Source organism: Sminthopsis crassicaudata, chromosome 5, assembly GCF_048593235.1.
Source record: "Sminthopsis crassicaudata isolate SCR6 chromosome 5, ASM4859323v1, whole genome shotgun sequence".
Classification (NCBI taxonomy): domain Eukaryota; kingdom Metazoa; phylum Chordata; class Mammalia; order Dasyuromorphia; family Dasyuridae; genus Sminthopsis; species Sminthopsis crassicaudata.
The window spans coordinates 29,742,212-29,814,300 of NC_133621.1; the positions used below are offsets into that span (position 1 = coordinate 29,742,212).

Below are 72,089 nucleotides of genomic sequence, written 5' to 3' on the forward strand. Positions count from 1 at the left end.
CGTTTTTCCCCCACTATCCCCTTCATCTTCCATTGAGAAACTTATTCTACACCAAAATCTAGTCTTCAGTGTTCTTGTTGCCCATTGAATTAAACCCACACTCCTTACACCAACATAGAAAATTCTAAAATCTATTTCCAACCTCCTATATTTAGCTCACAGTAATCTTCCTTTTGGATGCTGATTGGTGATCATGATCCTTCCCCATTCCCTCACTCACTTTGTCCAGATGCATTCTTTCTACATTTCTTTCTCTTCACCTGCGCTGTTATCCATGCATAGAAGGCTTTTTGGCACCCAATTTTTGCCTCAGTATACTAGCCATCCTTCAAGATTTATGTGACTTATTTCCTCCTCTATAAAATTATTCCTCATAATTCGAGATAGAAACAGTTTCTTCCTACTTTCCTCTCATAGTTGTTTTTCCTATTCTTTGTAAATATTTATTATACAATAATCTATATGATGTCAATCTCTGCATATTCATCCCTATTAAATTATACATCCTTCTTTGGGAAAAGAAAAAAAAAACAAACTTATTTATCATTGCTTTATCTGCAGTGTCTGATACTTCATTTCACATAGTAGGCACTTAGTAAATGTTGAATTAATAATTGAAGCAAATCATTAAGCCATAGACATATAATAGTATCTCAGGAGCAGAATAGCTATGGAATAGGATATTAGTCATATACACCTTACTGCATGGGTGCCTGTCACATGGGAAGTACATAGTAAATGCTTATTTATTTTCTGGTGGCTATATACATAAATCTTAAGTTCAATCTTAGTACCCAAACATTAACTTGACATTACCTTGACCCACTTCTTACAACACCTGCATCTTTGGGAAACTATTTCCTTTTTAGGTTATCAATCCTATATAGCTTCTCACCTAATGTTCCCTCAGAATATTTATCTGACTAAAAAAAATAAAACATGGAGTCAATTCCTGCCAAAAATGGCAGAAGAAGATTAGGAGAAGTTGATCTTCCTAGACAACAGGTAGGGGAAGATTCAAATGCACATATTAAAAAATGGACATTTCTTTTCCAAATCAGCCTTGCAGGAGAGAAATACAGTATTGAGAATTAAGAGAGCTATGCTTAGAATTTGCAGGATCTAGATTTACTTCCTACCTCTAATTCATATTGCCTTTATGCACTTCTTGGTCTCACACTTTAATTCTCTACTTACCTCCAATCCATTCCACTGGCTTACTCATCTTCTAAATTTTAACAATTCTACTGGACAAAGTCTTCAGTGATATTCTATTCCCTAGTGAAAAAATATCTAAACTCACCTCGATTCAAAGAATTTGGGTGCAAGTATTAGAATAAGGATCAGGTTGGAATAATGCATGGATATTTTGAGAATGATTTTTTTTATTTACTATACAGATATATATGACCTTCAAGGGTCTCCAAGATTTGATTTCAGTTTCACCCCACCATTCTATCATCCTCTTTCTTTCACATGTTGAATGTTACAGCTGAACTGGACTTCTTGTACGTATGTATTCACAGTCACACTTTAATTGTGAAACACTTATCTGACAAAATCCTCTACTTCTCTCCATTCTCTCACTCCTTTTAAATCTATCCTTGATCAAGTAACCACATAGTACAATGGATAGAGCATCAGCTTTGTACGCAGGAGAATCTGAGTTCAAATCTGGCCTCAGATACTTAACACTGTGTTACTCTGGTGACACTTAACTCCAATTGCCTTGCAAAAGAGAAAGAAAATCTCTCCTTGCTTGATACAGATTTTTTTTCAGTTGTTTCTTGACTTATGCTCTGTCTCTGTCTCTGTCTCTGTCTAGAATTCTTCTCAGCTAGAAGGCATGCCAGACTATAAGATGTTGCACAGCTCATTTAACTTTTCAGTGCCCTAAAAAATTATCTAATTCTCTAAGTTTCAGAGAGGGCAAAGACTTGCTTTGGAAAAGAGAATTCTGGGAGTGATTTGAGCCATGTGTATGTATATAACTATGAAATTTTGTTTGTGTGTGTATGTGTAGAATATACTTTGCAATACACTTTGGATGCCAGAATTACAAAGTATTTTTTCCATATTTAAATACAAATCTTTTGTCCAAAAAACAGGGAAAATGTCAAGCATTGGACTTTATACTTCTAAGTCAGTCTCAAATAGAGACACTTAAGTTTGTATATACGTAATTATATCCTTTCCTCTAAATCTGCCAATTCTCTGAGTTCCAGTGCTGTCTCCAGACAGTCTTCCGTTTTTACATTTCCTTAAGTGCCTTTATATTAGTCTGGCCAATTTCTTTCTGCCAAATCTCCCAGACTGCTGCACATTTGATGGCCTCTTTATTGGGGTTATGGGCTTTTTGCTGACATGGATGAGAACTATAGCACATTGTCAGAAATAGTCCGGTATAATTCATGCATCAATGGCATTTCCTTGAATTGGCAATTTTATTTGTTGTTTTGATTACCTCATCTCAGAGATGTGTCTTGGGATTTCATCTTTTTAAAAAAAAATCAGTTTGGGACAAGTCCTGAGGCTATGGGTTCCTCTTCTAAGTTGGATTCCATCTCACATGTTTTTATTAATCTCTCATCCCATAAGGTTATCATCTTCTTTTCCCTAACCCCATATCATTATACTTCTCTTATTGATTTTTGGGTTTTTATCTTCCTCTATTCGTTTTCATCTCTTAGTCACAGAATCTGAGAATTGGAGGGGACTTTCAGAAGTGTTTCATAAAACCAGAACATGCACAAAAATTCTTGCAGTGGTGTAGCTTGTAATTAGAGATCCAAATTCTTCTTGAAATCTGTTGGGTACAGAAGTGTTCGGATAAATGTTTAACAACCATCTCTCTGAAAATGCAGCACATACCTTGAAGGGAAATCTGTATTATTATTTTCTCAATCACATTATACAATCTATACCATAATATATAATAAATCAAGGTTTGATTTGTAGCATTTGACAAATTATGAATTATAAATGCTCAGGCTAAAACTTAACTAGTTATAGATGAGAAAATTCCCCTGCCTTCCAAGGTAATCTATTTCACTTTTGAGTAGCTATCATGTTGGGTAAAATTTTCTTGTGTCAAGCAATCAACAAACACTGATTAAATATTATATCACTGTCAGTCAGATACTGTACTGGGAGTCCAAATACAAAGAATAAAACAATTTATACCCTTAAGCACTTTCAATTCTAAGAAAAGACATACTAAAGTGTATTAAAGTAGATAACAGAATATTTTTTTTCATTTATTTAGTATTTTATTTTCCCCAGTTACAAGGACAACAGAATTTTTAACATTCATTTTTAAAACACTGATTTCCAATGCTCAAAAAGTTATCAAACTGGGTATATCCTTTGTCCCAGCAGTGTTACTACTGGGCTTATATCCCAAAGAGATCTTAAAGAAGGGAAAGGGACCTGTATGTGCAAGAATATTTGTGACAACCCTCTTTGTAGCGGCCAGAAACTAGAAACTGAGTGGATGCCCATCAATTGGAGAATGGATGAATAAATTGTGGTACATGAATATTATGGAATATTATTGTTCTATAAGAAATGACCAGCAGGAGGATTTCAGAAAGGCCTGGAGAGACTTGCATGAACTGATGCTGAGTGAAATGAGGCAGGACCAGGAGATTGTTGTATACTTCAACAACAATACTATATGATGATCAATTCTGATGGACGTGACCCTCTTCAACAATGAGATGAACCAAATCAGTTGCAAAAGAGCAGTAATGAACTGAACCAGCTACACCCAGCGAAAGAACTCTGGGAGATGACTATGAACCACTACATAGAATTCCCAATCCCTCTATTTTTGTCCGCCTGCATTTTGGATTTCTTTCACAGGGTAATTGTACACTATTTCAAAGTCCGATTCTTTTTGTACAGCAAAACAACTATTTGGACATGTATATATATATATATACATATATATATATAATATTTAATTTATGCTTTAACATATTTAACATGTATTGGTCAACCTGTATTGGCAATTGTCAATGTTGTAAAATTACCCATGCATATATCCGGTAAATAAAAACTATTAAAAAAATAGTTGTGTAAAGACACTGTATGGAATGTTCATTCATAAAATCTCCATTTTGAAATTGAAAAAACAAAACAAAACACTGAGTTCCAGATTCTCTCCTTTCCTCCCTTTCATTCTCCTCATTGAGAAGGCAAGCAATTCCATGTAGGCTATATATGCATATTCATTCAAAATATTTTGATAATAGTAAGACTATAAAAGCAAATGTACACAAAAAAACCTCAAGAAAAAAATTTAAAAAGTTTTAACAAAATATGTTTCAATTTGTAACCAGAAACCATCAGTTTTTTTTTCCCCTGGGTATGGATAATATTTTTCATTATAAATACTTCAGAATTGTCTTTGATCATTGTATTACAGAGAGCTACCATCCCACAATATGCTATTGCACATTTCATTTTTCATCAGCTCAAGGAAGTCTTTTCAGGTTTTTCTGAGATCATCTTGCTCATCATTTCTTATAGCAAATAGTATTCCATCATAATTACGTACCACAATTTGTTCAGCCATTCCCCAACTGAGTTGTATTCCCTCAATCTCCAATTCTTTGCCACCAAAAAGAGAGTAGCTTTAAATATTTTTGTGCATGCAGGTCCTTTTACTTTTTGTTTTGTATCTCTTTTGGAGAACAAGCCTAGAAGTGATGTTGATAGATCAAAAGATATTTAACCCTTGAATGTAAAATATCCCTTTTAATTTTAGCTGTATTGGTTTTGTTTGTACGAAAACTTTTTAACTTAATATGATCAAAATTAACCAAATTTTTTGTTCAAGAATGTATTCAAGGGGGCGGAGCCAAGATGGCGGAGAAGAAACACACGTCTCTGTGAACGTCCTCACTCCCTCACAACCAATTAGATAAATTAAGTCTCAGAATTAGCTCAGGACTGACAGATTCCACAAGGACTGGAAGCACGACTTACCAGTTGAAGAGAATCTGGAGTTTCAACAGGAAAGGTCAGTTCTCAGGGGAGGAATAAGAAAGACCAGCACAGACGGTGGGGTAGGGGCACACTGCGCCCATTGCGCTGGGAAGGGCTCTGGGATCAGAGAAGCCACTGAGGTAAAGGAATCTGGCACAGGCTGTTAGCTCTTCTCTGCTAATTATTTAGCAGTTCAGAAGAGAAAGCCAAAATATTTTAAAACTCAGATTAGATTTTCCCCGGATCCTGGGAGTGACTCAGCAGATCTCGGCACCAGGGGGTGTGGCCTCAGCTACCACCTGAGAATAGTTAAGAGATTGACAAGTGGGTGGATATGGCCCAAGGCAACACACACTGCCTAGCTTAGCTGGAGGGAGTGGAACTCAGCTCCAGGAAGTCCCAGAGAAGCAGAACCTTTGAACTAGGGACCGCGGTTTCTGGCAGACACTTCCAGTTTGAGCGCAGGGGCTTCTCACGTCACCTGCTGCAGACATCCACGCCCCACCCGGACACATAGGCTGGGCTTCGTGCTGTCTTCACTATTCTACGCCCTGGAAGCACAGCAGTGCTAATCACCTCTGAGGCACTCCCAGGGAGAGGGTGGGGAACTCTCTCCCAGAGCTCTATCTTAGCTCAGGCTCAGGAGCCGCTGCATCCATCCCGTCTGGGAGGAAGCTGGTAAAGAAGTAAATAATTTCCTACCCCAGGGACAGACCCCAAAACATTTTTTTAAATATGAGCAAAAAAGCTAGAAAAACCATAGATTCCTTCTATACAGAGAAAGAGCGGGTATCCAACCCCGAGGAAGTTAACAGCAGAGAGTCAGCAGATAACAACCCAAAGGGGAATGATCCCTGCCCCCCATCACATAACTCTCTCCTAGAAGAAGCTCTTAAAAAATTAAGGGAGATTGAAGAAAAATGGGGAAAGGAAAGGGAAGCTATGATAGAGAATAACAACGTCCTGAAATTGGAGTTGGAAAAAATAAAGAATTCACAGGAGATGCAGGGAAACAAAATTAGTGAATTAGAAAAGGTTAAAAAAAACACAGGAAAGTAGGATCTCTGAATTGGAAAAGATAAAAAAGTCTCAAGAAAATAGAATTTCTGAATTGGAAAAAGAAAATAATTCTCAAAAAAAAAATTAGGGAAATGGAAAAAAATTCAATAGAGCAAAATAATTCATTTAAAAACGAAATTGGGCATTTACAAAAAGAACTAAAAACTGTGAAAGAAGAAAATAACTCCTTAAAAGTCAGGATGGAACAAATAGAAATGAATGATTCACAGAGAACCCAAGAATCAGTCAAACAAAACAAAAAAAATGAGAAGCTGGAGAACAACGTCAAATACTTACTGGGAAAATCTATAGACCTGGAAAATAGATCTAGGAGAGATAATCTGTGGATTATTGGACTTCCAGAAAACTATGACCAAAAAAAGAGCCTAGATTCTATTTTACAGGAAATTATCAAAGAGAACTGTCCAGAGATAAAAGAAACAGAAGGGAAAGTAGATGTGGAAAGAATTCATCGAACTCCTTCTGAAATAGACCCTAAAAAAAGAACACCACGGAATATAGTGGCTAAGCTGCAGAATTACCACACAAAGGAGAAAATCCTGCAAGCAGCTAGAAAAAAACAATTTAAATACCAAGGTGCCACAATAAGGGTCACCCAAGATCTGGCTGCCTCCACATTAAAAGATAGAAGGGCCTGGAACCTGATATTCCGTAAGGCAAAAGATCAAGGATTGCAACCAAGAATGAACTACCCAGCTAAGTTTAGCATCTTTTTCCATGGAAGAAAATGGTCATTCAATGAAACAGAGGAATTCTATATATTTCTAAGAAAAAAACCAGACTTAAACAAAAAATTTGATCTACATCCACAAGACTGAAGAGAAACAGAAAAAGGTACACAGAACCCTTGAGAACTGTAACTCTGTTGTGGGTATATAAAAAATACTCAAGGATAATTTGATTTTACTGATATAAAAGAAAAAAAGGGGGGTGTAGTAAAGGGAAGGAGGTCGGTTCAGAAAAAGGGGAAGGAGTGATAAAAAGAGGGAAACTACATCCCAGGAAGAGACATAGAAAATACACCATATCTCAGGGAACTTAGTGAGGGGGAGAATCATTGTGTGAATCTTACTCTCATCAGGAGAGGCTCAAAGAGTAAATAATTAACATATTTGTTTTTCAGAGAATTTTCTCTCACCTCATTAAAAGGGGGGAGAGGAAAAGGGAAAAGGAAAAGGAGAATAAGTGAAGGGACTTGGAGGGAGGGGAGAGGGATCCTAAAAAAAAAAAAAAAAAAAAAAAGAGGGAGGGTTGCGCGTCACAAGGGGGGTCTGTAAATTAAATATCGGGGAGGGGGATCAGGGGGGTCAAGGGAAAAAAGCATAATCTGGGGATAATACGATGGCAGGAAATACAGAATTAGTAATTTTAACTGTAAATGTAAATGGGATGAACGATCCCATCAAACGGAGACGGATAGTAGATTGGATCAATATGTTGTCTACAGGAAACACACTTAAAGCAGGGAGATACATACAGAGTAAAGGTAAAAGGTTGGAACAGAGCCTATTATGCTTCAGGTAAAGCCAAAAAAGCAGGGGTAGCAATCCTTATCTCAGATCAAGCAAAAGCAGAAGTAGATCTCCTTAAAAAAGATAAGGCAGGCAACTACTTTTCACTGGACGATTAGGAAAGACTTTGGACAGAAAAGTCCCCGATGAAAATTTTCTAAGACTGAATGTTGCATCCTAGTCTCCAGGTTTAACCAGTTTATAATTCCAGGCATCCATTACACCTGTAAAATAATGCCTCTATCCCTATGTACCTGTATGCATTTGTGACTCTATATGCATATCAAACCAAATGTGCCTCTTTGCAATTTCATCATGCAAGTTCATGGTTCTTAATTTATGAACTCTAAGGCTAAGCAGAGCACATTTAATCCTTTTTTCATGTGATAATGTTTAAGATAGTAACATGTCTAACACGTCTTTAAATATTCTCCTATATTCTCCAAAATGATCTCATACAGCATGATCTAAAGCCCCTCTCTTCTGGACATTTTCCAGTTTATCAGTGTTTTCCTAAAACATGTCATTTAGAATTGAAAACTTTGATCTTGATGTAGTCTGTCTGATTAAGGCACAGCTCTTACTATGAAAGTCAGCCTAGTTATGGAGGATCAAACACTGAATCTGGAACTAGAAAAAAAAAGTAGATTCAAAAGGCAGCTCCTACTTTTATTTTTTTCAATTTGTATTAATTGTTTTATTTTTCTTCTTATACATGGATATTAACTTTTTAAAAACATCTCTTTATGAATTATGTTGGGAGATAAAAATTAGAACAAAAAGGAAAAACCACATTAGAGAGAAAAAAAAAAAGAAGTGAATATAGCATGTGTTGATTTATATTCAATGTCCACAGTTCTTTTTTTCTGGATGCAGATGACATTTTCTGTCCTGAGTCTATTGGGATTGCTTTGGATCACTGATGCACTGAGAAGAACCAAGTCTTTCATAGTTGATCATTGCACATTCTTGCTGTTATTGTGTACAATGCATTTCTGGTTCTCCCTTGTTTTGCTCAGCATCAGTACAGATAAATCTTTCCAGGCCTTTCTATAATCAGCTTGTTCATCATTTTTATAGAACAATAATATTTCATTACCTTTATATACAACAATTTGTTCAGCCAGTCCCCAATTGATGAGCATCTGTTATGGGCCAGAACTCTGTATTTGAAACAAGGATTCTTACAAGATGTTAAGTCAGTGGAATTGATAAAGACAATGGTTATCTAGTTTAGCATAGTGCTTAACAGTTCTCTAGTTCAGTACATGTACTTAGTACTTAATATAGTTCTACAAGAGTCACACCTATGATAATGAAGTATATAACAGCCAGCAAGGACTGGACGAGATTCATTCCACCTTCCAGTCAGGCTCCTGGTGGCTCTCCCGGGGGACTGAGAGGCTCGGAAATAGGGCCAGAGAAGACAAAGGACTGGAGGTGGGAGCTCAAACTCTCTCAGAGCCAAGGAGAGAGAGATTCATTTCCATCTTCATCAGCCTTGTGGTGGCTGGCCTGTCCTCCTGCTTCCCCAAACTGAGACCAAGGCTGGACTGAAAGGCTCTCCAGAAAGAATTTGGACTTTACTACCTGGCTATTCTTGTGGTGGTTACTCTGACTGAAAAGAAGACTGGTCCAGAGACCTCCAGAAAACCAATCAGGACAATAGAGACATCTATTTATTCTCTAATTCTTTGCTACCACAAAAAGAGCTGCTACAAACATTTTTGCACAGACGGGTTCTTTTTACTTCTTTATGATTTCTTTGGGATATAGACTCAGTAGAGGCAATGCTGTAAGCACAGTGTGGTAGCCCTTTGGGTATAGTTCCAGATTGCTCTCTAGAAGGGTGGATCATTTTAAAACTCCACCAACAATGCATTAGTATTCTAATTTTCCCATATCCCTCCCAAGATTTATTATTTTTTCTCTCATCTTAGCTAATCTGAGAGGTGTGAGGTAATACTTTAGAGCTGTTTTAATTTGCATTTCTCTAGTCCATAATGATTTAGATCATTTTTTTTCATATACCTATAGATGCCTTTAATTTTTTTCATCTGAAAATTGTTCATATCTTTTGACTATCAATTGGGGAATGACTGGTATTCTTAAAAATTTGACACATTGCTTTATATATTTTAGAAAGGAGATTTTTATCAGAAATCCTGGCTGTAAAGATTTTTTTCTCAGCTTTGTACTTCCCTTTTAATCTTGTTTCTATTGATTTTGTTTGTGCAAAACCTTTTTAAATTTAATGTAGTCAAAGTTGTCCATTTTGCCTCTCATAATGTTTTCTTCTTTGGTCATAAATTCTTCCCTTCTCCAAAGATAAGATAAGTAAATTATCACTTGTTCTCCTAATGTGTTTATGTTATCATGCACCCATTTTGGTCTTATTTTGGTATGGGTTGTGAGATGGAGGTCTATGCTGAGTTTTCTGACATGATTTTCAAGATTTCCCAGAAATTTTTGTCAAATAGTGTCTTCTTATCCCAGAAGCTGAAGTTTGGAAGGTTATCAAATACTAGATTATGATAGGCTTTCATTATTGTGCATATGTATCTAATCTCTTCCACTGATCAACTACTCTACTTCTTAGCTACTTTATAATATACTTTTATGTCGGGTACTGCTAAACTACCATGTTTTGTATTTTTCTTCATTAATTTTCTTGATATTCTTGACCTTTTGTTCTTCAAGATGAATTTTGTTATTATTTTTCCCATTCTATAAAATAATTTTAGTAGTTTGATTGGTATGGCACTGAACAAGGAGACTAATTTAGGCACAGTAATTTTTTTTAACTCAGTCTACTCATGAGCACTTGGTATTTTTCCAGTTGTTTAGATCTGACTTTATTTGTGTGAGTAATGTTTTGTAATAGTTTTCATATAGTTCCTGAGTTTGTCTTGACAGGTAGTCACACAAATATTTTATTTTATCTACACTCATATTAAATGGAATTTCTCTTTCAGTCTCATGTTGCTGGGCTTTGTCACTAATACAGAGAAATGCTGATGATTTATGTGGGTTTATTTTATATTCTGCAACTTTGCTAAAGCTGTTAATTGTTTCAAGTAAATTTCTGGATGATTTTCTAGGATTCTCTAAATATACCATTTGCAACACAACATAGTTTTATTTTCTCATTGACAATTCTATTTTTTTAATATCTTTTTTTTTTTCTTATTGATAAAGCCAAAATTTCTAATACAATGTTGGTTAATAGTGGTGATAATGGGCATCCTTTTTTTTTTTTAATCCCTGATCTTAATAGGAATGCATCCAGCTTCTCTCCATTACAAATTATGTTTGTTGTTGGTTTTAGATAAACACTGCATGTTATTTTAGGGAAAGCTCTCTTTATCCCTATGCTCTCTAATGTTTTTAATACAAATGGGTGCTGTATTTTGGCAAATGCCATTTCCGTATCTATTGAGATTATCACATGAAGCTCCCATTTTTTCTAGTTTGTGTGACTTTGGGCAAATAACTTAAATTCTCAGTTTTCTTATCTGTAAAATAAAATGATTATATTTCCTTGCTTCTAACATCCATTTTCAAGCTCTAAATCTATGAATCTCTTTATTGCTATGTTACACTTCTCTTAATGAATCCAAAGACTATGTAAATGGCTTTTTATGTCTATATCACTTTTATGACTCACATTCAGCTTGTTGTCCATTAAAATTCCCAAATCATATCCCCTCCTTATTTCAGACCACTACAAGATCAACTTCTTTATTTTGACTTACTACACCATTTGATAAGATAGAAGGAACACCAAAAACAAGGAAAACAGCAATAAAATTTATGAAGCATCTTCTATGTGTGGGATATCATGATAAACATTGGAAATACACATACACACATATCACCCTTAAGGAATATATATATACTATTATTGGAATTAGAATTTAAAAAGATTCTGATATGTTACAAGACAGAGTTTGATGAAGATAAAATAGTCTAGAAAACTTTGAGAATAAAACACTTTAAACTAGAAGGAGTAGACAAGGTTTTATGGAGAAAAAAAGGCACATTAGTTGATTCTAGAAGGAAGAAGATTCTGAATTTTGCACATAAGTTAAGAGTACAACTAAAGAGCTGAGTGTGGTCTGTGCAAATGGGAAGAACAGATAGCAATCCATTTAGATTTTAATGTAAAGTTCATGAAAGAATAATAAGACATAAATAGAGAAAGGAGAGTTGGAAACAAATTATAGGGATCCTTAAAGATCAGTAAGACTAATTTTTATCCTAAAAGAAATAGAGAGCCTTTGAAGAATTTTTGAGAAAAATAATATGGTCATATCTATACCTTAAGAATATTATTTTGACTTTAAAGTTGCTGATAAAGGAGATGGAACAGTCAGAAATGATTAAAAGGAAACACCACATCTAATTTCTAATCTCTTCTTTCACTTACAAGCTATGTGACCTTGTTTAACCTCTCTGGTTCTAAGGCATCATCTGATGTCTTGAAGGGCAAATACTAAATTAAACAATCTCTTGAAATTCCTTTCAATTCTATGATCCTACTTCTAGCTTCCTCTTAGTTCTTCTTGAATAAACCATTATCTAAAAGCAAGGGAAAAGTTATTTATATAAATTATTGAAATGAAATTTTACTAGATCTCTGAAACAAACTGAAATAGTTAGGATACAATTAATTTAATATTTGATCTTTCCTGATTAATTATTCAAAATCAATTTATTTTACTTGAGGTCATTAAAAAAAGCAGAATGCTCCAAAATCTGTATTATTCTCTAGGAATTCTCTTCATAGAATATATCTAAATATGATGAAACATTTCCATAAGTTTCACAAACAACTGTGATTAATAATTCTGTTTAAAATACTATCTATATTAAATATATAATATTATATATTTTAAGATATTGAGGAAATACATTTAAACTTATACTAGTAAGGATCATTTCCAATGTAATATGTGATAAAATGATATGAAATTACAGTTTTCAGAGGGAAAAATACAAGTGACTAATAGCCATATGAAAATGTTATAATTAACCAATAATCAAAGAAATAGAAGTTAAAACAATTCTGAGCTTCTCCCTCACAACCTTCAGAATATTGACAAAATTGACAAAAAGGGAAACTGAGAAATACTGACTATGCAACATCATTAATAAACTGTAGATAGAGATGTGAACAGCTTTAGTCATTCTAGAGAACAATTCAGAACTTTGCCCCAACAAATTTCTTTTGACCCATTTAATATCATAGCTAGACTAGACACTAAGAAGATCAAAAAAAAAAAGAATTAAAGAATCCATTGGCATGATAAGATAGCAAGGCTATCGTGTCAAAGAGCTAAAAACAAATCATCAACTGGGGAATGATTAAACAAATCACTGTTTTTGAATGTAATGACATTACTGTATTATAAGAAATGATGAAAGGAATGCTTGTAAAGAAACCTACTAAGACTTGTATGGGACTGATGCAGAATGAAATGAGTAGAATGAGGAGAAAAAAATAATAGCATTGTCAAGAAATTTCCTTTTAGAAGTCTTGAGAACTCTAATTAATGCAATCATCAAAAACAATGAAGTTTGTTACTTGCAACCTGATAGAGTGATGGTAGACTTAAGATGGAGATGGAGACAACCACTTTTGTACATGTGCACCACAGGGCCAAATCCACATGGAATCATGTGGAGATATATATGCAAGAGATTTCTAGATTTCTGTATTTATCTACATATATATATATATACATATATATATATATATCTTATATAATTACACATATTTGTTGAAAAGATTTCTATTTTTTCTTTATTAAATGGAAAGGTGTGGAGAGAAAAAGTAAAGTTTAACTTTGAAATTAAAAGTAAGTTAAAAATAAAAAAAGAAATATCTTTGTAATGTGAATCCTCAGTTCATTAAATTCTTCTTGAAGTCTTAAGCTGAAAAATTTAAACAATATTTTTTTTTATGTGAGTAAGAAATAAACATTCAACATTCAAAAATGTTCTTTAGTAAAAGATATATTCTCTTTCTAAACTTGTTTACATACAAGGTAGTTTGAAAAGAATACAAATTAGTAGAAGGAAAGCATTACTTTAAATTTTCAGAAAACATGGTATTGTGGAAAGAACACATATAGAGAGTTAAAGCAGTTGAGTTTGAATGTTGGTTCTGCCTCTTGATTTCTATGAGTCACTTAACTAAATCTGGGTCTTAGTCTCTCCTCTATAACATGAGATGGATTAGATCACTCATTACTTCCTTCCATTTTCAGTTCTGTGATTTTTATGCCTCTGTTCATAGATAGCTGCAAAAACTGTCAGGACAATGAAAGTTTGTTTTTTCTTGAAGAAGAAAACAGAAATTTGACTTTTGATGATAATAAGTCATGGGTCTTCATCCAAGGACATAAGACATAAAACTCATTGTCCTTAGTTTAATGAACATAATCTGGCAGAGAATAATCACTGATTTCTTAGAGAAAGTGGAAGGGCTAATGACTTCAAGCTTACCTGTAGCTATTGAGATCAAGGACTACATAATCCCCCAGCTTTGAAAGGAACCTAACAAAGGAAGTTTCTGTTCCTATAGTATATTTGGAGTCATAAGATCTGACTTTGAATCTCAGTTTTGCATTTTCTTCTCTCTAACTCTGGAAAAAACATTACGTTGTCCCAGGATCTCAATTTTTTCTCTTTAAAGCAATGAGATTAGACCAGTTGTACATTCCCCCTCCCTTGTTTTAAATCTGGTTTACTAAGTGTGAGAACAGGTGTAATAAAACCTTCAGATTTAAGAGTGATTGAAACAGTTAAAGAGATGTGAAGAAAAACATTGTTTTTTTTTTCAAACAAATTTAATAAAGGGTATATCGAGTATATAGTTCTGTTAGTTAATATATTTTGAAATATTGTTTGCTTAAAGTAGAAGCAAGTTATTTGGAATACATGGAATATATGAGGGATCCATTCCACCTCATGTCAGCAAATATAACTGAAGGTAAAACTTTAGATAGCACAAAAAGACTTAAATGAAGTAAAATGAATTTTTACAATGTAAAAAACAATGGAGCATGTTTCCCTATCCTATGAACCTTGTCTTTAAATGACACTGACCAACTAAGTAATCCATACTTAACTTTTTGTTCAGACAACTGAGATTGATCCTGAGTCAAGAGGAGTTGCTAACTGCACTAGTGAAGGGAGCTTCTACTTTGAGTCTCTCATTGATACTTTCTGTTTAATAATTCATTTCAATCTGCATTTCAATATGAAAGATTTTCTGAACAATGAAATTCTACTTCTAAACCAGTGATTCAAGAGACAATATTTTAAAAAAGTCCCGTCCATTTGTTTTTAGAAAGTTTTCAAAATTGAAATATCCCAATCAACCCCAATTGGAGTGAGAGTAGTCCCTAAGTGGTAACTTTCTCATTGAGTTTATGCAAAGGAGGTAATATCTGGAGCAAGGTCAGAACCATGTAATTCTCCATAGGAAAAGTTGTGTGTAGGCAGTGGAGGGATTAATTATACTTGAATCTGAGAAAAAGACCAAGGTCAATCACTATTTCCGTTATTTAGCCCCAGAGAATTATCATAGTCTCATATAATTCAAGAAACTCATTAAAGGACCAAGAGGATTGCTCTCATCTGAATTTTTGGAAGAAATAATGTACTAACAAGAAGTAAGGGTGACAGGAAAAAAACTCTAATTACAGGGATTGTTTCCATATTTGGGATGAGAGAATTGATTTTGAAATTGTTGTCTTATTAACCACAAGAACTAGATGAAATAGGTTTTCCTTCCTAAATATGAAGTCAACAAAGAATATTTAGTCAGGATTCTCACCTGCTTTAACAAAGATTTGGGAAGTCACTGATATTTGTCCCTGGGTAGAGAGATTGAATAGTGTACCAGTAGTCACCAGTTATTCCTGTTCATTTTTCACTGAATTCTAACCATAATATAATTTGTGAGAGAGCAGAACTTGGTTTTAAGATGAGAGTCTTTCTTATACTTAATAAAGTAGAACCACATAACTTTATTCTCTTGGATATGGAAGGTACCTCATAGTTCATCTTGACAAATCTTCTCATTTTACATTTGAGAAAATCTAGGTCTAGTGATATAAGGTGAGTTGCCAAAATCCATGTGGATATGGGCAGAACTCTCACTGGAAGCTAAGTTTCCTGACTACCAATCTACTGCTTTTCACTCTACTGTATTACAAAATGAAATAATTTAATTATAAAGAGGACTCAACCTTAAGAATCATCTTAATCATGGTGATCATGACAGCTGAAATTTATGCAGCATTTCCCAGTTTGCAAAGCACCATATCTTTATCTCAATCAATTAATTCATGTTATATATCTTCTAGAGAATACAATGGAATCTCACTTAAATTATTAGATTTGACAAAAATAGTCTCTAAAAAAATGAAAGTGAGTTGTGGAAGGAAAGGAGAACTTCCCAATCAATTATTCAATAAACAAACATTTATTAAGCACCTTCTGAATACCAGGCATCATGCTAAGAGCTGGGGATACAAAAAACAAATAAAAAGAAAGACAGTTTTTGTACTCAAGGAACTTACTCTCTAATAGAGGAAATAAGCTTGAATCAACTGGTCCCAAAGTTCAGAACTAGGAAAAATGGTAATACTATAAAGGAACTAATTGAAAGGAAACCAACAACAATAACAACAACATCCTAACAATTACAATCAATCAAAAGAGGAATGGGTTACTTTTGGAGATGATGAATTCCTTCACTCCCTTACTTGAGAGCTTCAAGCCAAAAATAGATGGTTATTTATTAGAGAAGATATAATGAATATTCGTGTTATACTATAGACTGCCCTGTACAGGCCCTTCCAATTTTGAGATTTTGTGATTCTGAGCCATTCCTAACTTTTGGTTCTGGGAAAGAAACTTTACAAATTAAAAAATTCCTTGAAAACAATATTTCAAATCTATTTTAATTCTTTAAATATTAACTGAGGAATACAATATGAGATAAGTTGGTACATAGCAGGTTTTCCTTCAATATAAGTCTTTTTAATGCCTTTTTAGATGTTACAGTAAAGAAAAGAGGGAAGGAAGGAAGAGAGAAAGGAAAGGGAGGGAGGAAAGGAAGGAAGGAAGGAAGGAAGGAAGGAAGGAAGGAAGGAAGGAAGGAAGGAAGGAAGGAAGGAAGGAAGGAAGGAAGGAAGGAAGGAAGGAAGATAGGAAGGAAGGAAGGAAAGAAAAAGATTTTTGTTTGTCAGATTTAAATTTTACTAGATGGACTCTGAAATACTTTTCAGCTCCAAAATTCTGGGATTTCCTATATCTATAGTTCCATGCTATATTCTATGGAGAAGGCTTTTGCCTTCAAAGTAGAATAATAGAAAATGCAAATAATAAAAAGCAAGGCAAATTAAGCAATGCACATTCAGGATGTTGAAGAAACATAATAACAGGCCAACATAAATGTTGAGGTAATGTGGGAAGATAGAAACCTTTGTGGAGGAGCAATAGCTTAGTCCAGCTATTTTGTAAGAAAAAGTTATTATACTGTTTTGACCCTTATACTTAATAATCATACTATGATCATGAATCCTGAGATAAAAAACATATCTCATATGTACCAAAATCTTGACCCAGTAAAAACATGAGTGTTCTATGAGCCTATGAATAAAATGTGTGTATCTATATCTATTTAGAAAATAACATACAATATTGTAAATGAAAACAATTTTATTGATGAAAACAGTTCAATAATTGGACTCCGATTTTTTTTTGTGATGACCAAATTCAGTTTGAGAGAACAAATTAGAAAGCATTTATTTCCCTTCAGTAAAAAAATAAGGAACGTTGTGTACTGGGTGTAATATACTTGTAGACACAGTCACTCCATCAGTTTTGTTTAGCTAATTTTCTCCTTGCTAATATTGTTGTTTTCACAAAGAAGGACTTAATGGGGCAGGGATGTCCCAGGAAATGAATGATATGGTATTAAAAATGAAAATAACTAAAAAAAATTTAAAAAGAATGACATTTAAATAAAGAAGAAGCATGCTTTAGAAGAGCTAAAGTAGAGAGGAAAGTTTGAGCAAAACATTTAGAGAAGATCACATGCTCATAAATTCTAAACAACAAAGAACCTTAGAAATCATCTAGCTCACCCCCTCATTTTCCACATGAGAAAATCAAGGCCCGCTGAGTTTGAGTGATTTGCCTCATGTCCCACAGACAATAATCAACAGAGGTAAAATTTGAACCCAGGTCCTCAGGCTCTGAAATCATTGCATTGCATTGAAAACATCGCCTCTCAGATAAGACTAAACAAAGTGAGTCTGAGGTCCCAAAAAGAGACCTGCAGTGAGAAGGAGATTCAGGATAGAAATGTAGGTTGAATCTAGATTGCGTGGTTACAGCTGGCAATAACAGAATCAAAAGTCTCATATGTGTAAGGGCTCAAAGAAAATGTCATCTTGTAGAATGCAGAAGAAGCGAGAAATGAAATAAAATTGATTTCATTGCTAAAAGTATACTTTCTTTATGATACTCATTCTCAGAGTATCATAGTAAGAAACTGTATTTTTGCTGATATTGAGCTATCTCATCTCATCACCAGCTGAGTCCCCTGGAGATGCCCAACAGCAATTCAGAAACACCTTCTATTGAGTCAAAAAGGGATTTCAATTGTTATCATGGTACACATTGTGGGTTTTCATATTTAACTGCTTTTCTTAGCTTCTATTTTCTTGTGGCAGGAGAGCTGGTGGTGGTATTGATGATAGACTTATCTTCCCCCCCCCTCTTATTTGTCTCTGTCTCTGTCTCTGTCTCTTCTCTTCTCTTCTCTTCTCTTCTCTTCTCTTCTCTTCTCTTCTCTTCTCTTCTCTCTTTTCTTCCCCACTCTATCTTTCTCTCTCCCCTCTGTCTCTCCTCCCTCTGTCTCTCTTCTCCCTGTCTTTTCCCTCTCTTCTCCTCTCTTTCTCTGTCGCCCCTCCCTTTCTTTCTCTCTTTCTCTGTTTGTATCTCTGTCTCTCTCTATCTCTGTCTTCTCTTTCTCTCTGTCTGTGTTTCTGTGTCTCTTTGTGTCTCTCTGTGTGTCTCTGTCTTCTTTCTCTGTCTCTATCTTTGTTCTGTCTCTGTCTGTGTCTCTATCTTTGTCTCTGTCTCTGTCTCTGTCTCTTCCCTCCTCTTAGACCAAACCTTCTGGGAAGGCCACACACTTTTCCAGATTACAATAATATCTACTCTTCAATTTATTAGATAGAGGCTTATTTGGAGCATTATATATCAAACAATTTCCCCAGGTAGTGTGTGTATGTGTGTTAGTGTTGGGATTTTAATTCAGATCTTTCTGCATTTAAAGCTCTTTCTCTATATATTATGTCATATTGCCTTATTTTTAAAAATAATTTATTTTATTAATAATACATTAATAAATATATTAAATATGTAATTTAAAAATTAAAAAATATTTAAAAATACCATCAGATCACATTCATTTAGCCCGGTACAGTTTTCAAAGTGCAGAAGTGTTTCAGGTACTATTATATTCCTGTTAGACATAAGGAATCTGAGGCTGAGATTTCAGTGATTTGACATGAGCATATGGCTAGTAACGGTTTGTACCCGTATTCAAACCCACGTCTCCTAAATCAAAGTCCAATATTCTCTCCCCTTTGGCACTTTATCTTTAATAATTACAACCAAACTTTGAATAAAATGAACTTATTCACTAGAGTCACTAGTAGAGGATTTGGAGATCTCCTGCTTGTTTAAAAATACTGTATACTTGAGATCTGCATTGACTAAAGCCCTAAGTAATGCCTCCATTTAATATGTCTTTCAACCATCTGGTTCATTATAAAAAGCTGCATACTTTTTTATTTAATGTGAAAGCAAAGCATTGGTATTTCTATGTAGAAAATCAGGAAGAAAAGGAGAAAAAAAGTCAGGAAGCTATAAATTCAAATTTCAGTTCTCTGAGCTACATAACTTCCTGCCTGGGGGTTTGGGGCATTCATCAATCAATCTCACTGATTTTGATTCTCCCTTATTAGGAAAAAAATATATATGTATATATATATATATATATATATATATATATATATATATATATATATATATATATATATATATATACACCCAGAAGGAAGGACTTCTCCATTCTTTCTAGCCACCCACCACATTCTCCATGTTTTCCAATGTATCATGCCTATTAAAAGAAAGAATGGACTGACCACCCACAAAAGTTATGTTTCCATTATTATTTGCATCCCCAGGCAACAAGCAGCTGCAAATCCCCTCAACTTACACATTTTGAAAAAATATTCACAGCATCATTTCACATGGTCCAGACAACAAAGTAGCCTTCAAAGGCTCCTGGGATTATATGCTCTATATTTCCTACTTCCATCCAACCTCTGACCTGTTTAGAGACAGTGATACCAGGGATTTTCTAAAGACAATCATCAAATATTGAGTTAGAGTGATAATTTAAAGATCACTAAGTCCAACTTTTCACTATGCAAATGAAGAAAATAAGTAGCAGAGATAAAATTTTGTGGTGAAACATTTCAAAATTCTTTCCTTATTCTTCTGGATAGCATATTTATATTTTCACAATGATTTTTTTTCTAGAATAACTCAAAGAATAGGAAATAGAGATAACACAACTAGGCAGTCAATAAACATGTATTAAATACTTACAATCTGCCAAATACTGTGCTAAGTGCTGAGGAAACAAAGAAAGGTACCTCTAAGGAGTTCACACTCTATTGAGGGAGACAATGCAGAAGATATTCAGGCAAGATATATACAGAGTAGTTGGAAGGTAGTCTCAGAAGGAAAGCACCTACCATATGGAGAGGGTAGGAGACCAATAAAGACTTTCTGAAAAAGGTGAAATCTGAGCTTAACCTTGAAGGAAGCTGTGGAAACAATATTCCAAGCATGCAAGACATCAAATCCTTCGTAGTGTCTGCATGAAAAAATATCAGGAAGGGAGATGTTGCTGAATATTATAGTACAAGAAGCAGCATGAAGAAACTTGGAAAGGTAACACGGAGTTAAACCAAAGATTTTACATTTGATCCTGGAGGTAATAAGAAGCCAATAACATTTATTAAGAATAGGCCTTAGTTAGATGGTGGAGATGATACAAAGATGGTGGAGATGACACACATTTCTCTCTGACCTTCTCTACAACCCTCAAGCTAATGAGTAAATCCAGCCTCTGAATTAGCTCTGGACCAGCAGAACCTGCAAATATTGGGAGTACAATAAATTATCAGCAGAAGATAATTTCAAAGATCACCTGCAAATCACAGCAAAATGCAAGCAGCTGACTACAAACACCAGCACAGATAGCACACAGTCTTGGGGCTATGCAGACTCCATAAGCAGTGCAGATTCTGTGTGGCAGAGAATCTATTGGGAGGAATCTACAGGAATCTATAGCGGTGTTGGCCATAAGTGAGGGAAGACTGTTTGAGGCAAGTAATGCTCATAAGTAAAATACTGGGGAGAGGGAAAAGGGAAAAGGAAGAAGAAAAGTATAATTTGGAGTTAGTAAGATGGCAGGAAATACAAAATCATAAGTTTTAATTTTAAATGGCTTGAACTTTCCCCATAAAACGTAAGGAGATAGCAGACTGGATTAAAAATCAGAATCCTATAATGTGTTGTTTATAAAAAACACATTTAAATCATAGCAATACATACAAAATAAAGATAAAAGGCTGGAGCATAATCTACTATGCTTCAGATGAAGTAAAAAAAAAAAGCAGGAGTAGTCATTCTGATCTCATATTAAGCAAAAGCAAAAAAAAATTGATCAAATTAAAATAGATAAAAAAGGAAACTATATCTTGCTAAAGGGTAGCATAGACACTGAAACAATATAATACTAAACGTATATGCACCAAGTGGTGTAGCATCTAACTTCCTAAAGGAGAAGTTAAGAGAGATGCAAGAAGAAATAGACAGCAAAACTATAATAGTGAGAGATCTCAACCTTGCTCCCTCAGAACTAGATGAATCAAATCACAAAATAAATAAGAAATAAATTAAAGAGCTAAATAGAATACTAGGAAACCTAGATATTATAGATCTTTAGAGAAAACTGAATGAGGATAGAAAGGAGTATACTTTCTTCTCAGCAGTTCATGGAATCTATACAAAAACTGACTAAATAAAGATCTCAAAATCAAATGCAGAAAGACAGAAATAGTAAATGCATTTTTTCAGATCACAATGTAATAAAATTACATTCAGTAAAGGGCAAGGGGAAAATACACCCAAAAGAAATTGGAAACTAAATAGTCTCATCCTAAAGAATGAAGGGGTGAAACAGCAAATCATAGACACAATTCATAATTTCATGCAAGAGAATGACAATAATGAGACAATATACCAAAATTTGTGCGATGCAGCCAAAATGATAATAAGGGGAAATTCGATATCTTTAGAGGCTTATTTGAATAAAATAGAAAAAGAAATGATCAATGAATTGGGCTTGCAACTTTAAAAAGTTAGAAAAAGAACAAATTAAAAACCGCCAATCAAATACTAAACTTGAAATTCTAAAATTAAAAGGAGAAATTGATAAAATTGAAAGCAAAAAAATTATTGAATTAATAATTAAAACTGACTTGGTTTTATGAAAATAATCAATAAAATAGATAAACCTTTGTTAAATTTGATTAGAAAAAGGAAAAGAAAATCAAATTGTTAGTCTTAAAAATGAAAAGGGAGAACTTTCCATCAATGAAGAGGAAATTAGAGCAATAATTAGGAGTTACTTTGCTCAACTTTACACCAATAATTTTGATAATCTTAGTGAATTGGATGACTACCTTAAAAAATATAGGCTTCCTAGATTAATAGAGGAAGAAGTAAATTGCTTAAATACTCCCATTTTAGAAAAAACAGATAGAACAAGCTATTAATCAAATCCCTAAGAAAAAATCCTCAGGAACAGATGGATTTACATGTGAATTCTAACAAACATTTAAAGAACAATTAAGTTCAATGTTATATAAACTATTTGATAGGGAATGAGGACTCCTAACAAATTCCTTTTATGACACAAACAGACTTGGTACTGATACCTAAACCAGATAGGTTGAAAACAGAAAAAGAAAATTATAGACCAATCTCCCTGATGAATATTGATGCTAAAATTTTAAATAAAATATTAGCAAAAAGATTACAGAATATCATCCCCAGGATAATACACAATGACCAAGTAGGATTTTTAGACAAAGAATTCAGGGCTGGTTCAATATTAGCAAAACTATTAGCATAATTGTCTATATCAACAACCAAATTAACAAAAACCATATGACCATCTCAGTAGATGCAGAAAAAGCATTTGAAAAAATCCAACATTCATTCCTATTAGAAACACTTGAGAGTATAGGAACAAATGAACTTTTCCTTTAAAAAATCAGTAGCATCTATTTAAAATCATCAGTAAGCCTCATATGTAATAGGGACAAACTGGAACCATTCCCAATAAGATCAGGAGTGAAATAACATTGCCCACTATCACCATTAATATTCAATATTGTATTAGAAATGCTAGCTTCAGCAATAAGAGTTGAGAAAGAGATTAAAGGAATTAGAGTAGGTAATGAGGAAACCAGATTATTACTCTTTGCTGATGACTTAGAGAATGCCAGAGATTCTATTAAAAAGCTATTAGAAATAATCCACACCTTTAGCAAAGTTGTAGGATACAAAATAAACCCACACAACTCATCAGCATTCTTATATATCCACTAATGAAATCGAACAGTTAGAGTTATAAAGAGAAATTCCATTTAAATTAACTGTTGATAGTATAAAATATTTGGGAATCTATCTGTCAAGGAAAAGTCAGGAGCTATATGAGTAAAACTACAAAACACTTTCCACACACAAATAATGTCAAATCTAACGAATTGGAAAAAATATTAAGTGCTCTTAGATAGGTCAAGCAAATATAATAAAGATGACAATACTATCTAAACAGATCTATTTATTTAGTGTTATACCAATCAGATTCCCAAAAACTATTTAAATGACCTAGAAAAAATAGCAACAAAATTCATCTGGAAGAACAAAAGTGCAAGATTTTCAAGGGAACTAATGAAAAAAAAATCAAATGAATGTGGCCTAGCTATACAGATCTAAAACTATATTATAAAGCATAGGTTACCAAAACCATTTGGTATTGGCTAAGAAAAAGACTAGTTGATCAGTGGAATAGGGTACGTTCAAAGGATAAAATAATCAAAAACTTTAATAATCTAGTGTTTGACAAACCCAAAGACCCCAGCTTTGGGGATTAGAATTCACTGTTTGACAAAAACTGCTGGGAAAATTGGAAATTATTATGGTAGAAACTACACATTGACCCACACTTAACACGGTACACCAAGATAAGATCAAAATGAGTTCATGACCTAGGCATAAAGAATGAGATTATATATAAATAAGAAGAACATAGGATAGTTTACCTCTCAGACCTGTGGAAGCAAAAGGAATTTGTTACCAAAGAGGAACTAGAGATCATTATTGATCACAAAGTTTTTTGTACAAACAAAACTAATGCATACAAGAATAGAAGGGAAATAATAAACTAGAAAGTATTTTTACAGTCAAAGGTTCTGATAAAAGCATCATTTCCAAAATATATAGAGAATTGACTCTACTTTATAAGAAATCAAGCCATTCTGCAATTTATAAATGGTCAAAGTATATGAAGAGACTATTTTGAGATGAAGAAATTGAAACTATTTCTAACCATATGAAAAGATGCTCCAAGTCATTATTAATCAGAGAAATGCAAATTAAGACAACTCTGAGATACTACTACACACCTCTCAGATTGGCTAAAATGACAGGAAAAGATAATGCTGAATGTTGGAGGGGATGTGGGAAAACTGGGACACTGATACATTATTGGTGGAATTGTGAATACATCTGGCCATTCTGGAGAACAATTTGGAACTATGCTCAAAAAGTTATCAAACTATGCATTCCCTTTGATCCAGCAGTGTTACTACTAGGGTTATATCCCAAAAAGATCTTAAAGAAGAGAAAGGGATGTATATGTGCAAGAATGTTTGTGGCAGCCCTCTTTGTAGTGGCCAAAAACTAGAAACTGAGTGGATGTCCATCAATTGGAGTATGGCTGAATAAGTTATGGTATATGAATAGTATGGAATATTATTGTTCTGTAAGAAATGACTAGCAGGAGGATTTCAGAAAGGCCTGGAGAGACTTACATGAACTGATGCTGAGAGAAATGAGCAGGACCAGGAGATCGTTGTATACTTCAACAACAATACTATATGATGATCAATTCTGATGGATGTGGCCATTTTCAACAATGAGATGAACCAAATCAGTTCCAATAGAGCAGTAATGAACTGAACCAGCTACACCCATTGAAAGAACTCTGGGAGATGACTATGAACCACTGCATGGAATTCCTAATCCCTCTATTTTTGTCCACATGCATTTTTAATTTCCTTCACAGGCTAATTGTATACTATTTCAAAGTTCGATTCTTTTTGTATAGCAAAACAACTGTTTAGACATGTATACATATATTGTATTTAACATATTTAACATGTATTGGTGTATCTGCCATCTGGGGGAGAAAGTGGGGAGGAGGGGAAAAATTGGAACAAAAGGTTTCCCAATTGTCAATGCTGAAAAATTGGCCATGCATATATTTTGCAAATAAAAAGCTATAAAAAAACAGAAATTTGGGGAGAAAATTGCCTATCAGATCTACAGATAGGAGAAAATTTCAGGATCAAAAAACGAATAAAAAGGACCACAGAAGATTAAGTGAATAATATCAATTAAGTCAAATGTAAATGATTTTGCATAAGTAATTCCAATTAAGAATTAATTAAGAAGGAAATTATTAGCTTGAAAACGTATTTGTAGCAAACCTTTGTAAAATAAAGTCTCATTTCCAAGTTTAAAATATTTAATATATTTAATCTGCATTAACATATTCTTTACCACTTTATTAATAATCAATAAAATAATAATTCAATACCATGTTTCTAACCTTCGTTGATTTCTGGGATGTAAATGCTCACTCTGAAAATTTAATAATTTGCTAATATGAACTAGGTTTAAAACACTCATCCTTTAGAGATCATTTAGACTAATAGTCTCATTTTACAAATGATAAAACTGAGGCTAACATATGTGCAATAACTAATAAAGCACAAAAATCAGAATAAGTTGGAAAGTCAGATCTTATAATTCCACATTCCTATTCTTTCTATTATGTACTGCTTTTATAATATACTTTTTATATTGTTTTCTAGTTTGTTTATCTTAAATAGACTCCTCAAGGTCAAGTACCATGTTTGGTGATTAAGTCTTACTGGAGATCCTTTTAATCTGACTATTTTAGGGAGCTTCCAGAGACTGTAATGCTGAATCAAGTGGTAGTAGTTTTATTATACTGTGATTTCCCTAATCTGGGAGATTCTCCAGCCAAATGTCAGCTCCTCTATTTGTTCTTAATGCAATTCTCTGTTCTTTCTCTGGTTTCTTCCCCTGGGTGAACTCCAAGCTTTTCCAGGGAAGAGGAGAATGTTTAGCCTCTTTCTGCCCATCCATCATCATTAGAGCAGGTGAAATAAAAATGTCCAGCCTGTGCTAAATTTGATACCAGCATGACTTCAGGCTGAGAAGTTGTTGGTCACCAATGTTCCACTGCATTAGTGCCATCAAATCCACTTCATTAAGAGATGTGCTTACCTTATGAGCTCTGCCCCTGTGAAAGAAGACCTGTTAGATGCTGAGTGCCACTTAACCCCTTCCTCCACACTGAGATGCCATGCCCAAAACTGACTCCTTTTCCCAGGATGCATACATCAGAGCCCCATGTAAAACTAGAAGGTCTTAGAGTTGGGTTTTCATGAGGAAGGGAACCAGGAGTCTGTGTCAGCTTGTGTACAGATGAGCAGAGTAGGCAGGGAGTTGTGTGATGACTTCAGATGGAACATGATTGATAGGGCTTTGAACAGACATAATTCTTCACAATAGTGATGCAACAATGCATCGGCTTGCTTGGGAATATTAACATCTGGCAAAGTAAAAAAGGAAAAAAAAAGCTGTGGGATTTACAATAGACCCTAAGTCAGAGGCTTATGGTCAAAAGAAATGATACACTTAACCATTTCTAGGTATATCCATTCACAGATAATAGAACTATCATCTTATATCCCTGTCCCGGCTACCTCAGATTTCATGTAATTTTTCATTGCATTAAACCACTTGTCCTGCACCCCCTCAAAATAAAAACATTGATTAGCAATCTGAAAACCTATTTTTTCATCTGATTGTTTAATTCCTAGGCCACCGGAAAAGCAATATGATGATTTCAAAATATGATCTTGGATAGCCCACTTAATTCTCTTAGCCTCAGTTTTTTTTTTTCCATCTGTAAAATATGAGGTTGGATTACATGATAACTTAGGTTAATTCCAGCTCTAAATGCTATGAACCTGGCCTGTAAGGGGAGGGAGGGAGGGAGGGAACATAATTAGGGAGAATCTGTGCCACTTCAATTAGAAATTCTCAAGAGATGAGGAGATAAACTGAACCAAACAGTTTATGTGATAGAATTTCAGAGGTTAAGGCTGAAATGGATTTCTTTTGCCAAGACACACTGGCATTAATAGGATTCTGATAATGTTTTATTGAGAATTTTCTTGGAAAGGACAACAAAAGTAATCCAATGTTTAACAAAATTCATGGGGTTTTTTTGAGGTATAAAGAGCGAGTACCCCAGTAACACATTGACAGACAAAGGCATAAATAGATTGAACCTTCTGAAACAAGTCAGTGGAAAGGTGGCAAATCCACAGGAAAGTCCCATATTACCCATAAGTAGTTCAAGGCTGAGGTAATGAAATGTTCCTGATCCAAAAGGATTTGGTCTCTTTGGAGTTGCCTCCACAGGTCTTATTTCCTCTGCCTTGTTTTTCTTTTTGGTGCAAAATGGGATATGGCTTCTCCATATTTCAGAAAAATGATCATGGATTTTTCAGCAAAATTATGCAAGCCAGGCTTTCTCATGATTTCAACAAAATAGTTACAACACAGGTTTGCGGGATATTTAGATGCATAAGGGACTTTCAGAGTCAGTTAGTTCAACTTCCACTACTTTTTTTTTTTTTTTTCAAATAGGAAAACTGAGATTCTCCAAAATGAAATGGTTTACTTAATGCTGCAATTCTATGAAAGAAAAGAGCCAGAATTTGAATCCAGTTTATTAACTCTGAATCATATGTTCTTTTCCAGATCCATAACTATCAAGGGGTGATCAGGACTTTAAGCCAAGACACTGACATCTGTGTGGGACTACTCTTTCGCCTCATTGATTGTACTCTCCCTGACTTACCCCATAATCCTTTGGCAATGTAGAGGAATAAATAACCCTCTCTCGGTTCAACTGTAGCCATGGTGAGAGTATCCTGTACAAGTTTTCCCACTTTCCTTTTAGGTGAACTGGCCCTAAGTTGTTACAATTCTCTGTTCATTTCCAAACTAATAACTATTTCTTAGGTAAATATTGATCAACTAATTTCCAGTCTCCTTAAAGGTGTATTATTCTGATGGTGATTACAACTTAAAAGTGTATACTTGTTTATTCCTTGGACAAACGATCATTGAGTTCTTACCAGGCATGTGCCAGAAAACAAAACAAAAACAAACAAAAGTGGTTTGTTCTCAAGACTAAAGAATATTGAGGAACTTCAAGATGGATGGGAGAAATGTTGAAAAACAAAGGCAAAATCAAATCACATTTAAAGCATAGTTCATTTAATTTCCATTATCTAGAAAACACTAATAGAGAGACAGGAGGAGAGTGAATTGAGAAAGAGGAATGATGTCTGTTGTGGACAGTGATTCTGTTATTTTAGAGTCACAAGTGAAAATGACTTAATTGATCTTCTATCCTATATGCTTGTCACTTGGTGAATATGAGTTTGTGCATCATCTCACTTGCACTGAATTTGCAATTATATGATTATGTGTGTTCATGCCCAAAGAGTCAACCAGAAGGAGGAATATCATCTACTTGCAATCCTAGATAGAGCGTTTGACTCTGTGAGAATAAATGAGGTTGTCACTTCTTATAAGGCAAGGATTATGTCTTATACTTCCTTTGCCCAAAGCAATAGAAACAAACATTTATGAAGTGCTTGTTGCAAGGTCCTATGTTACATAACAGAGATGTAGAATTTAATGAGACATTAGCCCTATCTTCAAGGGGCTTGCAATCTTCAAAGAGATCAACAAAAATGGATATAAAAATAACGATTGACTATTCAAATATTCTAATCTGTATTGGCTACAGTTATATTTATTTGTAAAGGTTTGTATTTTATATATTTATTTGTAAAGGTTGAAATCAGACTACCTCAACCTCAGACACTTCACATATTAGGAGAAAACAAGGCTGAATTTACCTCCCCAAAAATGATAGGAAATCTGCTCAGATTGACTAAAACTTACTCACCCCTTCTGGAACATATATTAAAAGAGGGAGTAGGTTGGAATCAGATATTTGAGGAGCTGGCAACAAGGAGAATAACTGACAAGATAGGTTTCTTGGAGAGAAAAAGAGATCTTCTGTCTCACCCTTCTCCCATCATCAAGGTTGTAGGAGGGCCTTGTGAAATTCAGAAGATCAGAATTAAGATGTTTTATTGATGTCCTAACAAGTCCCTGAGACTGTGGGGACCGGCAACACTATTTGTTTCAGAAACCAAGGAGAGAATGGAAAAAAAAATCAAACCTCTACAAAGAGCATAGTAGAAACACACACACACATACACACACACACACACACACGCATCATAGCCAGAGGGAATATCTTGGTACTCAAGCAAAGGAGCTATCAAGAGTTTTTGTTATTCCTTTGTTTGCTAAGTTTCAGTGGACTTTTCTCTGATTTCTATATGTACTTGTTGAAAAGTTTGTCACAGGAATATGGCTGTGGGTGAGGAAGGGAGGAGATATACCAACAAAAGTACCTTAGTAAAGATCTCTTTCTAAAAGCTAAAGATCTGTTTGACAGATTGTTAGTTCCTGATAAATCACAGTGGGGAAACCTATCAGTGTGAGAACTTCATATGGATGAATAATTTTTCAAACATATTCAACTCTTCATGACCTTATCTGGGGTTTTCTTGGCAAAGATATTGGAGTGATTTACCATTTCCTTCTCCAGTTCATTTTATGGTTGAGGAAACTGAGGAAAAACAGGTACAAGTGGCTTGCCAGGGTCAAGGGATTCATAGATTTCTGAGGCCAGTTTTAAATTCAGGAAAATGAATCTTCTTGACTCTAGGTCTGCCACTCTATCCACTGGACTACTTGGTTGTCCAGCTATATAGCACAAGCAAATTAAAAATAAATCAATCTCAATAGCTCAGGGTTATCACTAGATGTTAAGAAATCTAGTAATCCTCTTGGTCTGAGGACTCAGCTGCCAGTGTGAGTGAAAATTGAAAGGATTCCAGAGCTCTATTCACATATTGGGTTTATATTGGTTCTTCATGAACTTATACAAGACATTCCAAACATCTTAATTAATGAATGAAATCTTAAGATCAAAGATTAAAGCTTAAAACTGTTCTAAGACTTTGGAAACACCATGTGTCCCTCTCTTTTTTTCTTCCATTAGAATGTAGGCATTTTGCTAATAGGAATTGTTTCATGTTTCATTCTTTACATTTCTGTCTTTAATGCCTACCAATATGACATGAATATTTATTGATTAGCAAGCTAATTTGTATTCTCATCAAACTTCCCTCAATGATGCAGAGTACAGTATTTTTAAGAACCTCTTTATTTTTAAAGAAATGTTCTTCAAAATTCTTTTCACAATTACGATTGTTATCCAGTATTTCTGCAACATCATTATTTTAATTCACCTGGAATTTTTTTTTCTTTTTAAAATATTTTTGTTACATTTAAAACACTTTTTACTTTTAAAAAATTTTTCAGTTCCAGATTCTCTATCTTAATCCTACCTACAGCTCCAATTAAGCAACCACATTTTTTACTTAGTTTTTTTTTATTCATTTTTCCAAATTATTCCCCCCCTTCCTCCACTCCCCCCCCCCGATGACAGGCAATCCCATACATTTTACATGTGTTACAATATAACCAAGATACAATACATGTGTGTAAATACCATTTTCTTGTTGCACAATAAGCATTAGATTCCGAAGGTACATGTAACCTGGGCAGACAGATATTAGTGCTAACAATTTACATTCTCTTCCCAGTGTTTCTTCTCTGGGTGTAGCTACCTCTGTCCATCATTGATCAATTGGGAGTGAGTTGGCTCTTCTTTATGTTGAAGGTTTCCACTTCCATCAGAATACATCCTCATACAGTATTGAGCAACCACATTTTAAGAGAATTCTAATAACTTCTCTCTATGTTTGAGAAATAAGATCTTAACAGAAAAACTTGCTTCAAAATTATTTTTAAATTACTATTGCCAATAGTAATTCCCTTCATTTATTCTATTTGTTTTCCTTTCACCTTGTCTCTTCTCAAATGTATTTTGCTACTGACCACTCCTTCTGCTGATACACTCTCTTTCATTACCTTCCCCTCTTCCCATATTCAGTTCCCTTCCTACTTCCTAAATATTAAGATAAATTTCTATACCCATACTGAGTGTGTATGTTATTTATTCTTTGAGTCAGTTCTGAAGCATGAAGTTCACTAGCTCCCTTTCCCTTCTTGGTTTTAATCTTAGCTCCATTGCTCTCCAGAACATCCCACTCCAAGCTCTCTGGTCCTTTAATATAGACACTGCTAAATCTCGCGTTATCCTGAATATGGCTCCACTATATTTGATTTTTTTTCCTGGATGCTTAAGATATTTTCTCCTTGACCCAGGAGTTCCAGAATTTGGCTATAATATTCCTGAGAGTTTCCATTTTGGGATCTTTTTGAGGAGGTGATCAGTGGATTTTTTATATTTTGGTTCTATAATATCAGGACATTTTTCCTAGACAATTTCTTGAAAGATGATGTTCAGACTCTTTTTTTTAAATCATGACTTTCAGGTAGACCAATAATTTTAAAATCATTTCCCCTAGATCTATTTTCTTAGTCCATTGTTCTTCCAATGAAATATTTTCTATTTTTTTAATTGTTTGTTTTATTGTATCTTAATCTCTCATAAAGCTGTTAGGTTTCATTTGCTTAGCTGTAATTATTATTTTTTTAAATATTTTATTTGAAAACACAGTAAAAAAAAAAGAAAAACAGAGAAGGCATATGAAACAAAATAAAGCAAACAAAAGTGCCCAGCACAATATCAGGGAGGATCCAAATTATATAAAAACAAATTACCAGATCAAGAAAGTATATATACATACATATACATATATATGTATATGTATATATAATATTTATGAATGTCCATTTTTTCTTTATTTCCTTGTAAGTTGTTCTTTGGTTCTCTATTGTACATCTTACTTGATTCTTTTTTCCCCTTTCAGTCCTGCAACACTTCCAGGTAAGCTACAATTAAGAGCAGACATATTTATGTATACATAAATTCCACTCTCACAAGTGCCCACAGCTAGCAATGTTCCTGCCCCGCTGCCTCTATGCTCAGAAGGTATTGTTTTCTTCTCTCCCAGGGCCATATCTCAGCAGCACAGCTGGGACTGGAGTTCAAAATCAGCCAAAGTTCACTCAATCTTCCTGGACTAAAACTCTGACTTACAGTCCAAGAGGTGAAAAATCTCTGTAGTTCCTATGCAGGCTCCAGCCACACCCAGTTAGCCCCAGGTTCCTCCACTTGGTGTTTCTGCAGAGCTAGCCTGGAGTTGTCTATGCTTCAGACAAGTTAATTCCCAGTAAGGGATCTTTCTTTAGATCCTCTCCATTCTCTCAGCAGAACTGCCCAAAATCTTGATTTTTCACCGGTCTATGTTCACCTTGAGGTATGAAATTGTTCCATTTGTGGGGAAAATTAGGAGACCTTGAAAGTTATCAATCTACTCCATCATCTTTCCAGAATCCTCCTCAGTTCTAATTTTTAAAGAATGATTTTCCTCAGTGAGCTTTTATACCTTCTTTCCCAATTAACCACATTTGTTTTTTTAAAGCAATCTCCTCATTGGTTGTTTTTATATCCTTTCATACCACTCTCAATTCTTTTCCTAATTTTTCCCTGTATAATATCTGATTTTCAGAAACCTTTTTGGGCTGTTCCATGACTTGAGCCTGATTCTTATTTTTCTTGGAGGTTTTGGATGTGCAGCTTTGACTTTGTCATCATTTACAGAGTATGTGTTTTGTTCATCCTTCTGGTCATAGTAACCTTCTATGGTCAGAAACTTTTTTTTTTCTATTTGCTCATTTTTTAGCTTATTATTTAGCTTTTAACTTTTTTTGTCTGTCAGAGATCTGTTTCCAGGGTAGAAGTTGCACTGTCCAAAGCTGCAGAGATGTTGTGCAGTTGTATCCAGAGATCCTTCAAGGGACCTGACTACAAACACTTTTTTCTGCTCCAGGACTGTTAGAAGTATCCACACCCTGCTGTAGATGTAAGATCTAGTGTACTAAAGAAGCAGGGTCCTTCCTGCTTTGTGGCTGCAAAGGCCAGGGCTGGAGCCGGGGTTGTGCTGGTACAAGCTGCATTGGGACTGTGACTTCCACCCCGTTGCCACAGACCCTCTCCACTGACTTTCCAAGGCCTTCCTAATGTCACTGGGCTGAGAAGTCCAGAAGTCACCAGCAGGAGTTTGCCTAATGCTGTGTCCAGCCCAGGACCAGATCCAGAGCTAGTGAGACCTGTACTGGGACATTACACTGAATTCCCACCCTTGTGTAACAGATCTTTTCTGCGAGTTTCTAAGTTGCTTTCAGCTGGAAAATGTTCAATGCCATATTTGTGAGTATTCCGAGACTCTAAAATTATTTAGAGTATTTAAAGGAATTTAGAGTGATTTGGGGAAAATATTGGGCATATTTTTGCCTTTGCTCCACCATCTTGGCTCTACCTCCCTAAAATCATTCCTATGAACTCTTAAATCTATGATCATATGAATGGCAGGCTAAGGAGTTTGGATTTTATTCAGTGATAACTGGGAGCCCCTGAAAAAAAGGGTTTTTTGAGTACTGGAGTGTTATATTTATATACACCATAAAGACATATTTGGTAGAGGAAAGTGGAAAGAGTGGGTAGGAGGTCTTGTTATAATAATTACAATTATTATATTATATATTATTATGTTACATATATATTATATATATATACATATATAATAATTACAAGAAATAATGATGGTGGTGATGATGGTGACAGACTAAATGCAAAGAATGACACAGGTATAAATAATACAATGGAGTATTTATCATATTATTATTTCTTGTACCATGAGCCCAATATAACAAGTGTGGTTACAGAGAAATAAGGACAATGAGCACAGGGAAAGCAGGATCATTACTTCCTAGCTACAGCTCTGGTCTTAATGCCCTTTGCCCAGGCTATAGTAAGTGCTTTTTGAAGCTCTATTGTACTAACTGCCCTTTTCTGCTTCTAAATCCTAGCTTATACCCTTCTCAATTTGTATTTTTTTTCAAAATTAAAATAAATTCACTCAACTTTTCCGTCTGTTTTTTAAATCTTAATTTTATGTTCCAGCTTTTGTTATTATCATTATTAACTATCTTTGGCTCATGCCAGGTGCAAATCTCAGCCTCTCCAGAATGGCTGCAGATGTTTTATGTCATTCACTTTGTGGATGTCATATTCCATATGCTCACTTTCATTTCTATTGCATTTTGCGTAATTCTGCCTCAATCTCCCATTAAGTCCCAATTTAAATGTTTTACGTGACATCTCTTGGGTTTTTAATTTCCTGTCAGTTTGAAACATTTAAGATTTTTTTGTTTGGAGTTTTTGTGAATCATTTCTGGTATCGATGGCAACAAAAGATGAGGGAAGAAATGATAAAAAAGGAAGGAAGAAAGGAAGGAAGAGAGGAGGAAAGGAAGGAAGGAAGGAAGGAAGGAAGGAAGGAAGGAAGGAAGGAAGGAAGGAAGGAAGGAAGGAAGGAAGGAAGGAAGGAAGGAAGGAGGAAAGAAAGGAAGGAAGGAAGGAAGGAAGGAAGGAAGGAAGGAAGGAAGGAAGGAAGGAAGGAAGGAAAGAAGGAAGGAGGAAAGAAAGGAAGGAAGGAAGGAAGGAGGAAAGAAAGGAAGGAAGGAAGGAAGGAAGGAAGGAAGGAAGGAAGGAAGGAAGGAAGGAAGGAAGGAAGGAAGGAAGGAAGGAAGGGAGCTGTGTTGTTCCACTGGAACTGGCCAGTTGGGTCCCCAGTGGGGCAGATACTATTACCGCAACTTGTAAAAACTGAAGTTTGTTCTTTGTTTGACATAAGTTCAAAATGGGTTCATGATTTAGACATAGTATTATTATAAGCAAATTAGAACTAGAATACATTATGAGATGCAAAATGGATAAGTTTGATTACATTAAATTAAAGAATTTTTCTACAAACAACCAATGTACACAAGATTATAAGGCAAGCAGAAAACTGGGGGGAAAATGTATATCCAGGAGTTTTGATAAAGGCCTCATTTCTAAAATATATAATTAACTCAAATATAAAAGAATAAAAGGTATTCTCAAACTGATAAATGGTCACTGTATATGGACATACAATTTTCAGGTGAAGAAATTAAAACTATTTCTAGTCATATAAAAAAAGGTTTTAAATGACTATTGATCATAGAAATGAAAATTAAGACAACTCTGAGGGGCCACTGTATACCTCTCAGATTGGCTAAGATGACAGGAAAAGATAATGATACATATCTATATATCTATCTATATCTATATCTATATCTATATCTACATCTACATCTATATATATATATCTATATCTATATCTATCTATCTATCTATCTATCTATCTATCTATCTATCTATCTATCTATCTATTGAAAGGGATGTGGGATTGTTGGTGAAGTGGTGAACTGATCCAACCATTCTGGAGAACAATTTAGAATATGCCCAAAGGGTTAGCAAGGGTTATCCTTTGATCCAACAGTGTCTCTAATGGGCCTGTATCCCAAAGAGATCTTGGAAAAGGACCGACCTGTGCAAATGGTTGTAATAGCCCTTTTTGTACCGGCAAGAACCTGGAAACTGGATGGATACCCCTCAATTGGGGAAGGGCTGAATAAGTTATGGTATATAAATATGATGGAATATTATTGTTCTGTAAGAAACAACCAGCAGGGTGATTTCAGAGAAGTCTGGAGAGACTTACAGGAACCGATGCTAAGTGAAGTGAGTAGGACCAAGAGATTACTGTACATAGTAACAAGATTGCACAATAATCAGTTCTGAATTTTGTGGCTCTTTTTACAGTGAGGTGATTAAGGCCAGTTCCAGTGGTTTTGTGATGAAGAGAGCCATCTTCACCCAGAGAGGACTGTGGGAACTGATTGTAGATTACAACATAGCATTTTCACTTTTTTGTTGTTATTTTGCTTGCTTTTTGTTGTCTTTCTCACTTTTTTTCCATTTTGATTTGATTTTTCTTGTGCAGCATGAAAAATGTGGAAATATGTAGAAAAGAATTGCATATGTTTGACATATATTGGATTATTGCCATCTAGGAAAGAGTTGAGAGGAAGGGAAGGAGAAAAAAATTGGAACACAACGTTTTGCAAGGATGAATGTTGAAAACTATCTTTGCACACATGTTGACAATAAAAAAGTGATTTATTTTTTTTAAATCTAAGTTCTTTCCCAGGTCTCAGTTTGTCTGAGGCAATGCCCATTTAATGATTAAGGCTAGCTTTAAGAAAATAAGACAAAATTGGCCTTTTTTGCCTACTCAGGAAAATAAAATAAGATCATTTTGAGAGAGGAAAACCCTTGGGATTTCTGGGCATTTCTGCTATTTATACTAACTCTGAATCATCAGAATCCAAAAAAAAAAAAAAAAAAAAGATCAAGAGATTCTTGGTTTAGAACCTATTCTGAGGCAATAAGAGTCAAGAGTTTTTTTTGGTTTCAGGCATGGTCCTGAAAATAAATCTAGTCTGTAAATTCAAAGATATCTTTCTAGGTTTCAGAAATCAAAATTTATATTACTTTGATCAGAACTTTGCAGGTATTATGATTCCCTATGTAGACAGAGGAAGGGGAGGGAGAGGAAAGAGAAGAAGAAGAGAGGGAGGAAGGGATGGATGAAAAGAAGGAAGGAAGGAATGAAAGAAAGAAGGAAGAGAGGAAGGAAGAAAGGAAGTTTGTCATGTGCTAAATACTGAGTTCTGAGGATAGAAATAGATTAGTAGAATAGTAAGTCAATCCCTGTTCTCAAAAAAGGGAGACTATACATATGACAGCTTTTATCTGAAAGATTGATGGTCACTGGGGACAATGAAAAAGCTGATGGTAATTGTTACTGTTATTCAGTCATGTTCAAATTTTCCTGATCTCATTGGGGATATTTTCTTCTACAGATCAGTTTATAGATGAGAAAACTGAGGCAAATAGAGTTAAGTGACTTTCTCAGAGTAAGTGTCTCAAGCTATATTTACACTCAGGAAGATGAATCTTGATGACTCCAGACTCAACATTTTATCTATTCTGTCATTTTGCTACCCCTGCTTCTTTTTAAAACATCATTCCTGCTGATAAATTCATTTTTAATAATTGCATTTTGCAGCTTAACAATGCCAGGGATTTAGGTGGCAAGAACTTTTTTTTTCTTCTAGGCTTCCAGGAGTTTAAGTTTCTGAGGGCATTTGGCATACCGTTTTTATTTATTCCAAAAGCTCTTGGGTTAAGATGTCACCATCAAGGTCTGAAGGGAAACAGTGATCAAGGTGGTGGTGTCAGCCTTGAACAGCACACAGTGTCTCACATACCATTTGTCACGCAGGATACTGGGGGAGTTTCAGTTTGAGAGCTCTTGTGCCATCTTTCTATTGGTAAGAGCTGGTCAGCAGTTGGTGGTGCTGGTCATGACTTAGATGGGTCTCTTCTCGATAGTGAATGTACCCCTTAAAGATTGTTGTAGGATCTGAACAATAAGCGGATCTGATGGTTTCCAGGAAATTTGGGCAAGATGGTGATGGACCTGGGTAACTTGTAAGAAATAATTTTTCAACAAAAAAGAATTCTCATGTCATTATATTTTGGGGGGAAAGTCTAAATATAATATAATATACCTTTTTGATTTCCAAGTAGTCAGAACTCATCTTAATTTTATCTTGACTGATTATCTATCTATGCATCTCTCTCTGTCTCTTTCTGTCTGTGTCATTATCTCTCACTCTTTGCATTTATCTATCTTCTATCTAACTATAATCTGTCTGTTGTTTTTAAAGTCTCCTTTGGGTTAATTACATAATTTAATATATGTCAGTTAAAACTACAAGTATTAAATTTTTATAACCAACTGCAAAGTAATCAGTGTCCTTGTCTACTTAAATTAAAATGATCATGTGTCAAGTAACTAATTCAATCACCCGGATATTTCTAAAGATCTACATTAAACTCAACATAGATGATTTTCTGACCAATTACTTCTTCATCATCCTTTTTTTTTAAATTTAAATACTCTACTGATGTAGACAGAGACAACCTATCCTCCCTCCCTTTCTCTTCTCTCTCTCTCTCTCTCTCTCTCTCTCTCTCTCTCTCTCTCTCTCTCTCTCTCTCTCTCTGTCTCTCTCTGTCTCTCTCTCTGTCTCTCTGTCTCTCTCTCTCTCTCTGTCTCTCTGTATGTCTCTGTGTATGTGTCTCTCTTTCTGTCACTATCTCTGTCTCTCTAAATTCTGTCTTTGTCTTTCTCTGTTTCTCTTTCTCTCTGCCTAGGTCTCTCTCTAAACATCTCTCTGTCTCTCTAAACATCTCTCTGTGTCTCTTTACCTATCTCTGTTTCTCTTTCTTTGTCTTTATGCTCTCATCTTTGTAATTGCTTTCTCTCAATTACAAGAAAAAAAGTGTGGAAAATTGAATAATATTTCAAGTTATTCATTTAACATTTTTCATTACTTATTTATGCCAGACATTCTGATAATTGGATTAGGTATAAACATAAAGGAAAATACTAATCTCTATTCTGAAGGAATTTAAATTCAAATTTGGGAGACAACATGCAACATTATACAATTTTTCATGTTTTTTTTCCATCAAAATGCGATTTTTCTTGAGGAATATAACTATTATTTCCCTTTCTTTTTAGTAAATATATGGTATATATTTTATATATTACTTTATGATAGATAGAAAGCTAATTTATATTCTTTTGTGCTATTTAAATAGTACTTTGCAAATTATACAAAATGTTATACAATGTTCATTCTGATCCTAAAAGTTTGAAACATTAAATAACTCTCCTAAATCTTGTAACTAAAAAGTGGCTGATTCAGGTCCTTTAACTCCACTTTTACTGTTGGTAATACTCTAGAGTTGAAATGGCCTTCTGGTATTTACTAGCTATGAATATGCACAATTTAACTTCTTAGAGTTACTGTACAACCACACACTTCCACAGACTACACACACACACACACACACACGCACACACACACACACACAGACACAGAATAAATGGAAGGCAATCCCAGAGAGTAGGCATTAACATTGGAGGTAAAATAGAAGTTCCTACAAAAGCTAGCATTTTTTTTTAGTCTAAAAAGGAGCCAGGAATCCAAGGGTGAATGCATTCTAGGCAAGGAGCACAATCAGTAAGAAGGCATGGGGTTGAGAGATTGATTATCATGTGTGAGGAACAGTAAAAAAGACCAGTATTACTGGGTCATAACTTATATGGTAGGGAGTGAAGTATAAGAAGAGTGGAAGGGTAGAAAGAGGCCAGGTTGTGAAGGAATTTAAAAGTCAAACAGAAGCTCACTTAGGTAGAACATATTTTTTAAAACTAGGATGATACAGAGAAAATTCATAGGGTGTATGAGGATTACATTCAAATTTATGGAGCTTTCTCTATTTTAAAAAAAGAAAGAAAAATCTGCTCTTCTAAATTAAACTTATAAATCATGAAGAAGAATCGTTTAAAAATAAGAAAGTGTGATTTATTAATTATAAGAAATGATATAATTAACTTAGACAAAAGACCAAAAGGGACTTTTTTGCATGATTGTCAATACTTTCTCCAAAGTTAGAGATTGCAATAAATATGTACCCAATGATGGTTTTTGCTTGATTTATGATCCATGATCTTCCATAAATCTTTTATATAAATATCTGTGAACCATGTGTACAAGGTCAATAAATTTCAACACCAAGCCTTGGAAGAGTAATAAAAATGCTATCTTAGTTTGCATTAAGGTAAAATGAAAGCTAATTGCTTCATCCTTCTTTGTTATTCCTTGATAGGACCAGTTCTGGAAAACAATCAAGGCAAGTTAACAAGCATTGATTAAGTGCTTAATCTGTGCCAAGTATGGTGCTCAACTTTGAGAGCCAAATGCCATGAGAAGAAAGACAATTTCTGCTCTCAAGAAGGTAACATTCTAGTCCTGCAGAAATAAGAGATGACTCTGTCATATATCTGATATAAAATACATGTAGGAGCAAAAGTTTTTTGAAAACAATAAATAATAGCTTTTTTAATTTTAAATATATGTATAAATAATTTGTAACATTCACCCTTGCAAAACCTTATGATCCATATTTTGTCTCCCTCCTTATCCCCCATCCCTCCCTAGACAGCAAGTGATCCAATGTATGTTAAACATGTGCCATTCTTTTATATATCTTTCTACAACTATCAAGCTGAACACAAAAATCAGATCAAAAAGGAAAAAAAAATGAGAAAAAAAACAAAAATGCAAGCAAACAATAACAAAAAGAGTGAAAATACTATGTTGTGATCTACACTCCATCCCCACAGTACTCTCTCTGGGTGCAAATGGCTCTAACACAAGCCTATTGGAACTGTCCTGAATTACCTCATTGTTGAAAAGAGCTACATCTATCAAAATTGATCACTGAATAATGTTGTTGTTGCTGTGTACAATGTTCTCTTGGTCCTACACACTTCACTTAGTATCAGGTCATCTAAGTCTCCCCAAGCCTCTCTGAAATCATCCTGCTGATCATTTCTTATAGAACAATAATATTCCATAACATTCATATACCATAACTTACTTAGCCATTCTCCAGTTGATGGGCAGCCACTCGATTCCCAGTTCCTTGTCACTACAAAAAGGACTGCCAAAAACATTTTTTGCACATGTGGGTCCTTTCCCCTCTTTTATGACCTCTTTAGGATATAGGTTAGGTAGAGACTCTGCTAAATCAAAGGGTATGCAAAGTTTGATAGTCCTTTGGACACAGTTTTAAATTGAGGAGCAAATTTTTAAAAAAATTTTAAAAAATTCTTAAAAACTAACACTCTCTATAGTGAACTACTCAAATAATAAAAAAATGGAGGTGAAGGGACCTCAGTAATCATTCAGTTCCAAACCCCCACCACACACACACACACACACACACACATACACACACACCCACACCCACCCACACACACACACACACACACAACACACATCACAACTACTATTTCCTTCTAGTACTATCCTCATTAAATAATGAACCAGTCCATGTGTGAAGACTTTCAATGAAAAATCAATCATTCATCATATGATGGCTTATTCTGCTTTTAGGAGATACTGGTTGGAAAGAAGTTTTGTTTTGTTGTTTTCCTAAAATAAAATTGAAATCTCACTCTCTGTGACTTCCCTTCATTGTTGTCTATACACTTTGGAAACAACCAAAAAAATTACAAATCTAATACTCCTCTAAACTCTCCTTCAACACCCTGCCCTTCTCCAGGCTAAAAATCATGTGTCCACTTCTCCAAAGCATTCCTTCCTTTCCTGTCTCCCTATACTGCTTGCTTTTATACATGTTCTAGATTATACCTCTCCATTCTCCTCCAGGCTTCACTCCTGGCTCTGTAGACTTTTTCCAACTTGTCACAGAAGCCTCCTAATAATATATCTTAGTCATTCCCCCTGCCCCATCCCTCACACTGGAAAGTACTGTCTATCATATAAACCCATTCTTCTTATTGAGTAGTTCCTACAAAATCTCCATTATAATGAAAAAAAATCAGACCAGCCATGTTTCATTTTCTCTTCATGTTCCACTCTTGATTCTCCATACTTTCTCAGTTTCTTTCAATGATTATTTTATTCTCTAGTTCTATGATATCAGTGCAGTTTCCTTGAAGATTTCCTGATTGACAGATGTTGTTGAGATTCTTTCTTTCTTTGTGGCTTTCAGGTAGTCTAATAATTCTTAGATAATTTCTCCTGGATCTATTTTCCACCAGAGTGATTTTTCCAATGAAGCATTTCACATTATCTTCTATTTTTTTTGTTTTATTTTATTGATTCTTTATGTCTCATTGAATCATTCATTCACTTCAATTTTCCAATACTATTTATTGAATTATTTTCTTTAGTTAACTTTTACCTCATTTTGTAATTTGTTCAATTGTAATTTTAAAGTACTTTTATTTTGTTCATTGGATTTTTTTTCCATTTCACCAATTTCACTTTTTAAAGAGTTGTTTCTATTTTTCCATTTTGCCCATTTTTTTTCAAAAAATTGTTTTTTTTCTCCATTTTATCAAATCTAATTTTTAAGAAATTGTTTTCTTCAGCATGTATTTTTTTTTTCTATTACACCAAATATATATTTTAAGGAGTTGATTTCTTAAATCAGTTTCTGTGTTTCGTATTTAACATGTATTGGTCAACCTGCCACCTGGGGGAAGGGGTGGGAGGAAAGAGGGGAAAATTTGGAACAAAAGGTTTTGCAATTGTCAATGCTGAAAAATTACCCATGCATATATTTTGTAAATAAAAAGCTATAATAAAAAATTATGTGTTTCTTTTTCCAAAGTCTCCTGAAAAGTTCTTACTTCTTTTTCCTCAGTTATCTTCTAGCTTTCTTTTAAGATTCTTTTTGAACTCTTCTATGTGACCTTTTGATCTTGAAACCAGTTCATGTCCTGCTTTGAGGCTTCACCTGGAAGTGTTTTGTCATTGGTTTTCTCTTCTGGAGTTGTTTTCTCTCTATGGCTCTGTATGGTTAGAGCTCATCTTGCTTTTTTGCTTATTTTAAAGATTAAGGTTTGCTCCTGGGGCACAGGAGAAATTGTCCCGAGTTGCCTCAATAGAGTGATAGGGGCTTTTCACTACAGGAGCCATAGTACTGCAGGCTTCCTCACTGTGTTGGGCAGGCCTGGCCAAGTCCCAGATGTTATGCTGGGGTTCATGGGCTCACTATTTGTCTTCTGCAGTTGCACTGGAAATCCCACAACTAGTCTACTAATCTACTGGCCTTCTAAATGGCACAGAGTAGTCAGTGCTGCTTTATTTTGGCTATAAATCTCATACTACATTCCTCATACCTGGATTCTTTTCCCTGGGCCTCCAGCATCACACCTTTGATGTGTCTTTTCCCTGTTGCCCAATTGAAACAGATCTTTCCTGCAGTTTTTGCAAGATATCTTATGCTGCAAAATTATTACACTCCAATTATTTTTAGGTTCTATCATTCTAAAATCAGTTCAGAAAATTGATCTAGGTATTGATTCTGAGGCAAGCCAGGAAGAGCTCAGGAAGAATTCTTTTTGCTCTCCATCATCTTGGCTCTGCCCCAACTCCACACTCTCTCTACCGTCCCACAACTCAGATTTTTCTCACTACCCTTCCAAATATTATGCTTCCTTTTATTTGTTACCTTTCCCCTTTAGAATGTTACTTTCTTGAAGCACAGGCTGTCTTAATATCTGCTGGCATTTGGATTCTCAAAATTTAACACAGCGTCTGGCTTGGGTGAAGCACTCAACCAATACTTGTTGATTTGACTTTTAAAATATGGTATCTATAACTAAATGTCATGCTTCAGAAATAGTCATACTAGAGGGTAGAACAGAGAATAGTGAAGCAGTTATCTACTTCTGGAGTTCTTATGGCAAGAAGGGCTAAAAGGGAAAGTGCTGGGACAGAATAACTAAATATAGTTTTAAAACAAAAAGAGCAGCAAAACAAACAAGCCAAACCAACTTATTCTAGGTGTGGAATATAAAAGAGCAGCTAGCAAATCAATGAAATGTTACAGATATAATATATTTTGCTTTCAGGAAAACATTTTACTAAGTCTCTCTATAGTTATGGGGAAGATGGATACACTTTTTGTTTTGTTTTGTTTTTAGATTAAAGATGTATATTTCATTTTCAGTTCTTCAGGAGACAGAGGAATGGATAGGGGAAAGAAGAGAGGACAGAGATCCAAGGAAAAGAGAGAAGAGAAGAGAAGAGAGCAAGAGAGCTAAATTAATCTGATTTTTGATGTTGCTTTCATTTAGTTATTTACAGAGTTGATAGGTAGATAGATACACAGCATATACACAATGCTTCTTTGGTTCTCCTTACTTTTCTCTCTCTCATTTCAAATAAGTCTCGTCATGTTTCTCTGAATTCTTTAGATATGGCATAATAATACTCCATTAAATTCACTTCAAAATCATTATTGATTTCTAGTTATTGCATCATTACATTTTCCAATTTTAGTTTCAAATATTTTATTATTGCTATTGTCGCTTCTATTACATTGGTGTTGTCACTACATTGTCACTGGCTCCACTTCATTTTCTATTAGTCCTTATAAGGCTACTCAGGTTTCTCTGGATCTATTTGTGTTTGTTTTGTTTTGTTTTGCTTTGTTAGCAATTGGAGTTAAGGGATTTGCCCAGGAACACACAGCTAGTGTTAACTGGCTGAGATCACATTTGAACTCAGGTTCTCTTGATGTCAGCATCAGTGCTCTGTCCACTGAACTCCCAATCTGCTGTCCCAATCTATTATTTATTTAAGCACAATAACACTCCCACAATATCCACGTACCTTAACTTGTTTATCCATTCTTCAACCAGTGGGTGTCTCTTTTGTTTCAAAGTCTTTGCTATTACAAGAAATATTTTCATAAATCTTTCAATGTAGATGGGGCTTTTGTTTTCAGTCATCGACATCTTTTAGATATATGCCTCTGGATCAAAAGGATATCTGGTCACTTTCTTAGTATAATTCCTGATTGTGTTGCAAAATGTTTAGAAAAACTGACACTTCATTAATATTCCACTATAATGTGTACATGTATTTATGTATACCTCTACCAAACTTTCAGTATTGGTTAGTCTTATCTTTATCATCTTTGTCAATTTGTTGAGTTCCATTAGGATCATTTTTTGTGGTTCTGGTTCTGTTTTCAGATTTTTACCAATGTGAAGAAATTCTAACATTGAACAGTCATTTATCACAATATCATTCCAATCCTATTTAAACAGTGTTCATGTATTAAAATTTATTCTGTTATTTCCTAATTGATGGTAATTTAATTTGTTTTCAAGATTTTTTGCTATTATTAAAGCATTACTCTGAAATATAGATATATCGATAGAGACATGGAGAAAGAGATAGACAAATCATATACATATTACTTTCTTTAACAACTTTAGGATATTTGTGCAATAACTGGAATCCTAAGTTAGCAAAACCAATAAAAAAGAGTCTGGTGACTTTTGCACAATTTCAAAGTGTTTTCCATAATAGCTAGACAACCTATCTTCCCATCATCCCTCCAACATTTATTACATATATATTTTAAAATAATTATGCCCACTTTGAAGTGGATGAAATAGAATGCCAGATTTGTTTTAATTTGCATTTATTTTATAAGTTATTTAGATCAGTTTTCAAATTTTTAAAAAATAATTTTCAATTGTTTTTGAAAACTATTTGCTCATATCTTTTTATATCTCATTTATTACAGAATAGCACTTGAGCTTATGGATTTGTTTAAGTTAGCAATATTTTAATATTAACTTTATCAGAAATATTTTATGTAAAGATATCCCCCACTTTATACTTTTATTTGGGTAACAAACTCCTTACTTTTGTCTAACTAAAATAATTAATTAGTTAATTTTTATATTGGACACAATGGATGGAAAAATTAGTCAGGAAGACTCATCTTTGTGAATTCAAATCTGGCCCCAGATATTTAATTGTGTGAACCTGGGCAAATATTTTAACTTTATTTGCCTCAGTTTCCTCATCTGTAAACTTATCTGGAGAAGGAAATGGCAAATCATTGCAGTATTTTTGCCAAGAAAACCCCAAATGGGGTCACAAAGTGTCAGACGCAACTGAACAACCAAATAACAACAATGAGAACATTTTAAAAATTTCATCTTTTTTCCTATATTTGGTTATGACTTTTCCTCTCAGTTTAACTGTATAGATACTTCTTTCAAATATCTTCTCTTTTTAAAATGGAGTTTCCATCTATATTGAAAATACAATTAGAGTTTACTATGTATCTTATAATAAAATTGGTATCCTTCAAAAATTAATTTTATTATACAATTTTCCTGCCTGTTCTTGTCAAATCAGGTATCCTTTCCCAGAACTTTGAATTCTTAATTTTATTGAAAATTAGAATATTGCTCCAATTGTTTCAGATTATTATTTATACAATATGTTCTGATACTCTACTTTTCTATATTTAACATTCATCAAATAATTTTAATGATTTCTAATTTATATAACAATGTGAGACAATTTGATGTTACCCTTCAGTTCTGCTATTAATCTTTATTTCTTTTAAGATTCTTGACCTTTTCTTTCTCCAAATTTCTCTAAATTTTAAATTATTTTATTCTACAATATTCTATAATTCTATAAAATGATTTTGCTATAGAATTAACTATATCTTTGTTTTAAAAATATGTTTCATTATACAGGTATGTCCTAATTATAAACATTGTTTCTCTTGCCAAATATTTAAGACTTTTGTTCTTTTTGTGACAAGTGTGTATGTTAACAGTTAAATGTGATTCTGATTTTCTTATGTGGCCCCAAATTGTTTTCTGGAATAGTAGATCAATTCCCAACTCTATAAGCAGCATATAATATGCCTACTTTGCAGACCCTTTCTATCAATGAATTCATTAATCAACATTTATTAAGTATCTACTAGACACTATACTAAACACTGGGGATGAAAAAAGAGACAAAAGACAATCCCTGCACTCATGAAGCTTATAGAATAATGCAGGAGACAATCTACTGTTAACTATTTCTATTTTGAATCATGTGTCACATAGGGGGCAAACAATAAAATGTCAGTTATTGGAGGACAGGAGGTAGTATGGAAAATGGAGAACTTTTTAGGCATGGCAGAGAGCCAGAGAAAGTGCCCAGAGTTAAGGGATGGAGTGTCTTGTCAATAGAACAGCCAGGAGCCAATTTCACTGAAATGAATAGTGTATGCTATGGACTAAGGTGGCCTTCTGACATATTTTCCCCAATGATGACTTAAGCAAGCCTCTTGAACCTCTAAACAACACAGTCTTCATTAACATTTTCAGTTTTTTTTTCAAAATGATCTATCTCATTAGAAATGCTACTTTTGACTTAATATATCTCATTTCCTTTGTTCTTTATTTTATATTAAGATGTTTGAATATGGATATTCCCAGAGGTGAAGATTTAATGAGTAAACTTACATTGAGTCGAAAAGCAAAACTTCACCATGAACATCTAGTAATAGGCATTTCATTTTTTTTTCTGAATATAGTATATGTGTTATTGTGTGTGTGTGTGTGTGTGTGTGTGTGTGTGTGTGTGTGTTTATAGAATCTGGAAAGCCATATGTATGGGAGACAGAAAAAATTTCACAGCTTGAAAAAGCAACACTTGAGTATTTTTCAAAGCAAACAGTTTTCACAATTAACCCTGCTGATCTGTTTATAAAATTTCAGATGTGTAAGTACACACAGTTGTTTTCATTAATTCTTGATAAGCAATAAGTATTAAAAATTATTTCACTTCAAAGAATCAGTATCAGATTTGGGATTCAATGGGAGGCATATGCTATGACATATGATTTTCCGTCTTGCTGTAATGAGTGAACATGACTGGCATCCAAAAGGAGGTTGGAACTAAATATTCACATTTTGTTGGCTGGTCCCTGGATTGTCGACCCTTTAGGATTTTTCAAATACAGTATTAATGTAAAGAACTTCCAATACACACAAAAGGACTGGACACTGGGGATTTCTTCATTCATACAGAATGAATTCATAAAGAATTTCCAAATATTACATTGATTACAACAGCAAGCAGTATGATGTGGTTAGAAGGCTGGTCTTGGGGTGCAGAAGGCCTCTGTTCAAACCCTGACTGACACCTTGCCATAGGAATTTTAATTTTAATTGTCATAAGAAATTCAGTTATAGAAACATTACCCATATTCATCAATGGACAAAGTTGCCATGCTAGGATTTCTGAGCAATGATAAAATAACCAGTCTAGAGCAAATATCACTTTTTTTGTATCACTACTTCTGCTGAAGATAGTTGATGATGATAAGAAATACCGTGTTTCCCCGATAATAAGACCTATCCCGAAAATAAGCCCTCCCCTTACTGTGTAAGATTCCTCTAAAATAAGCCCTCCCCCGAAAATAAGCCCTATTGAGATTGCTACTGTAGTGAAGGTGATCCCCTGCGCTACACACTACATTATGGTACCCTCTGTATGCACCGTCGTCCCCGTTCCTCCCCCCCCTCCACATGAAGCACATGCCGCGCTCTGAGCTGCATCCAATCAGAGCTGCAGCAGTGATATTGCTGGACATGACAGATTGGGTCCACTTCTTCTGAAGGAAATGGAGGCGCAAGACATCCAGGACTGAATTCAGGGTACGGACACTTATGATGATGTTGTTGAAGAAGATGATACGATCATTATTGAATAAAGGTACATTTTTTTATTCACATTTACCTGTTTATTAAAATTGCTGTCAATGTTCATTAAAATAAGCCCTCCCCTGAAAATAAGCCCTCTGGTGTTTTTCTGTCCAAAAAAAAAAAATAAGACAGTGTCTTATTATCGGGGAAACACGGTATTTAAATAACATTTTAAGTAACAAATATATTTCACATACAATATTTCTTTTGATTTTCATGACAACAAAGTATGGTAGGCACTATAAGTAGCATTTTATATCTTTTATAGGGGAAGAAACTAAGGCTTACACAATCTGATTGATTTAGAATCATGGAAATAGTAATATCCAATGGGAGTCTTTCATTGAAAGGGTTATACTCCTGATGATATTATATAATGGGAAAAACAAAAACAAAACACTGAACTAATATTTTAGAAACCTGGGGTCGAATCCCAATTCTGCCATTTATTAGTTAATAGCAGAACTATTTCAATCTCTTCTCATTATATATCTATATCGATATATATATAAATATATGTGTATATAAGTGTGTATACTATATGTAATATATAGAAAATATATCTTATATTTAATGTATACACAATTTCGTCTTCTATATAAATATATTTGCTATATATTATATATGTGTGTATGAATATTTATATATAGATGTACATATATTATAAATAGAAAGTCATTTACTTATGAATAATAACTCACTTCCTTTCTTGTAGTCTCAGTAAGTGAGCTTTGCAGTACAACAAGAGGACCTGGGAAACTGAAAAGAGGAAACATAAGCCAGATGAGGTAAATCCCAACCACCACTTTGACAACAATCTCCCCTTGAATTTGAAAGAAAATATCAAGTACACAGCCACCAACAGTCTTGGGAAAAGCGTTGTTCTCCAGGTCACTGGACCTGCTTCTGGGTCACCCATCTCTGCTATCATTGAGGGCAAAATCATTTTTGAAAAGGGGCCCACCTTTCTCACATCACCAACAACAGCTGAACAGCTGCTGGCAAAATGGCCACCAAGATAGGGAACTCTAGCTATGGAAACAACATCTCCAAAAGCAAACAAACAAACAAACAAACAAAACAGAAGGTTCTTCTTCCCTCCAACACTTCACAATCACTATCAAGAGGGGCAAACTCCTCTGGAAGAGAGGAGACAACCCAGGATCTTCAACCCAAGAGCCTTGAAGATGGAAATATTTTTTGGTTTGCTGCCCTCAGCTATCATCCTAGGCAATACTCACTGTAGAAATGTAGCTTTCAAATGCTCCTATAGGTGCTATAGTCACTGCTCCTAAAGACTCAGAATCTCTTATCCACAAACTCCTTGGCTCTGGCAAATGGTAATATCAGAAACTAATAGGATAACATTAGTGGGAATAACATTAAAGAGTCATTACCATTTCCTTTGCTGCTGCTCCCTAAGGACCACCAGAATTTTCTATCTGTCTTGTAGCTGAGACATTCAATTGGGGCTCCTCATCACAAGATGAGGGCAGGGAAGGTCTTACTTTTCTTATTGTATTTCCAGCACTTTGCACATAGGAATTATTTAGTAAATATTTCAATCTTTCATTCAGTCTACCAAGAATAGTCTACGATTTGATGGTCATATTCTGAAGAATGAAACGTAGGTTGCATTATGGTCAGAACAACAGACTGGAGTCGGAAAAATTCATCTTCCTTAGTTTAAATCCAGCCTCAGGCATTCGTGACTTTCTAACCCTGCAGAAGACATTTAACTGTGTTTGTCTCAGTTTCCTCATGTGTAAAATGAGTTAGAGAAGGAAATGGCAAACGTCTCCACTATCTTTGCCAAGAAAACCCCAAATGGGTTCACAGAGTCAGACATGACTGAAAAATGACTGCTTTAAAAAATAACAACATTACAAGTTACATGACAAATTTTCTCTCTCTTTTGCAATGCCCAGCATGGTAATGTATGAAGAACAAAAGGTTCTTTATAAATGTTTGTTAATGAATCAAATTGAATTTCTATGAATTTATATATACACACACACATATATATATATATATATATATATATATTTGCATGCATATATACATATATGTATGTGTATATGTATATTTTTTCCTCCCAGTTATCAGGCCAACATCTGCTTCTAGTTTCTATTCATTTTTCTCTGATTTTACCTTCTAGAGCCAAACAAAATAAGTATAATCCTCCTAGCCTGCATATGATAACACCTGAAGTAGTTAGAGAGCCATCATACTCCAGCTCTCACTCCTTCAGCCTTACCTCCACTCCATCATCCAATTACTTCTTCTTGTTATAGAGGATTGTAGATTCAAAGTCAGACAAGGTCTTTCTTTCTCCACTTTTCATCATATAAATAAATATACATTCTTGTGTTCAATCCAAATACCTTGCAGGTGTTGCTGGTATTTGCAAAGTTGTATATGTTTTGTATACTGTCAGCATTGGCAGTACCATCCCAGAACATAAACTCAAAAATGCAGGGAGCTGAGCTGTGTGACGTTGCCTTGTTCTTTAGTTCATGGAGCTAAGGTAATGTCTTGATGATGATAATGGTGATAATGATAGTTAAGAACAGCATCTCTCAAAGTAATTAGCCCATCTGTATGAAAACTCTAAGTCCTAAACTTGCTTGCTGAAATATCACGTTTATCACATTCAAACCTGACTATTCTTTTGACAGGAGGACCAAATTTAGATAAACATATTGTCTCACCTGTCAAAGCAAGAAAAGGAAAAATCAGCTGACTGTTCAGCACAATTTAAAGGTTGGGACTTTGTCCAGATGTTATCCATCTTAAAAGGCAATGATCTGGATAGAATCTTTACCATAAACAGAGTAAGCACTTCTTAAACAGCAAAAATTAATCCCCTACCATATATTAACAAATAATAAAGCACTGTGACAAATTTTAGATATACATATCTCCATGCATACATTCATACATACACCTATACATATATATATATGTATATATATATACACACACACATATATATATATATATACACATATATACACATGCACACACACACATATATGTACACAAAGAGAGAGAGAGAGAGAGAGAGAGAGAGAGACAGAGAGAGAGACACACACACACAGAGAGAGACAGAGAGAGAGAGAGAGAGACAGAGAGAGACAGAGAGAGAGAGAGAGAGAGACAGAGAGAGAGAGAGAAGGAGGTAGGTATCTCAGGGGATAGTATCAGATTTAGTCAGGAAGATAAATCTTTCAGAGTTCAAATCTGGATTCAGACACTCATTAGCTGTATGATCCTGGGCAAATTCATCTATTTACCTCACTTTCTTCATCTGTAAAATGAGCTAAAGAAGGAAATGGCGAATCAATCCAGTATCTTTGCCAAGAAAACCCCAAAGAGGATAATGAACAATCAAACATGACTTAAACGAGTAAACAATATGTGTATGCAAATATGCAGGTATGCATGTATTTATGTGTAGAAAACAGTCCCTTTGCTTTCAAAGTACTTATATTGTAATTGGGAACACTTATAGGTGAGAGATGGTCAAATGGGGAAATAATGACTTAAGGGTTCTAGGACAAGTAGTTGGTAAGCTAGTTACCTAGATAGGATACAAAGATGTAGTATAAGCTCATTTTAGAACCAGCTAATCGATTTGAAAGCATGGGCTAGTCTGCACATGGTCAATTGTCAACCTATTGGATTGGGCTCAGCTGTAAAGCTGAAAAAAATAACTTCTCCAGGATCTGAGGCCTGGACTCCACAGTAGTGTGGAGGTCCAGATCTCAGGTGGACACTGGACTAGGGATGGAGGAACAAGTCATAGGAAAATGGGCAAGATGGACGAAACTGAAACATGGCACCAGTTACAGTGCTATGTTCTAGAGATACAAATGCAAAAATCAGAAAAGTCTTGCCCTCCAAAAGCTTACATTCTTCTTTGCTCAAGGTGCTATGCCGAGTGCTTCTAATACAAAGACAAATATGAAACAATTTGTGCCCTAAAGCCATACAATGCATCTCACCTTCATGAATGAAGGGACTGAGTCTCTTGGAAATTCAATGCTTAGTATGAATGAATCTGAGATGACAATGTATACAAAGAACAGTGAAGAATCCAGCAAAGGAGGGAAAATGAAATCATATAATCACTTTTCTTTTTAATCTCTGAATGATGTTGTGCCACACTTTCAAAAGGAGCATGAGATAATATATAAACCACTTTGCAAATCTCAAAGCACTATATAAATTCTAGCTGTTCTATAATGTCAAGTAAAAAGCTTGGCTATCCACCAGATTCTTTTTTTTTTTTTACCAGATATATGCATGCGTAATTTTACAACATTGACAATTGCCAAACCTTTTGTTCTAATTTTTCCCCTCTTTCCCCCCCAAGATGGCAGCTTGACCAATACATTTTAAATATGGTAAAGTATAAATCAAATGCAATATATGTAAACATATCCGAACAGTTATTTTGCTGTACAAAAAGAATCGGACTTTGAAACAGTGTACAATTAGCCTGTGAAAGAGATAAAAAATGTAGGCAGGCAAAAATAGAGGGATTGGGAATTTTATGTAGTGGTTCACAGTCATCTCCCAGAGTTCATCCACCAGATTCTTAAAAGTAAATGAACCCCCTCCCCTTTTCTTGAAGATTTACTTTGTGGGACAACAGAAATGACTTTAATAGAATTCATTCATCCTCACTCTGGGAAGCACTTGGCTAGAGAGGACCTCATGGGAACTCCTTAGAGACATGCATTTGGAGTGGTGCACTCAAATAGCATGGTGCTTCTCTTTGAAATCACCTTCATGATCCATTAGCAAAGGGAGCTGTGGGAAACTTGCTGTCCTCCATTAATGTGATTCCCAACCAAAGGTTGTAAAATCTCTCTTCCCCCATGGAAATCATCAGCCTCTCTCTCCCCCCACCATCACTTTAACACAGGATTTGGTTGCAATGAAACATCATTGAAACCTTGGGATTCAGAATGGATGAAAGAAAAAAAATTCTCAAAAGCTAGCTTATACATATAAATATATGCATTATATATTTGTGGGTGCATTTTCTCCTTTTCCTCTTTTTCCCAATCCAATTTATTTCCAACCAGACGGACTCAATGTCCTCTCAACACATATACACACTCACAGTGCATACACACACACACACACACACTCACACATATGCACATACTCCATTGGCCTGTAAAATAATGTTATACATTACTTCTCTTATTTCATGGTAGGATTTTTATTAGCCAGACATTGAAGCAGGGACATTCCTTACTTTGGCACCTGGGAGTTTAACAGAGCTCTAGAGAGCAAACATCTCCATCATCACAAACAATTCCTCACTGAGCATTGGAACTGGAGTGCCCTCAAACTGGGCACTATGGGATGGAGGTAATTTGAGTTGACCTCATTCTATGTAAATGGCTTGCAATAAACTGGTGTAATGCTTTTTAATGACTGAACTTTGGACAAATCGAGGTGATGATGGTGATTTTGGAAATTTCTTCTTGTCGTGAGTCAGTATAAACTAGGTTATTGTTCCTTAGAAGATTCCTCATCACCCATGGGACCACTCAAAGAAAGCACCAGAGAGTTCTTGCCAAAATAACACACTGCCAGTTTCTCTCTTTTATATTACTCATAGGGCAGGTTTACAATTTGCATACCTTGCTAAAACTCTGTCTTTTGTTTTAAGGGGGAAAAGAGGGCAGAGATCCAATCCTTTTTCTGATCTTTCTCATTCATCCTGTCATCCTGTATTACTCCCTCTTGAAGCAATGAGTAAAACTAGTATTCTAAACTGTATATTTCTTCAATCTTCAAAAAAAGTTTACATTGATTTTCCTTTGATCAGAGGCCAAAGGGATAACCCCTGAATTTTCAATGCAAGGTTTTTGATTAATATCTACCTCCTTCTCCATCCCAATTGTTATAAAACAGACATATTTAGCCAGAAGAGAAAAAAATGTGGTGAGGTGAAACAAGAAAGTCAGCTACAGAATTAGTTTTAAGTCTTCTGCTTGACCCTGAATGTAAAAACTGGCAAGAATGGTTGCAAGTTGTAAAAAAGACAGAGATCAGATTTATGTAAGAGAAAATACCATAACATAGCTCTCTTCAACAGTAAGATGATTCATACTGGTTCCAATGATTTTGTGATGAAAAGAGCCATTTGCACCCAGAGAGAGGATTGTGGGAACAAAGTATGGATCACAACATAGCATTTTTACTCTTTTTGTTGTTGTTCGCTCACATTTTGTTTTCTTTTATTTTTTTAGTCTGATTTGATTTTCCTTGTGCAACATGATAATTGTATAAATATGTATACATATATGGATTTTATATATATATTTCTCTCATATTTAACATATATTGGACTACTTGCCATCTAGGGGAGAGGGTGGGGAAAGGGGGGGGGAATTGAAACACAAGGTTTTTACAAGGGTTAATGTTGCAGAATTATCAAAGTGTATGTTTTGACAAATAAAAAGCCTTATTTAAAAAAAAGAAAAATGTTATAGTGATTAGTACTCACTGAAAATAAAATATGCTTCCTTCCAGATGATTTCTCATTAATACATATGTTCAAATGAAAGCTGAATTATTATATGTTAATAATTTGGTGGAGACAATTCTTGTATATATGTAAGTCAGATCAATTCTTGGGATTATGGATTTAGACCTCGAAACTACCTCCAAATTTAATTAAACAAGCAATTATTATGCATCAGCTCCATTCAAAGCACTTTGCTTTGACACTGGGAATACTAAGAGAAAACTGAGTTAGACTTTTTAAGTTAGATTCTACTGAAAGAATAGAGCATAAGGAAAATGAATGATGAGCTAGAAGTGTCTCTTCCCTGCTCCCAAGATGATTGTTGAATTTTTAGTGTAAAATCTGTAAAGGCTATACACATAATGTAAATTTATTATTTTTATGATTATCTAGGCTTAGGAGAGTGATGAAGAAAATGTGAACAATTCATATCAAACATTTAAACTTGTTACTAACATTTTATGCTTTTGGAAACCTGATTGTTAAATAGTTATCCACCTATACCCCCCCATACATTCCCCTTTGGAGAATACTAGCAAAAAATACTAGAGAAAGTTGGTAAGGTTTTTGTGTATGAGCTGAATGCACTTAGATATTAAAGAGAGATGCTATTAAGAGGGAATGCATCATAGTCCCTGAAGACAGTTTGTACAAATGAATGGACATGGTAGAGAGAATGCCATTTGTATGTAGCAGCTAGAGGGTCAGTTAAAGTGAAATAGAGAGCTGGTCTCTGAGGCTTCCTCTCACTGGGATTCTATGGCTCTGCCGCTTTGTCTCACCCTCCCCTGCCTTCCTTTTGTAGTGCTAGCCTCTAGGTTACAACTGCAAAGTAACGTCCTGACAATTCTCCTGAGCCTGAGCATATGAAGGATGGATGAGAGCACCATGTCTGAAAAATTGCTCTGTGGTGAGCTGAAATGGGGTCACCATAGACAGGATTGGTAGAAGAAACATTTGAAGGAGACATGGAAGTACAATGACAAATGAAACAGCAGGAAAATAGCAGTGACAGACAAAGTAGCCTGCTTCCTGGCTGGTGAGAATTAAACCACTCTTTCAAAGCTGAGGCAGGAGACGGTCAACAATATCAAGAGGCAAAGAAACAAACAATGGTAGACAGGAAAAATGACAGCTGTAGTCCTAAACTACAGACTAGAAGGAAGGGAGGTGGGACTACTCCTCAGCAGAACACACATTTGGCTCACAAATGTCTCTTCAGTCACAATAGGAATAGCTAAGGGGTATATAGCAAATAATGATTTCAAATCCAGCCTGATATTTACTACCTCTGTGATTCTAAGCAAGTGTCTTAAATCCTTTGTCCCTCAGATCCTTCAACTAAAAAAGATACATAATTCATACATAAAAGCATGCATGATTCAGAGACCTATAATGATCAATTGAGATAAAGTACATAAACTCTTCTATGCTAATATATTATTGTTGTTGCTTACATATCCATGGTCACACAGCCTAGAAAGTCATGGCTGAGTACAAAAGTCAGTAATGATGGGAAAAAAAAATTGTAGCATAGAGTAAGGGAACAACTGAAATCAGCTAAAATACAGCCTCTATTTTCCCCCTGAATACCCATCTGAGAGGCCTGGTCTATGACTTAAAATTGCCCTTTGAGAAGAGCATGAATCTAATTTACACATCACTGAAACAAAATCAACCCTCTGGAAACATGTATTTCTTCAGATAATACTATAATAATTCATTTCAGTTCCACCAAGGAGTTTATTGGCCTGAAGGAAATCAGATGCAAGCTGACACTGACACACTAAAACGGGATGAGTATATTATATTACCTGCAAAACAAAAGAACTTGCCTTGACTTTCCACATTCCCCTGCTATATTTATTCAGTGCCTTCTATTCATTCATTTGTAAAGAATTGATAAAAGGTCATGTGATTAAGACTGGATCATACTCCTTGAGGTAGTTCAATATATGCCTTCAGGAGACTGCAATCTAATCTGAGAGACTGAATCATATTTTAGGGACATTATTTCATAAAGGAAAGAATGGGAAGTCACAAAGAACTGAATTAAAATCTGGACTATAATACCAATGGCACGATTGAGCTATTTCTTCATCTATTAAATTAAAGGATTGCGTCTTGATATCTGTTGTGGATCTATGATCCTACCATTATATTTATTCTGTACACTCAATATTGATTTATTTCCTACATGTGACCTCTTACCTTCCCCATTAGAAGGTAACATCCTAGAGCACAGCAACTATTTCATTCTAGCTCTGTATCTTCAGAACCTTGAACAATTTGGGGCACAAAATTAATAACACTTAATAGATATTTCAGAATATAAATGGATCAATGAAGATTTTTAAAAATTTATTCTAAGTTGGCTTCTTTCTGATCACAGCAGGATGGAAAGATCCCATTCCATCCAGTTTATACCACCATTCTCCTGGCATGTCTTGCCTTTGAAGAAATGAGAAAAATGCTCGTCCATCAGTTTCTTTCAGTGCTTCCCTCACCTGAGTTGTCAAAACACAATCTGAGTCCAAGAGTCTAAGGATGTTAACAATCTATCTAAACCCATTTCTCAATAATTAACAATCTCCAATCAGTCATACCTTCCCCATTCCACTGATTATGAATCCTTGGCTATCATTATTCATTAACCAAAATAAATTCTCTTTCCCCCACTGCCCAATTCCCCTATTTCTTAACCTAGCTCCACCCATTGTCCCACACGGTAATTCACTCTTTTCACTTTGTAGTATTCTTGGTCTATTTCATAACAAACTTGACCTCATATTAAATTATATTCCTTTCTCACTTCTTTCCTCTTCTGGTTCTTACTAAGATATGGCTCATCTTGCTGAAATCTACATGAATCGATGCAGAGTAAAATTAGCAGAACCAGGGGACATTGTAAACACTAAGAGTAATATTGTGTGGTGATTAACTGTGAATTAATTATGATTAACTATTCTCAGCAATAAGATGATCCATGAGTATTCTGAAGGAATTACGAGGATAAAAGTTATCTACCTCCAGAGGGGGAAAAAAACTGATGGAATCTGAATGTAGATTGAAGCAAACTTTAAAAAACATTATTATTCTATATTATTACTAGAGTGTTTTTAGGATAGGGATTTTTTGGCAACATAACTAATATGATTTTCCCATTGTTTCACATGCTTAACTATATCAAATTTCTTGGCTTCTCAAGGGGTGAAGAGGTGAAAGGGACAGAAGGAAAAATATCTCAATTAAAAAAAATTAATGTTAAAATTATTTACATGAAACTGAGAAAATATAAAAAGTTAAATGTAAAAACAAAAAAAATGTACTCTATCACTTGCCACAGTGTTTGGTATATATCAACTCCTTAATAAATAGTTCTTCCTTAAACATTCAAAAAATGTCAGATGTTTTTAATCTGAGGCTGGACCACAACTCAATTGATGTAATAATAAAATAATTGAGGACTGCTTTGAAGGTATAGATTGTACTACATGACTTCTGAAGTCCCTTAAATTTTTCAAAATCTGGCATTTTGTGATTCTGTATAAGAGAGATTGGATAGAGAGATGAAGTAGTTATATAAATACTGACAAATTAGAGATGGATGGTCCAAGCACTACATTAATACCCATAGAATGTTGAAAACAAAACAAAACTAAAACTAACATTGAAAGAGTCTCATTACATGCTACATGGATAGCTCCCTATCCAATCTCTCTTATACAGAATCACAAAATCCCAGATTTTGAAAGCGTGGTAAAAAAAAAACTCATAGCGTGAGAAAGTAGACATACATTGTGGTTGCAGGGAATACTCACCTGAATGAAATTATTGATTCCTTGATGAACGCATATGCTGTTTGTACCCATGGAGTGTATATGAGCATTTATGACCTTTCAATAAGGAACTGAGTCAGCACTTCTCAGGTCACCAATCACTAGCTCATGTTAATACAATTTTTTATTTTTTATTTATGCTAATTAGTTAACAGGTTAGTAGAAATTGAATTCAGTGAATATGTACTGATGGTCGTGGGTATGATTAATTTATAAAAAAGAAAACTTAAAAGAAATGAGATCTATCTTTCATCATCTGAAGGACTGTGTTATAGAGAAGTGATTAGGTTTGTTCTGTTTAGTCCTAGAAGATAAAGGAATGAAAAATAGGCAAAAATTTCAGAGAAGCAGATTTCTGGTTTATATAATTATTGTACCCAGTGGCCTTTTCACCTACCTCCCAGAAAGCTACTCTATGTTTAATGTACTTTATTAGTCAGCTTCTACTTAAAAATCACAACTCATGAATCCCCCACTGAGGTGTTTACTTTATCTACTAAACCAAAAAATATTAGTTCAAAAGCAAAGAGTTTAATGAGATGCCATGATAAAATAAGAGACAAGAAAAAATCCCCAAAACAAATAGGGATACACTCTCCTGTGGATGACTATAATATCAATCAAGGACACAAGAATCATACGCAAAAATGACTCATACATGGAAAATACTTTTGTAAATATCAAATTTTGCTTCTACAAAGTGATCTCCCCAATAGTATCATCTCTTCATGGAAGCCCCTTTTCAATGTAAACCATCAGTGAGATCACCTTCACTGAGTTTCTTTTGTTGTTCTTCAGCCAGAATATCTGCTCTCTCTTGGGCAAATCTATTATACTGCTGTTATTACTGTTTTCTACTGCCATCTGTTGGTCTTTGCTGCTGAGCTGCTCTTCTTGGCCTCTTTGGTCTTCATCTGGAATTCAAATTCCTTACTGGTTCCCTATGTTTTGATTTCTACCATTGCATCCATTCCATTGGTTTAAGAATCTTTTCCTCATCTTAAAATCCTTCTTTTAATTGTTTTTTTTTTTATCCTTATGATGCTCATTCTAAACTATACCTTATCCATGGCCCAAAATTGATTTTAAATCTTATTATATGCTTGTGATTTTAGTCTAGGTCACCATCAAGTGACTCTCTTTGACAAAACAAACAAAAAAGCTAGATGAACTAAAGTGAAATGATTCCTTTAGTCCTCATGAGGTACCATTTAAGTCAAACACAAAAGGGGAAAAACATGAAAAAAGGATACATGGAGATGAAAAATGGCCTTTGTGCTACCGAAAAACATGAAAAAAAGGATACATGGAGATGAAGAATGGCTTTTGTGCTACCTCCCCTTGGTTACCAAAAGCACTGCCCTTCCAATCCAAGCAAAAATTCTTAAACAGTTAGACCTGTGCAAAAAATATAATATATTCTCTTATGACTGGGTTGCCCCTTCAAGACATCTTCAATCAAATAATGACTTGTCCAGCAATATTGAAGAAGAGATCCTGTTCAGATCTGAATTATATTGGATAGCCTTAGAAACTTCTAAACAGGAAGGTTCTGTGATTCTCTGAAGTGCTAAGAAATGTATATACTTACATATATGTACTTTGAACAACATTGTCCTGTTTTGGGGTTGTTTGCTTGAGTTTGTTTGTTTCTAATTAGCCCTTTGCTGCTAATCTGCATCACTTCCAAAAATGTTTCTCCTTATATGTTTAAAGAATACTTTCTGCACTGACTAAGGTAATGCAGTCTCGATTCACCATAACACAGTTCTTGTATTTGATAAGCTTTTAATCTAATTAGAATGATAAAATACAACTTCAATCAATGAAATCAGCAGATATTTATTAAGTTCCTATCAGGTGACAGTCACTGTGCCAGGGATACAAAACCAACATTAAATAATCTATCTTCAAGGGAATCGCACACACATACCTACACAGAGTAAGTACTATGTAAATATTGCTGTTGTTTAGTCAATTCCATCATGCCACATTTTTTGTGACCTAATTTGGAATTTTATTGGCAAAAAACAGTGGAATTATTTATCATTTCCTGACTTCAGGCCTAGTAAGTACTCTTATCACTGAGCCACACAGTTATCTCATATAACTATTAGTTTTGTCATAAGGTTGAAAAGGTAACCAAGTGGGAGTAAGACTATATAGAGAGCCTTGATTGGCAGAATAAGGAAGTAATAGCTCAAAGTATAGAATCATAGAAAATTACATCTTGAGGGGATTTTAGAGGTTAATTAGCACTAATTATTTAATCTTGCAGGTGAGAAAATTGAGGTCTAGACAAAGGAGATAGTCTATTTCAGGTTATCCAATTTACTGATGACCAAACCTAGATTAAAATATCAAATTCTGGTTGAATGTTTTTTTCATGTTTTGGGAGACATCATGGTATGATAAAGTTGGAATTTCATTCAAATCTTGGCTTACAAAAATTCAGTTTCAGATATATAATAACTGTGGACTAGTTCCTGATAGAGTTGTTGTTTTTAATTAATCTATAAAATGAAGATAAAATATTTGCATATATAACTCAAAACGTTTTTTAATAAGGAAACATTTTTGCCTAATCTAAATTTAGACTTTAGGCTTCTTTTTTAAATATGAGATTTGGCTTAAATTAAACATAGATAGATATATATATAGATAGATAGATAGATAGATAGATATAGATATATAGATAGATTGATATAGATATACATATCAGATATGCATATCTATATGTGTATATATATATATATACATACTATACATGTATACCACATCTATCATAATATCTATGAATTACTGGTATTTCCTAAACCATCTCTAGATGAAAATTTTTCTTTGTCAGTCCAAAACCAATCTATTGTGCATTACTCTGTGTATCTGAGAATTCAATGATTCCTGCAAGTTTTGAAGTCCTACAATAGTCTCATCTTGTATTAGGAAATCCAATCATTCCTGCAGATATTGAAGTCCTGCGTCAGTCTTATCAACAATTTTTCATCTTAGGAAATCCAATGATTCCTGCTGGTTTTGAAGCTCTGCAACAGCCTTATCAACAATTTGCTATCTCTGAAAATCCAATGATTCCTGTGGATTTTGAAATTTTGTAACAAGTCTTATAATCAGCTGTACTCTTTCAGCTCAGATGTTTCTTAAGTCTTCTCCTTTGTTTCAAGGTTTTTTTCTCTTTTTCTGTTTCTTTCCAGATGCTCATTGGCATTCATCTTATTCCTTCTCCATCTGTAGAGATATAAGCAAACCCTTTCTCCCAAATAGTTAACCTACCTAATCCCTCCTCATCATCTGGCAATTATATTGGAGCTGCTTGCATTGGACACTGCCCTTCTGTTGGGTTAAAAAGTCTGTATTCTCCACACCTGTAATCCCTTTCTCCCATCTGATTGCTTTTCAGTTTGTTTGATCATGTAATCCTTTTTTTTTCATCTGATTGCTTTTCTGTTGATTGATCATATTAGAGTCCTGAAATTCTAATGACTCTCTGTGTGTAACCTTGGCTGTCATTATGCCCCACCTGTTTTTAGTTTGAGGTCTTGGAGCTGAGTCCTGCCCTCTCATTCCCCTGGGTCAATCTACATTCTGAGGCCCAGTAGAAGCCTTGGTTTCATTTGGAACAAAGGGCTTGGAGTTTTGTTCTCTCACCCTGTTTTCTCACTCTTATCTTTATATCTACATTGAACTTTCAGATGTCCTACTTTACCATACTGAGAGCATCAACAAGTTTCTCTGGAAGTCCCTTGCCAAGATGGACCTTGTCTTCCCATGTTCTGCATCATAGCCTGGGTATAAAAAGCATTTGTGTGGCACTGTGGCACAGCATCTTATGATCTCCTCTAAAGAAGCATCCTTGTATAGTCCCCCATGTAATTCTTCTGCAAATTTCATTAGCATTTTCCTTAGCCAGTTGTCTTATCACAATTCCCGTATCTGTATTTTCTCCAATGGTTCTTGTAACAGCTTTCTGCAGATATCCCATGAAATCAGCAAAAAGTTCATTGGGACTTTGCTCTATTTTCATGATGGCTTCCCTTTCATCTTTTCCTGGGAGGGACCCCCATGCTTTGATAGCAGCAGTAGCAATTTGCTCACATGCTTTTATGGGATAATTAATCTGTGCTGAAGTGTCTGCATAATGACCTTTACTTGCTAGTTGGTCAAAAGTGATTTTTATATTAACTCTGGTTTGTTTATTGCATTGGGCTTGTATACTACACAATTCACTATACTCAGAAAGCTACTACAAGTTTTGTCTAGGTTCTAAACATGTCCTTGCTATAGATTTCCAATCATTAGGGGTTAAGATTTCATAAGCCAAATTCTCTAATACCATCTTAATATAAGACAATGTAGCCCCATAAAGGGTGCAAGGCTTTTTCAAGTCTTTGATAATTTCCAGATCAAAAGGAGTATATCTTCTCCTGGCTTGACCTAAAGAATCAAAGTCTTCAATCACAGGGCATGTATTTATCAAATTAGATGTAAACTGTATTTTTTTTTTAGCTTTAACTAGTGCCTTTTGCAATCTTGTCATAGGCTGCTTCATAGGTGGTGCTGATTGTGTCACTACCTCTCCCCTTCCTCCTTCTCCCTCCACTCATGAAGGGTTAATTGAGGGGAGTAAGTCAGGGATTGAGGAATGCCCTAATGGCTCCTGCTATGAAACACACACTCCTTAATTTCATTAGAATTGTACTTAACTCCATTCTTGTCTAATTCTTCATCCTTTTCACCTAGTTTGTCAGTAGTCTCCCCCTCCTGTACTTTCTTCTTTTTCCTTATTCTAATATTTATATAATTTATAAAACCAATTATATATTGTTATATGTCTAAAATATTTCTTTAGAAATTGAGTCAGGGCCATTGTCATCATAATATTCACATAGTTGCTCTCTTACTAATTTCCCCTTGTCTGGATCTAATTCTTTTTCCTTAGAGAACCAAGGAAATGTGCATTTTAATATTTCAAAGAGTTCAGTGATCTGCATCCAAGTTACAATTAAACCTTGGTTTTAATTATCAGTCTAACCAAGCTTTCAGCACATTTTCCTTGTGGTGGAAAAGAAGGCTCCTTTCTAACTATGTGTCCCATTTCAACTAAAGCACCAGTTTGGCCCTTTACAAAATTTCCTTCTTGTCTATGTTTGTGTTTACCCTCATTTAGGTTTACAGATGTAGGTTCTTTGTCCCACATTCAGGCATCAAAATATAATGTTCTTGGTGGTCTTCTGGGGATCTCTGGACAGCTTTCTTTTCAGTTCAGTAATCACCACAAAAGTAGCCAGGGATTAAGGTCCAAATTCTTTATTATCTCTTTTAAAGTCGTGTCTCCTTTCCTGGGGCCCAGTTAGCTTTCTTAAAGGCCTCCTGGAGTCTTGGTTTCAGTGGGGAAAATGCAGGAGGACAGGCCTAAAACCATAGGGTGTGAGATGGGATGAATGAATCTGAGTCCAAGGGCTTGTGCTTCAGCCTCAGCTTCTTCCCTAGTTCTGAATCTGAGCTCTCTCAGTCCCCCAGGAGAGCTTCCAGGAGGCTGACTGAAGGTGGAAAATGAATCTCTCTCCATGGCTTTGACACTGGCTTATATGCTCTATACTGAGTATAAACCAATCATTATATCACTAGGAAATCATTATTTGTTGTAAGATTAAGTCAATCATACTGAATTTAGAGAACTATTAAGCATCATGCTAAACTAGATAACCATTGTCTCATCAATTCCACTGACTTAACACCTTGTAAGAATCCTGATTTCAGAGTTCTGGCCCATAACAGCTCCCCCCCTTTTGCTGACTGCTATTGACTGCTGTTGATTGTTGACTGCTGCTTCTGAGTTCTACTGCTGACTGCTGTAGACTGCTGCTAATGATGATTAATACTGACTACTGCTGCTGAATCCTACTGACTGCTGCTGACTATTGCTGCTGATTGCTGTTGGCTACTCTTACAGCTGCTGTTGACTGCTGCTGATTGTTGTTGACTGCTATTGACTACTGCTGCTGACTGCTGCTGACTACCGTTGACTACTGCTGCTGATTGCTGTAGACTACTGTTGCTGTTGACTGATGTTGATTACTGCCTCTGTTGTTTGCACACGATTGTTGCCAGTGATCACTGTTGACTTCTGCTGCTGACTGTTTCTACTGATTGATGTTGACTATTGCTGATGACTGTTATTGATTACTGCTGTCGACTGTTCTTGACTTCTGCTATTGATGCTGTTGACTACTGCTGCTGATTGTTATTGTTGACAGCTGCTGCTGAAGCTAACTGCTGACTACTGCTGTTGCTTCTGACTGATGCTGATTACTGTTGTTGACTGCTGCTGCTGACTACTGTTGCTAACTGATATTGACTACTACTGCTGTTGACTGTTGCTGATGCTGACTGCTGATGCAGATTGCTGATGATGACTGCTGCTACTGACTTGCTATTGACTGCTCTTGACTTCTGCTGTTGTTGACTGATGTTGATTACTGCTGCTGATATTGTTGACAGCTGTTGCTGCAGTTAACTGTTGCTATTGCTGACTACTGCTGCTTCTGACTGATGTTGATTACTATTGTTGACTGATGCTGCTGACTGCTGTTGCTGAATGATATTGACTACTGTTGCTGTTGACTGCTGCTGATGCTGTCTGCTGCTGATGACTATAGCTGCTGACTGAAGAAAATGAGCAAATTGAACATTTTTTACCTAAATCCATTGATCTAACAAGATTTTGGCACATTTTTAATACCTCATTAGAAACTTCACTTATCACATTGTTTTTTAAGTATCTTTATTGTTTATAGGTTAAGTATGTTTACTGGTTTCAGTCATGTCTGACTCTTTTTGAATCTCTTGGGGTTTTCTTGGTAAAGAGAAAAGAGTGATTTATCATTTCTTCCTCTGGCTTACTTTTTTACAGATGAGGTATTAAGGCAATCAGAGTGCAGTGACAAGCCCAGGGTCCTGTGGGTTTTATGTTTGAGGCTTTATAAATTCATGCAGATATGTTTTTTCTTATTCTAAGCCCAAGGCTCTATCCACAATACTATCCAGCTGCAAATGGTCTATTTTTTTTCCTTTTTCTAGCATTGGTTAACTTAGTAAACTTCCATTCTTCCCTTTCTGTATTGAATTGTATTTGTTTTTCATATGATTCATATGTGCCTATATAAATGCTCATTGTCCCCCCACCATTAGAATGTTTTTTTTTGGCAATGATTGAAATGACAAATAAAATTTGTAATGACAATTAACTGATTACAGTAGGATTATGAACATCTAAGTATGAAAGGGATCTTTAAAAGTGGAAACTTAAAAATTTGACTCACCTAATCCCTTCATTTACAAATAGGAACACTGAGGTCCAGACTAACCACATAAATTGTCTAAGATCACACAAATAATTAGTGCCAGAAAAGGCTCATCTACTTCTACTGGCTTTGTTCTTTCCACTGCAAAACAATGTTTTGCTTTAAATATAACACTCAATATCATCCATCATAAAATTTGAACTAGAAGTCAGCATTTCTCTCCATAAGTCTAATTTTTGTACCAGGCTGTTCCGAACTTGCTTTTGAGGAGGATTCTGTGATTCAGTTACTCAGCCACAACTATAGACATTTCTGTGTGCCAACATGCCTCCCACCCTCAGTCTCAGTCTATTTTAGGTTATAGTAGCTCAACCAAAGTTAGTTCTTACTCTAGTTCCATATTTAATAAAACACTACCAACCATAGGATAATATTTTAAGTTCAATTGGTTTGTTTGGCTTAACTTTGGATTATGAGAAACTATTTCTTGAATACTAGAATGTCAGTTAATTCTCTATTTAATTCAAATTGTCGATGTTCTTTTGCTGAGCCCTTAAAAGTATAAATACATTTATTGTAGTTGTGAAGATTTGTTTCCTATATGCTAGGGGTTCAGTAGATTAAAAACTTTCTTAGGATTTCACCTAATAGGGTCAGCCAGTTCCTATTGGTTTACTGGACTCTGGGAAAATGCTGGGGTTTCCTTTCATGCATATAAGGGTGAATTTGTGGAATCTGCTTCTTGTTCAATCAGTATTTCTCCTGCAAGGTAGAAGAGGGCCCTAGGGGGCTGTTTATCCAATCTATTGGCCAGGCGCTTTGTATGTCACATGTGAAGCAGTGTGAAAGTAGAACAATAACCACAAAGGCTAGGGACCTGTGATATATGGACTTCACCTGCTCTGGAACCAAAGGCTATAATAAAGTTTACAGTTTATAAAACAGTGTCTTAAATATTTATGCGCTCTGTAGGTACATGGGGTCTGGTTTGCAACTCTGCATGTAATAAGGTGGTAGAAAGAGGGCTGATCTTTAAAAGGAAACCTTATATCTTGTACAAAGCTGGGCACTACAGTACTTTCTATTTCCAATTTGACTGACTTCTTGGAGAGGGCAGGAATGAAAAAAAAGAAAAGAAAAGAAAGAAAGGAGAGCCTTTGGGAAGAGATTTCCCAAAACATAAGAAAAATATAGGTTAATCCTAAAGGTGATCCATTATGAAATTAGGTATTTTTAACATGCATTTTGGAGGGAAATTTTATACATATATAAAAAATACACACATATGTATGAGTTTAAGCACATAAGAAAAGTATAAAGAGAAATCCCTCACAGAGGCATTGTGTATCTCCAGATCATCTTCTTTTGGATATTTTCAGACACATATTTATGTATCTATCATTTATTTATGTATCTCTCCCTACATTTATATCATTAATATATGTGCACATCTATTTATACATATACATATAGACATACAGTCATACCGTTAATATATACACATATATGTATAAATACACATATCTGAAAGTATAATTATTATACTTAAATATTCACTTAATACATAATATTAATAATTTAGTACAAGTTAATTAAAAATAGCATTATATATTTCTATATATTTGTATGTATAAATATGTACATTTTAGAGACATCTTTATCATATACATATAGATATAGATAGATGCATATATTTGAGTTATTTTCATGTGGGTGTATCTATAACAGAGATAAATATATGAAAGCATTCAAGGAAAATAATATTGAGATACACAAAAATTCATGATAATGAAGGAACATATATACATGCATACACTTTATATGTGTTCTTTAAAGAACAGTACATAAGAAATCAACAGAGTTCACTGGCACCTATTCTGTCCACTGGAAGGAAAAATGGCTCGTGATTTCTTCTGTGACAAACTCAGAGAAATAATGGCATGTCAAGATATGAAATGCAAGGACATTATTTATGTAACGGAGACATCTGATTCTCATAAATTAACAAATTATAAATATATGTCAACCTATTGGATGTTCCTAGGGCAGTGGTTTTCCCTTTATCAACTTTATCTATGATTTATAAAGGCAGAGGCTTCAGATTGAAAAATGATAAGGAGAATGTGACTTGACTAAAAAACAAATCCGAAGATAGTTCAGATTTAATTTTTAAAATATTATAAATCTAGTGCCAAGACCACTAAAACACCACATATATATGCATATATATATAATATATGTAATAGTTACACAAAATTATTGTACATTGTCATATTTATTCAGGGCTCATACTTTTCAACATCTTTTTGAATATAATTAATTCAACAATAGTGAATAAAAAAATTTAAAAAAATTAAAATGGTGTGAGATTTGTTAAAGAGAGATCCAGGGAAAATGTTGTGGGAAATATAAAGACAGAAAATATTGTGTTAAACTAGAGATTTTGGGGGCAGTGAATTATAGAAATCCATTTCAGAAATGATATTAGAGTTGATCCTGAAGGAAAAGAAGGATTTCAATGAGGGAGGGAGAATGACATTAACAAAAATATGGAAATGGGAGAGAGGAGAAGAAAAATGAAAGATGAAGAATACATTTATATGGTTGGAGTATATGAAGCAGAGAGGTGATGAGTTCCAATAGTTGGTGAGCTGCTCTCAGATTAGGAAGGGCTAGTTTAAGTCCTATCTTTGACACTCTCTGTGTGAATTAGGGTAAATCACTTCTCAGTGACTCCAAGCTGTGTCAAGTGATCCAGGAGTATAAAGACAGAGGAGTTTAAAAAATGGATCTGGTCATTAGAAGATTTTTGGTGATCATATTGACAAGTGCTGTGAGTTAAGTTGAGTGATAGGGATAGAAGCCAGATTGAAGAGGGAATGATCGTGGAAATGGAAAAATCAAATGTAGTATCTTCTTTTGAAAAGTTTGGCAATTAAAAGAAGAGAGAGTTGAGAGTGTAATCAATCAATCACCAACAAACATTTTTTAAAGCATTTACTGCCTATATCAAGCACTGGGAATACAAATACAATACAAAAAAAAAGTCCATCCTGGTTCACAAGGAGATTATATTCTACTATGGAGATATAAGATGTTAATAGCTAAATGAAGGTACAATATGCAAAAAAATAAGCAAGGGAACATTTGGGTTGATTTGTTCATTCTTATGCCAATTGTTCGTTATTGGCATAATCAACCCAAGACAAATTTGGGTTCTAGAAAGACGATATGAAAGGAAAGTCTACTGGAGGAGATTTAACAAAACCAAAATTTTCAGAATGGCTAATTATGATCTAAGGAACAGTCTAATTCATTTCAGAGAAACTTTATCATCAGTATGGCAAAAAAGAGGAGAGGTATATATTTCCCCAAAAATTCCTGAAACCATATATAGAGGAGTTACACTCTGTAACAGAGGGGGTATACATACATACATACATACAGGTATATATATATAATATATATATTATATATATTATATATATATATTAATTACAGATATGTGAAGTCCTGAAAGATGGTACATGAGTATATAAGGATGCTAGAAGGAAGAAACCAGCTAAAAGAAAGAATTGAAGATCTATGAGGCTATGAAAATGTTTGTCTTTTCTTTTAAATTCCCAATTTCCAAATGAACAAACTAAAACAGAGACATGAAATGACTTCAATGGCTCAGAATCCAATGAAACCAGAGTTTTGGTAATTATGTCTTAAATACATTACAGATGCTATAAATACTTTACATTGTGCATAGTATATTGCATTAGAGCCAAACCAAAGATCAACACTGTATTTACACAGTGGGGATGCACACAGTATAGTCAAAAGATCATGGGATTCGGTCTTAGGAGAACTTGATTCAAGTACCGACTTCTCATTTAGTAATTATAAACTCAAGAGAATATATTTCAACACTATAAAAGGCTATTCTTTATTTAAAAATATTGATAACAACACTAACTCTACTAAGCAAGAGCTGCCTACTCAAGTATCCACAACAAGGTAAAAACCTAGAGGAATGTTCATTCTCTATGTAGGATATATAGAAGTTCATAAACAAAGGTTGTCATTTGTAACAGTGAAGAAAGTACCCATCCTTGAGCTAATAGATCTATTTAAATAAATACCATCATTATCACATAAGGTCTCTCAATAAGTCATTGGTGGAGAATTCAGCCCTTCCGAATCCTGTTATAAAATGTAAACCATTGTATCATAGCTTTAGCACTGCAAAGGATTTTAAAGCTTTCTAGTCTCACCCACTTCCATTTTAATGGTGAGGAAACTCAGTCCCAAAAAGTTAAAACGTCTTTTCCAAAATCTCACAGAATATCAAACTGGAATCTGAATCAACTCTTCCTGATTCTTATTCCTAAAATCTACCTTTTATACCAAGTATTTCTCCTCAAGTACTCTTTCCCTTCTGGTCACATTTTCTCCTTGTAAGAATCTTGAATTTTACTTGCTATTAGGTACTGTCCATAAATACAAGATAAATTGGAAATCAGATGCTAGTCAATTATTAATAAATATTAAGTCCCTACTATTTGTCAAACATTCTGTTAAGTGCTAGAGACATTTGCTATTATCCAGGGGAAATATCCACAAAATACACATATACCCAGTGGGAAAAAGTCTAAACACTCCTCAATTTTCTACCTTTAATTGTGTAGCCCATTTCCAAAAGTCTTAAAAACAATGATTAACTAATGAAAATTAAACAGTCAAACCAATTTATCAAAAAAAAAAACCTTATTAAGCATATATTGTCTATAAGGTACTTTGTTGAACTTTTTAAGAATACAAAGACAAAAAAGGAGGATATGGTCAGGTCAGCACCTTTTAGACATAAAAATCCCATATGGATGAGGCACTGTGACCAAACTTGGAGAGATAATGAGATCAATGTTCTTCACCAATTTTCCATCTTCTTTGTGTTCATAGGTTTCTAAAAATATACAATAAAAAGAGAGTCAGGCAATCTTCAGGGACTAATTGAGTAATCTGAAAGTAAATATGCACCTCATGAAAAATCAGTTTTGGTCTGCTTTTGTGGTGTTTCAATATATTAGGATTTTAGAGGATATTTTCATTTTGACCAGGTACAGATATCTATTATTCTTTCACATATTGACCATATTGACTTTTTTTTTCTCTTTCAGTTCATAGGAGATAGAAAGCTGTCACAGAGAAGCTCAATGTCTCATTGAATAGAGTGCATGACCTCAAGTCAGGATGAACCATATTCAGGAGTTCACATCTGGTCTCAAGTACTAAGCATCTTTGGAATCTGGGGTAAGTCACTTAACCCTATTTGCCTCAATTTCTCATCTTTAAAATGAGTTGAAAAAGGAAATAACAAACCATTCCAGCATTTTTGCCAAGAAAACCCAAAATGGGATCATGAAAAAGCTGGTCAGACATGATTTTTAAAAGACTGAACAACAAGAAAGAAAGATTAAAGAAACAATCTTATGAGTAAAAAAAAAATTTCTGAAACCTAAAAGTTGTGTTTAAATAACTCATCTACCACACATCAATCAATTTGGTGGAATGTAAAATCTTTCATAAATTTTGGTGATTTTCTGAATTATTTTACTTAATTGGTGTATAGACAATACTAAAGTTATGGGCCAAAACTTATTCAACAGGTTTTTATTTATTTTATGTATATTTTCTTGTTTATAAGTTTAAAAGTATTTATTTTTTTTGCTCTACCTCTTAAAACAAAGGAAAGGTAATGCATATATACGGGCAAAATAAATTTCCACATTGGCTATATCCAAAGGTTAAGTCTCACTCTTCAGTTGGAGTCTCTTGCCTCTTTGTCAGTTGGTGCGAGATATGCATCATCATTGGTGTATTTATGGTTGGTTATTGCATGGAGCAGAATTGTTAAATCTTTCCAA

The 72,089-nt window shown here is 34.6% G+C and overlaps 1 long non-coding RNA gene across 1 annotated transcript; it reads right to left on the bottom strand.

The window, feature by feature from the left end:
• Window positions 1–2,425: 2,425 nt before the first annotated feature.
• Window positions 2,426–26,604, bottom strand: LOC141544547 (uncharacterized). Its single transcript, XR_012482647.1, has 2 exons — window positions 26,361–26,604; window positions 2,426–2,806 (listed from the first exon to the last, which is right to left on the bottom strand). It is a non-coding gene; the product is annotated as an uncharacterized LOC141544547 (long non-coding RNA).
• Between the last annotated feature and the right edge of the window lie 45,485 nt (window positions 26,605–72,089).